We start from the raw sequence: 72,089 nt of genomic DNA, 5'->3' as shown, positions 1-72,089 counted from the left end.
TTTAACAATCAAACAAATTAAATTAAATATGTCCCCTGTAGGAGTAAGAGAGGGATGGAAGCAATAAGTAGTGCCGGTGTACGCTTGGCTTAAAAGAGGAAACATCAGGCACGGTGGGTGAGACCACTGCAGCAAGATTGTTACAGAGACGGGCAATGTGATTAGGAAATAATAAGTAGCGGTATCGTACCGTACGATATGTAGGCTATCCCAGAACGAATGCGTGGGAACGTTGTGTAGGCTTTAGGGTTCTAGTAAAGGACTTAATTGCTGGACAGCTTATCTCTTATCTCTGCAGAATACTTCTTCTAAATGAAGCTTATAGTTAATACAAGTGTTCATATGTGTGTTAATATAATGATAATAAAAATTTTAAGGAGTTGTGCCACTTTTAGCGATGCGACGGTAGCGACAAAATGTAATAGGCAGAAGAAGAAGAAGGGGAAAAGTGTAAGATCTTGCAAAAATACAAGGCTCCCCAACCGAACTGATAAAGGAAAATGACCGAGAATTAAAATTTTTCATTATGAACACATAAATTAGAAAAGGAGGGAAAATAAGACGAAAATCATGTCTTAGTGACTTGGTTTAAAGAAATCAAGCGTCTTCATGAATTGTCATTATTTAGTGAATGTTCATAAAATTCAGAAAATTATGAGCTAAAATTAACAAAGAAGAAAAATAAGCGATCACATCTGGACATCGGTTCTCGGTTACGATACGAAGATGAGATGCAGGCAGCCATAAACTGATTTTCATATCAATTTGAGTGGCTTTTAATTAAACGACACGTCATCCTTGCTGATAAAGAGTTGTGAACGTAAACACTTGAGATTAAGCGGTCACACTTGTCAGTCAATAATAATAATAATAATCATGAGAATAATGATGACTACAGCGGCGACAACGGCTACGCGAAGATGATAATGATGTCGCAGCAAAGCGTGACTTTATGTAACGTAAAACCACTTGGAAAGGCGCAATGTACATTTAATTGAGTATTTAAGTCGTTTGCTTGCTTCAAGAAGATAAAAACGACGGATAATTATTTAAAATTTTACAGATCCTTCACTGTTTAACGCTGTATAAATGCAATAATAATACACATTTAAATGCATACACAATTTAATGAAAAAAAATGAATGAATGTATAAATAAATAAAGGACACGACCCAGAAATCTCTCTCTCGCTCTCTCTCTTTTGACTCATTTTATTGGCAACGTAAAAAGAAAGAAGAAATATCGACAATACATACCCGAGCTTAAAAAATTTATGAACAACATTTGCACAACCGTCATAACCGTTGACACTTCCTGTGATTGAAATGCCAATTTCCGTTTGAAAAGGCCACTCATTCGTTACAAGTAACGGGAAAATATCTACGACAGGAGAGGAGGCCACATAAATTAAATTCAAGCGCACGCATTACGTACTGGTAACGGGGGGTGTTGCCGATTTTAAATATTGTTAATAGTCTGCTGTGCGAGAATGGAAATTGATAAATTGCCATAAATTACGTCTACAAATAAATCGCTTATTATATGTTTAATAGGTATGTGAATAACGAACAATCATCTATCTCATCAGCCGTATTCTTTCGCTACGAAAACATGTTCACAACAAACACAACCGTAATTATAATTAATACCTTAAAAATATTTATATAAACTTTAGCATTCCGTTTGCAACTTAGTGCAATAAAAATGGAAAGCAAATGCCTTTGATTATATATTTCCATGTAATTTAAAAAAAAAATTTCAATGGAAACAAAGTAGAAAAAACACGAAATGAATCCAAGATTAGAGTCTGTTGACGATGAACGATTACGTACATCTCATCTCATCTCAGTCCTGGATTATTATATACGTAGATGTTAATCACTTTTTCGATATGTCCATATATGGAATCATATTTTATCCAGTTGAACTATATCAATATATTAGAGTCGTAAAGTCTCAAATTTCTAGTTGCGATAAGTAGGAACGAAGGGTTGCGAAGGAAGAATCGATGCATTTTGTTAAACAAATCTAAGAGAGTTGAGTACATGTAAACGTTTCTTCCGATCTCTCCGGTATATCGTTCTGGGTGCTGGTATAAAGGAGTAACACAACTAATATAGCCGCGATCAACTGTAGGTGGGTGTGAAAATTTGTTAAATACCATACTGTCACGGTAGCGAAAAACGCAAACAAGAAATAACGCATGCAGCACAAGAGCGCTTGTTAATAAGTTTTTAACACTTTGGAGATATCATGTCATATATCGCTTGCAAATACTTTTTAATATAAATCTTAAATGAGTATGCAGATGATGGGAATTAAAAATTCGTTATTAACCGATTACGTTGCTGCTTTATCAGTTTATTGATGACCGTTTCAGTTTTCCACATCAAGTGCTATTAAAATTTTTTAATTTATTTATTTAATTCTGTCTGGAATGAGACGTTAATAATATTGATTATTTATTGCACTTTTTTGTATTTTAATTTTTTTACTTATTTGCTTGTATCGTGGGCTCAAATATATTATTGATTACCAGGCGGCTCAATCAGTCACATTTTGGCGTTTTCAATAAAGCCCACGTGTTTGGGGAGGGGGAAAGTGGGGTGGGGTGCGGGGGAGCATATAACATATTTATAAATGTTCAATTCAATTAACAATTTATTTGTCTCGCACACAAAAAAAAAAAAAATAATAATAATTTCTCCATAGACGTTTAAAGCATATCTCTTTGACATAGAGTGCATGTCATATGCACTATTAGTGTAGAAAGTAGCTTCAGGTTGGGCATTCATCTCCCCATGAGTATTGAGCAATGAGCAGCGTTTCATAAATAATTCTTTCTTTTTTATACGAATATAAAATATTTTGTTTTTTTTTTCTTTTTTTTTTTAAATCTGACCTAATACCCCGGCTTGTACGCAGTACAGAAATATATTGGACCTACTTGGAGATTGTTGAAGCTATTTTTAACATAAGGCGGAATAAGATATCAGTAGCAAATATTTTTAGAATTTAAGTGGGTGTGTGTGTGTGTGTGTGTGTGTGTGATTACGAGAATCCTGTTCACCGACTTAATTGATTTAAAGATGGTTTTGCACTCCGTTCTCAATGTTTGATATTTTCCTATTAAAATCACTTATCTTAAGCACTACACTCAGTTTAAATTTAATTGTTTCCCGGAACCATTAACCACTATATCAAGATATATTGTTATTGTTTCTACTGATTAGCCTAACAGTAGACTTTTGCACCTCAAAGCAGTTTGGTAAGATAGTTGCACTAAAATTGGTGGACGCGCATTATAAAATCAATGAGTGCTTCTAAGGACATAACTTGTTTTTTTTTTTTTTTGGTTTTATAATAGTTAGAATATAGGACAGCTATAGACGTCGTGTGTATCTACCAGCATACGCAATGGACGTCTACAGACATCATTTACGTCAACTGGTTAATTAGCACGATATCTAAGAACTGTTAACGAAAAGATACCATTATTGACTAATTCGACGCGTTTCGAATCTTTTCATTAGATGTTTTATTAAATGAACTGATTGCAGTATCCGTAAACTAATGCTCGTGCATATGAATTTTTGGCTCTCAAGCGAATATTTTCAAAATTAACGCAGTCTGCTGAAATGTATAAACCTAATAATTAAAAAGTAAATTTAGATTGATTGAAAACATAAAAAGTGATTGACACGTTAAGCATATATATATATATATATATATATATATATATATATATATATATATGTATGCATAAGTTCCATTGATAAAAGTTTACATTACCTAGAGTGAAAAAATGCAGCCCTATCCACCCAATAAAATAGAGTAACGAAATTTTATTGCTTTCGCTTCTTCATTTAGTTGTTTTTCTTGTTTTTGAAACAAGCTTAGTGGATATGAAATATGTGGCGTATAGTCCAAAAATGTACTAAAATGTAATAAATTTCTATTTAAATTCAATTTTATGCTAAGTAACTTTATGACATTGTTTTTGCTTCTGCAACCCTTATAAAAACAATTGTAAATTTTGTTCTTTAAGGCTTATTATGCGTGTAACCACCGCCAAGAGTTAGCCATGAAACACATTTTGATCACATCATATGCAGCATTGAGTGATAGGAGATTACTTTTAAAAGTCAATATGAGATTTCGACGCGATTTAAATTTCTTTAATAAAACTAAATATTTATAAAATTTAATTTTATTTGATTGCAAAATCCGGCTACAATAACATGTACACTCCATACATATTCAGTATTAATCTCGGCATTTGTTATTTAATTATTATTGCAATCGAATTTTTTATTCGTCTTAGGCTGCACCTAATTCCTTCCCGACATATAACTTTTCACTTTAGAGAAGTATGAAGATTATATTCCGCCGTGACCGAATCTTTTATACCTGTTGCCGTTATCCTAAAAGAGGTTAAAACAAAGGAAAAAGCTAAATATTCACACTTAAGCCTATTGGGTGGGTTCGACTGATTTTTTTCTATATTTTAGTATAAAAATGGAAATTTAAATGGTCTATGTGTTGAAGTTAATAAGTAACGAGCAAAAAACCCGGAGAACAAAGGTACCTTTCTTTTTTGCTGAATATGGGCGTGGAGGGTGTAGGCGTGTCTTTCGAATTTTCGATCTTTTCAAACTCTTTTGCAAATTTGTAGGCGATATCTTCATCTTGATTCTACATCTTCACACGGACAGACGGACAGACGGGCATGCTTAAGTCAATTTAGAATTTAATGCTGATCAAAAATATATCCTTCTCTTTGGTCATTGCAAACGTTTCAACTAAATGAAAATACCCATAAATGTACGAATGAAGCTCTATATGGGACAGTTTATGGCCTGTAGGTTTTGGCAGGTTGAATGAATCGGTTAAGGTATAAAATAATTTTTTATTTTCTTGAATTTTTTTAATATGAAAAAATGAAACGCGTTATATGGAAAGTGCTCGAAAAGTTGTCCGATCCGATCCAATTTCAAAAGGGACCTGTAAGTTGAAAACAACAATAGAAGACGGAAAGACGGACAGAAAAACTGATAAAGTGCAACGAAATGGGTTTATCTTAAATTCCCCCAGGGTGCTGTGTACATTCGCACACAAACAAGTTCTGTTGTGCAAGCAGTGTAGGGTATAATTAATAATAGCTTTTCTTACTTAAAAAAAGCAAATTGAACTTTGTGAGGCAAAGCAGATACTAATTTGTGTTTGTGTGTGGAGGGCGACCAATCCGTCTGGATAACGTTTTCGAGGGAAATACTTGTGTTATGAACGAGGCAATTATTTGATGTCCTACTCGAAACTGGCTATGATAATATCGAAAAAATTCATATAGAATTCTGTCAAAGAATTTATCGAAAGCGAGGCAATACGGACGATCGCCGATCTTTACTCCAAGACTCAATAGCCTTATCCTTTGAATTGTATTGATTTTCAGCGGCGGCGGCATTTTGGTTTGTTGATAGCTCGGAATATTGCCAAGTTGACGAATTGATTACGCGTTCCAAGCGTCTTAGTAACTCATGAAAGTAGCAAAAATTATATTTCGGAGTTCCCCATTTGAACGTCCCTAATAGCTTTCAATAATCTCAATCAGATTTTGCAGTTGTCCTTATTTTGGATACATGTCGGCTTCTATACGATTCTGTTTGAGACAAATAGAGAGAGAGAGAGAGCGTCTCGTTTCCATTTGGACACACGCGTTCAAGATCTTGTACAAAAGACAAAATGTTGTGTGTTCGGGAATAACTATCGTTTTGCTTAAACGCATTTCCACTGTCGACTCCTGACCAAGCGATTGTCATTCAACTTATATTATATTTCAAAGCAGCGTTATATGCAATATAAGCGTCTGCAAGTAATTGACTGAAACATAATGAACTGTGTAGATGCTTTACTTGAGAGAATAAAATATATTACCAGAAACTATATCCAACTCTGTTGTTATATAACTGCAACAGAATATATACGCCGCCACTGTTCATGAACAAGTACGCCGCTCCATAAAAGTTTTTGATGCAAACTAAAATAAAAGAGTAAAAACTTGCGTAGATATATAAAAAGATTGTCAGACACACTCTTGGAGATAACAATGGGAAACAGCGCTAAAAGGCAAATGTTGAACTTAAATTCTAAATAATTCTGACTTGATTCATAGGTTGAGATATATTTTAGGCTAAGTTTTTTCCTCTATCATGGCTTTGGCTAAAGCGTTAGTGCTTACTTAATAGCAAGCGTGGTGGTGGCAATAAATTTTGCATAGTATAATATATCAAAATGTGTAATCTATTCTTATTCTGTATGTCCCGGTTTGGCACCCAATAAAAAAAAGACATTTTTTGTTTGGACTACCGTAATTTTTTCCCCCTTTTCTGGATAACAACTGCAAATATTCATCAACGATCATTGGGGAGCAGAACTATGGGATCTCTTTGGGTAAACCACGACATATCGAAACCCTAACTTTTTCGTTGTGCTCCCTACAAACGTTGACTTTTGCTTTTTATGCCTCTCACTTTCGAGAGTGCTACAGTCAACGACAAAGAAAGGTTTAAGGTTTACTAACTATAACCTGGCGACAGGGTTTTCTCTTGGAAGCCTAGGCGGTGTATCGGAAGAGAGTTCTCTTCTCTAACAAACAGAGAGCATTTTTCTTCTCTTCTTTTGGCTCTCTTTTATCGGCTGGGACACAGTTGAGTGTGTGCTGTGTGATGAAACGTCGAGAAAGCATAGCGTTTGGATGGTCTTAGAGGGTGTCGAGCGTCGTATATTTGCAGACTTCCTCACCGCGTAGTCAACTGCATAGGGGATTTATCACATAACCTTAGGCTTATAGAGTGAGCTAAAGATACTGTAGTGCGATAAGGTGCCTGGCGTATGCTGCGTTGACTACTTGCCCTTGTACAATAAATCCAATAGGGAAAGTAGTTTGGGTGGCTTTCGAGGAGCCAAGGATAATCGGAATGCAAGTGTGAACCTAATGAACATAATAACACATTTAATGCCGATAATTCTAAAGCATTGCATAATGAAGCTAGGGAATCCACGGGAGTCAGGATCCTCGCTCGCTCAGACCACTTGATTGATCCTGGGAAGGATGCCTCGTGGGAAAGCTTGCATTTATGTATACCATATATATACAATCACAATTTGAACGTGGCTTCGGTGCGAAGCTTCGGGCAGTAATTGTGGCAACTGCGGTAACCCCAAATGCGAGGGCATTAAACAATTGTAGGTGTTTGATGGGCTTCTCCCCGACCATACCCAAACTTTCATATCTTGAACCCCAGATAGGCCCTCTCTCTTGAAGGATTGTCTTGCAAGCTGATGATGGGTACAGTAAAGCATCTCGGATTACCTGTGTTCTGAAAGTCTGCCCGCATGTCCGCAAGGACTTTTGAAAACTCAATGTGAAAGAGGTCACGGAGAACTGAACGACACACCTATTAATAATAATAAAGCATTTTTATTATCTGAGAATAGTTGCAAACTAAGCTTCTATTTCTGTACGCTTGCTGTATTTAAACAAATCTGGGCTTCCTTCGGATGTGCATATAAATATATTACATAATCTTGCTTAGCATGACATGCCGAAACGATTTGTTAAATTTTTCTTGCTAACAAAAATGCTACTAGAAAATTAAAGCATGGCGTTGTTATTATTAGTTGATGTCCCCAAATAAAATACGTAAATGGACGCAATTAGCCCAACATATTTTCTTGGAAAAATATGCATATATATATATATAAATATATATATTTTAGCAAAAATTTATTTAATTAATCTTATACAGATATATGCTAAGGCCTTCGAAAGGGTGCTTCTGAGCATACAGTTGATACGCTCACCCAGGCTTGATAATTGGCATTATTTTGATTCAGAGTATGATATATATATGCCTTAAATATATCATTTAATAAAAATTAAGTAAACATAATTCGTATTTAACTTCTCACGCAATACTGCATCACAATTCTAAGCTTGCTTAAACTAATAAATCCTATTGATCTAAGTAGGGTATATCGAAAATTCGCCGACAAAAGATTATACGTGTTTTCATATGGCTTTTACGTGCATTAAAGCCACGCTCTTAGAGCGTGAATGTTGGGGGAAAAGCGTCATAGCGTTAGCGTTTATTTTCCCATATTTGAAAAAGTATTAAAGTATGTATGCACAGGCAGATAGAGCTTTAATTTTGAACAATTTATCTATCACAGTTTTTCCTTATGGCTGGTGTTGTGTTTGACACACTGCTATTGTACGCACATTCGCACAGCCGAACACATGCACGAAATTACCGGCCATAGAAAAACGAAAAAACTGAACCGAATTGTTTACACATTTCGACAGATAATGTTTGTCTAGCTGTCTACCGGCTGTCTGTACTTTATGCTTAATGAATAGTAAATAAAATTGAAAAAAAAAAAAGGAAAAAAACGCAGCAACAACAAAAACAACGAAAACATCGAAAAAAAAAACACACACACACACACGTACTTCCAGCCGTTAATTAAATTAATTTTAAATGAGTGAACGATAGAAACCGTGCATGCACACAAAGGCACACACGCCCATCTAAAGCAGCACACTTAACCCAACCATCTCACTGGAATGCAGTCATTTGCTCTTTACTTTGTGAAATATATAAGCACATAATAAATTTTATTTTGATATTATCAACTGCGGAGAGAAAGAGTGTACGAGCGAGGGACGAGAGTCACGCAGGGAACGGTAACGGTAATGACGACACAAGAGCTACTTGTTCGAAATCATTTATGAAGTAATGAATTGATTGCAAATGCGTTTGATTTCAATGCAATGATTCAATGAGTCGTGTATGAGTGGCGGCTGGTGGAGGTTGTTTTTGCGTTAAATATTTATTAACTATATAATCGTTTACTTCTCTACTTACGTTGCGTATCAATCTCTTCTTTTTTTGTATATATATATATATATATATTTTTTTTTTTTTCTCTTCTTTTTCTTCTGTTTAACTTTCGTTTTCGCTGCACATTTTGTTGTTGTCGTTTGTTTTTTTTTTTTTTTTTTTTTTTTTCTTTATCTTGGATATCTGAGAGATCGAACTAGTAAAATATTTTTGAAATTGAACTGGGCGGGAACTAGGCATTAATTGATGTTCCGCAAATGGATTTTATTGCGTGTGTTGTAATTGATGTACTTTAAATTAAATGGAATTAATGGTATTTCAATATATTCGATAACACACAACAGCATCGGCAATTAAAGTGAAAGTGCTTTTAGTTAACACTTTCAAGTGCGCAGGCCGTACGGGTATTCAATCAGTCAGGCAGTCAATTAAACAGTCTGAGTGGTCAAATGTATATTTTGTGGATATGGGAGCTTTCGTGGCATAATTAAAAACGAGTGCAGCATAAAATATTATTTGAACAAGAAATGAATTCAACTTTCAAGCATTAAGCATTTGATGAGATTAGTAAATGAATGGAAGATTGAAAATACACTTAATTTCTCAATTCATTCGTGGCACTCAACGCAATTGTGCCACGAAATCTTTTACAGTCACGTATATATAGATATATTCCAGATTATAGCGATATTCACTAACTATTTTGGTATGTTTATCTACAGTTGTGACTCCTCTACAAACAAATTGAAACAATATAATAATCGATACAGAGTTTAAAAAAAAAAAAAAAAAAAAAAAAAGAAGAAAAATGTTTTATTCAAGTACTTGTGAACTGTAAAGGATATATTTTGCTGCAGGGTCACATGTAATACAATCACCTGCGCAATATTCGGAATAAGACAAAAGATTTCTAGACGTTTACCTTCAGGGCGTTCATATCTTCGTTTCGTTCGTACCCCAACCTTAGCAAAAAAAAAAAAAAAGAAAAGAAACAAAAAGTTGGCTAAGCATTTAAACTTCAAAAATAAATTGAATTAATTCGTAACATAGACATAGTAAATACAAAGAAATTTTTTGTCTAACCTTCGAAAAGTGGAAAACAAACATTTCAATCACAATATCAAAGGCAATCAGTAACATATAACAGGCAAACATAACTTATGTAATGTATATAAAGCACAAGTAAACACAACAGAGCAGCCCCTTAATTATATGTCTATAATTATGCATCGTGACCCCAAAATTAGCTTTACACGCATTCGTACATATTAAGCATATTTCCATTTGAGTAAGAATTGTACATATGTACGCATATAATGTGACGGTAAAAAATGAAAATGACTGTGAAGCGAATTTCATGTGATCCATGAAGCGTCAGCGAATGTCAAATAAAATTTATACCTTCGATGTAACAAACATGCCACCGCCCCACTTGTTCGTTTGTCATTCTCTTATCTCTCATGGTATGAAAATCATTATGCACGTTATACACTTGGGACACTTATGTTGTTGTTTTCTGCTTGCGATCAATTCAAAGGATTTCATGTCAAATTTGTCAACCATGAAATAAGTAAAGTTGCTTAGCCTTGCTTCACTTTACGTCACTTTGCCTGTTTGCCTGTTTGCCTGCTTGCCTGCTTGCCTGCTTGCCTGCTTACTCAATTTTGCTGCTGATGCATAAATGTTTATTTGTTTGTTTGACGTATGTGATGAAGGCGCTCATTTGTCCTCGTCGTCGTCGTCGTCGTCGTCTTCATCATCTTCATCATCTTCAACAAATAAGAAATGCGTTTGTTTTTAACATAAACACGCACGCATAAGCACACATTTATATAATATTTACATGCATTTATTCAAATTGTGTTTGCATAAGTATTATGTATGTGTCAAAAATAGTCTTTTAACGCGTTGTTAATGCCACTGATGGCAATTGCTATGATATAATGATAAGAATGCCTTTATCAATATAAGGACAACTATATAGTCTTCAGTTTTTTACTTGCGTACTAACATTACACCGAACGGATATTCGGCATCCTTCTCCTCTGGCAATTTTTGTTAATTCTCTTGAATGTTATATATAATTGAAAGCAAGTAAACAATTGAAAATACAAATGGTGAACAAAAGACACAAAATTCTTCTATTAAGACAGAGTTCGTATAATTATTTGTATCTAAAAAATATTCATATATTGTTGAAGTTTTTTGTTAAGTAAAGTTTTGTTGCTTGTACCCAATGATTTCATTCATAGCCGTACGCAATGACATTTGAAACTCAGCAATGCTACTTTCACCCTTGGCCGATACGAATATACAAACAGGGCATATGACGGATTAAAGATCTTGACATCAATCAAGTAACGTAAATAAATGGAACTAAATTAATGTCAATGCAAGAAATGAAAGAGTTATGTGTTTTTTTTTTTTTTTTTTCTTTCGCCTTCAATCTCTTAATCTCGCAATCTCTTGAATGAACTGAATCTTTTTATATAGTGCGATCCATTGCTTTTAAATCTTATTCGCAATCAAAAAAAAAAAAAAATCAATTTGAAGTAAAGTCGCAAGTCGCAGCCATATTGCTATCCACAGATTAATCATTGTAAGGATTTCTTGATTGGATCTAAAGAGAACACGAGATCAGCATATCATTTAGTTACAATTAAATCTATCTATCGATCTATTCGTTGACGTGGCGACCTTCTTCATATGAATACCGTCTCATTAATAAATTTTTATAAGGTCGTTTTATGTGTTGCGATAAGGATCTTCAAAGTGTTATAAGTTAGTGTACATTAAAGTACATCGAAGTACATCGAATAAGTTGTTTGTGCCAAAAGAATTCAATTAACCTTAAAACAAAATAGCGCTCGGTTATGTCAAGGAAATGAAAAAGAATTAATCAAATGTTCGTTTTCGTAGGAATTTTTTTTTTTTTTTTTTTTATGGCGATAATAATTCCTCTTCTTTTTCGTTTTTTTATCGTAATATTTCCTTTTTATAATTTTCCAGTGCAATTGTTGTGCAAAAAGAAAACAAGGAACAAAAACAAAACGACATAAAAGAAAATTCTGAAAAAAAATAACAAATTCAAGCAGAGATGAACTTTTCCACAAAAAAAAAAAAAAAAAAAATGCGAAAGGAAAAGATAAAGGGGAAGGAACAAATGTAAAAAAATGGGAAAAAAAAAAAATAAAATAAAACCGATAACAAGCAGTAGAGAGAAGCTCAAAGCGATGCGACATCAACACGGAAAATTTATAACGCAAATTTCATTGACAATTGTCGAGTTCTTGATGCACACCGTACTTCATAATAAGATGTGAAGAGCGAAGCACGAAGTGCTATGAAACAAGGCAGTTAAGGGCTCAATATTTTGCGGCATCAAATATATGTGTATTATTCGTTCTATCCCCTTTGAAAAAAATCAAATCAAATACATGCACATGCACACACACACAGTACAATATGAGCACAGACACGCGTACTTTCAATAGCACACATTTTATGAACCAACACGTTTCAAAGATTATAATAACTTTGTTTATAGCCAAATAAAAATGCAAGGAGTCGATGATTAAGAGGAAAGATGAGCCGGAGAGAGAAGGGCGGCTGCAGGTTGAACGAAAAAGAGAGAAATATTAATTTGAAAGTGAAATAAAACATTTGTAATGCAGAACAGCATCTTCTTGTCATATCGTATTAAAGCAGTATAGTATAGTATACTATGCTATGTCACTGCTACTGCGAAAAACGGTACGGGGAGTAATACCGTGCAAGAGGGACTGTTCTGCTAGGATGAGATTATTTATTTTACAAGTTGTGACATTGGAAAATAAGAATATTTATGCCGGATGTTTTCGGTTGAAAATTGACGCTCATTAGTAAATTCTTCGTTATATGTTTGTATGCATAGCATATTCACATCTTCCTAGTTGACGGTCCGTTGTTAATAGTAATGCGTTTTAAGACATATCAAGGGATTTGAAACTAAATTAAACTGAAAACAAATTGTTAAGCATGAATGACACTGCGAGGCATTGAATTGAATTTATGAGTTCATTATTGGTACACTTTCATACTCATCATAGGGGTATATTAGATTTGTCATTTGTGCTTGTAACATATAAAAATATGTCTTTGCCAGTATCACGTATATGCATATATGGATATTATAAACGAATAAGACAAAAATATCCATTTACGTGGGTCTCTCATTCTCGCTTTCCCGTCAGGTTAAGTTGGAAAATCATGAAAACCTATCCATACAGGGTCCCCCCCCACCTGTCAACCATCCAATTCTTCTCTTGCCCGACGCATCCTACGCGTCCTTCTCATGAAATGGAATTTTGAATATCGATTAATTTTTCCGTTCCTCTTATATTAGGCGCCTTTAACTGAGCGCAATTTCAATTCCGGCCTAAGTTGTTCTTCGTAGAATCACAATCGGAAAACAATCAAGTTCAACCAAGGTCGTGCCCACAATTGACAAAAGCCTTGCAGCGAAAATACCAAAACAACCAAAAAGGAGGAAAACTAAGGCAGGCGTATAGATCCCAAGATGTTGCAGAGTTGCACAAAAACCAATAAGGAGCGAATGGATTTTCGCTTTTCTCGCTTGCATTCAAACGTTCAGGTAGCGCTGAGTACTGATATAATCGACCCAAGCTTAATATAGTTTCTTGCTTTTTTTTTTTTCAAACAAAGTAAATCTATATGTATGTAAATGTGAATGCATGTAATTGAATTGAAAGGAAACAAAAACAAATGAAATTGTCTACGAGGTATGTTTGGGTTTAACAAATGACGCTAATGATATTACAAAGTTATGGAAGCATATCCTGAAAATTTTCGAATTATCCGACGTTTTATGTAAGTCCATAAAAACGCATGCATGTATAAAATGCTATTAAGCTTTTTAAACAAGTACGCGGGGGCGCATATTATTATTGTTATTATATTCTTTATTATTATTTTCATTTTCATTTTCATGTTTTTTTTTTTTTCATATTCTTCTTCTTCTTCTTCTTCGTCTTCTTCTCTTTGCATAGCCAAATCACAGCCATTTATTTTAAGCAATTCATATCCATATGCATAACTGATTATGGTCACGGTGACGTTGTCCATGTATGCTCTATCGAGTATTGTTTGCAAATTTATATATGGCGGTGAGGTAGAAACTGCGTCGTGTTTGTGCGCTTAGTTCATAAAATGTCACACGCATGCTAAACATGTATGTTTATGTGCGCAACTGTCCGTCGAGTTTCTTGCATACGTATATCAGCAGTGGTAGTAGACGGGCAGACAAAGTGGCATTCATGCCAGTCGCCTGAGCAAAGGTTGTGTAAATTTTATTAATCGCAATTTATGAGATCATAAATTTCTGGCAGAAAAACATCGTTAAAATTTTTTTTTTTTTTTTTTTTTCTTCACATGAATACCTTGCTTTGCTTATGGCCGTCGAGCGGTTTATTTACTGTTTTTTTTTTTTTTTGTTTTTTTTTTCCTTATGTATAATGCAAGGTAGGCGATCATCGGATGATCGCTTGGGACCTCCTGTTGTGTCAAATTAACACAAATCAGTAAATGAGACTCTGTCATAGGGCAAGTACTAAACCGCGGGTATGCAAAAGATGTGAATGAATGAAAAGAATAAAAACGAAAAAAAAAAAAAAAAAAACAAATCGCAATAAAACGGTATTATTAAGTGCTTTATGCGAGTTTATTTCAGAGAAAAGGGAAATTTTTATCACATTGTTTTCGGCTTTTTATTTATTTACTTACTTATGTGTTTACTCTCAAGCAAAATGCTTACCTGGACGGGGAATAACGAAGTTTCTATATCTGAATAATTTATTCATAGACCCGCACTTAAGTGTAAATGCGAAGAGTCTTCAATTGCGCTTTGTCTTCGTTGCTTCTAATTCTGTACGAATTGGGGTGAATTTTATCATATTCAGTAGCCATCTTCATGGGAACATTTCGAGAAATAGATGAGATGAGATCTCTTTTTTCTCTTCTACTATTTTCTATCCTTTCTTCGTTCTTATTTATTGCATAAAGCATCCTGATTGATGATCTAAACTGCGTTACTATTCTTATTATTTCGAATTGCAAGTCTTTTCTCAACGGGAACACACTAAACTTTTTAAGTGAAAATATATTTTCAATCCATGACAAAGTCATTTAGTTGAACTTGTAAATTTGTCTCTTCAATTTTTTGAAATCTATTTTCAATTAAACATTTAGCATAAAATAAATTAACAATGCGATGAATTGAACAAAGATATACTTGTTTAAGTTCTCAGTATGCATTAAGGGTATCATCAACGTGTCGTCTATGTGAAGCGAAGGTCCAATATGTAATTCCTTTTCAGACTTCTTACGTCATAGTTATCATGTAATAAATTTACAGCTGACATATTAGGGTGAAAGCTTAATCTGTTTCTTCTTTAACTTTGAGGACATCAGGAAGACCGTTGTGTATGGAAATTTATGGAACAATGATCTTCTAGAGTGAAACTTTCTTCTCCGGACTAAGCTTGGATTTCCTCATCCTAGTCGCCAGTACATTTTCTTTGTTTGCATACATAGTAGTTGTCATTTTGTCAATTGCGTATACTTTTTTGGATGATGGAATTGTTACGTCATTGAATTTAGGAGAAGGACAATCTTCTTTTCTTAGGATAAATGTAACATTTGACAATTAACACTAACAAGTTTTCAGAATTTACTTTTGTATTCGATATTTGTACGACTAATGTCCTAAAAATCGTGTACAGTGTTGGGCATAATAAATACATTTCCTTGTGGGATTTCAGCAATTATTTTCCAAATTTCTGATTCACCATAAAAAGTTCGGCCATTTAAGTAGGATTTTAGCAATATTGCTAAAATGGTGCGAGCAACGGACGTTTTAGTTCAAAAAGTAAGCCCTCATGCCAAGCCTTTTATCAACATCTCGGTCTATGTCAAAAAACGTCGAGGAGAAAGAGAATTTATTTTCCGAATTGTTTCTGATTACTTTAATTGCCTTATGGCTATGGGCCGCTGTACAGTAATCGCGCCGAAGTCCAAATTGATTAGGCAGTATATTAATAGCTTCCAGGATTCGAAGCAATCTTTCGAAAACAAGGTTTTCAAGCAATATGCAAAAGACCGGTAAAAGATTGACAAGGCAATGCGATGTTATTAGAATTTTGGACCCATAATAATTGTCGCGCACTTTCACGGAATATGAAAATGCAAAAGTCTTATGACTGAATTGAACATCAAATTAAGAAACACCAATCCTTGGTAGTCGATTGGATCGTATCCCGAAGTTTTTTTACTCAACTTTCCGAGTTCACTTCGAATTTAAAGTATTATGAAGTGGTCGATGGGTCGGCACATTTGACATTTGATAAGCAATATTAAGAGAGTTAATGATTTCCTTAGTCTGCTGAGAGTTACAAGAAGCAAATGGAATAAAAGTTTTCTTTAAAATAGTTTTGAATTCGTCCGCCCTGCCTTTGTCCGATCTGCCTCAGGTCCAACTTCATGTTTTGTTTGGGACATTTGTTCGCTGCAGTTGTTTTAGGTACTTCGTAGCGATCCGAAGCTCATGCTCATCATTATTGTACACGAATTTTTAGATAATTCGACACTTTCTTTAGGACTGTTTCATCAGCAGACTGCCTGCCCCGTTGCCATGTATTAAGGAAATTTTTCTTCTTTCTGATGAGTGCTCTTAACGGTTAAAGATATTATTAAACGTTTCGCGTGACTGCAATTATCTAATCAAATATTCTTCGAATATTCTTACGTTGGTATTAGATGTGAACATTTTTAGATTTTTGCTTCTTTGACAAAACTCGGTCTTGTAATTTATTATTACTGACTGGACTATGATCGGAACTTAAATCATCAATTTCATTAATATTTAAGGAAGATTGGGATATGCCAGGATGGTGACGATGATGGCATTATTCATCGGTCGAATACTGTAAATGTGCCTGTTGTGTTTCATTCCGATCCGAGTCACCAACATCGAGCGTAGATAATGACTGTGTAGAGATTCGACTGATAATCTTTCTTATCTTACTTACAAAGTGTTTTACAATTTTTCGAAAGGCATCAACGTATTTTACCATTTATTAAGGACTTGAAGTTAAATTCGCTAATTTCGATACCCTTGGCAAACAGCAAGAGGATTTTAAGATTTTTCAATAGCAATGGCCAGCTGGCCAGGTAACTATAGGCATAGGTCTTCATAGACCATGGACGTGATTGTGTCAATTAGATATCGAATAAGTTTTAATTTGCCAAACAGCATCAGTCTAAAATAGATGACGGTGTGGTAATAAAATTTACGAATTATGCAAATTTTTTATATCGAAATGCTCTAGTCACCGTACGTGCACAAGCAGCAACCTTTGTTGGCATTGATAATTCATAGAAGCGTATTATTATAAGTCTTTCTGCAAAACAAAACCCAAATTATGGTATGGACGACTGCTATACGTGAAAATATGATGACGATCAGAACTTCTTACAGATAAATTTAAGTAGACATGTGGCACTATATACGTTTTCAATTTTCGAAATGTCATGTGTCGTTGGGTGGCGTTTGACGTTTCCAGTGGTAAGTGTTACATTTTGCTTTACAATCTTCTTCAAAGCATAACCAATGATCACCATCGGCAAATACTTAAGCTTTTTTAACTTCACTAATGATCAAAATAGTTTTATACCATTGCATGTTGCAACTGCTTCAGCTCAATAATATATAAAACTCAGTTAATGCTGGTTGTTTTATATATAATTTCCAAAAACATCATTAAAGTAATTTTTGCGTTTTCTTCATTCACTTATACGATCTCTAATCTTGGCACAACAGATTTACCTAATACAATTTATTGTTTATACATTCGCTTTACCCCGGATTTTTCGAAATAGAATCTATTGACCCCATAACAATTTCATCGGTTTATGTTTCGATATTCCCGCATAGCAGTTCCTATTTTCGTCTCCTTATATTGCGTCTGCAAGGAGGGTCAATCAAAGTGGCCGAGAGGTGGTCTGCTCGTTCTAAAGGTTCAATCAATAAAATGGATATGGCTGATTAGCATCTTCTTCTCGAGGAAGAGGCCAGAGGGATGGCAACTCTCTGTCAACTCGACTTTGTATCAAATTCATCTCGCTGCCTCAGTTTATTCTCGTGCTACAAAATATGAAAATAGAGTTAGATCGCAAATAATATAAGACTAATGGTGTCTCGTACCATACGTCTTATCAGCAAGTTCAGCGACACAACACAGAACACGCTTGACTCTCACGGAGCGCAGAGAATATTCCGGACGCTGTCGGGGGCGACGACTCGCCGTTGTCAGTAACTCGACAGACATCGTTTAGGTTAATTCGTGATGCACGTACGTGAGTTCTCAGCAAGAAGGACCAAATGCTACGCAGAGCGGAGAGAACAAAAAAAATTTGGTGAAAGACTAAAGGCTCCCTTAGGGAAAAAATAGTGAAATATTTGCTGCTTATTTGTATCAGAAATAAGCTCAACGATTCCGGGGATATTTGAGATAGTCCTTAACTTGCATATTCGCAAATATATTAACTTTTGTAGTCTCCAGGGTTTAAGCGATAGCTTTCTGTGAAAAGTTCACTATTAAACTGAATATGATTCTATTAGACGTTGGGAGTGGAATTCAACAGATATTGGCTATATAAGCGTATAGGGGCGACTTACGTCAGTTCAAAACCAAATTTGATTACTGTGGTATTAAGGATTTAGCATTGAAAATAGGTCTTAGAATAGTTTTTTAATTATGCCTGGACTGATATGAGAAGAAATTCGTTTCATTAACTCACAAGTGTCGCTTTGCGCTTTGTTCCTTATAGATTTTTGTGTGATTTCTTTTTCTTGTTATATGTTTTGAAAAATTAAAAAAAAAATTATTATTAATATTGGCATTGGTGAAACAGTTAAAGCCGTCAGAGTAACACTAAGCACAAACCACACAACCTGATAATGATGTGCTGCGTTATTCGATGTCCGACTACACATGCTGTCTGTCTGTATGTCCGTCTCTCAGCCAGTTATAGACAGTTGCATATTGTTGCGCATGCCCCCCATAGCAATTGCTTTTGAAATTTATTTCGCTTCGAGTTTAGCGACTGTAAAATGAAATTTTTTTTTTGCTTCAGACAAATCTAACGGCAGAGCTCATTTCATTTAACTGAGCATAACACAAGCGTGTACGCGAATATGCCGTGCAAAATTTTTATCTTTTGGCGCTTTGCGAGGGCGTCCACACCGTCATATCACTGTATAAACTATGCGGAGTACGCCACTCACCATTTTATCGCATACGGCAGGCAGCATGCTATGCTCATTTAATGAACTGAATTGAACAGGTCCATAAGCAACTGATCAGAGTAATGCATGGCCAGAGAGCGACCAAAGAAAAACAAAAGAAGAAGGATAGCGAAAAAGAAAGAGAGAGAAAGGAAAAGAGAAAAGACAAAATAAATGTTGAATGTCATTGACAATAAATTGGAAAATAGATTTGTTGTTTATAAAATTGCTTTGTTGATTGTAAAGCATAGGCAACTAGTCACCCAACCAGCAACCATCCAACCATCCAGGCAGCAAGGCAGTGAGACACACAGACAGCCAGACGGCCAGACAGCGAGCCAGTCAGCTAGCTAGAAATTGCTAAAACTATTATTGACTGCAATACTCCTGCATAGGAATGTGTATCTGTTGTTATTTTCCAATTTTGAACGTTTGCTGCGCATTATGTCTCTTGTTGTTGCAAATTTATATGCGAGCATGAAATAATAATTATAATTTTACGGTATTCAAATTGAATTTTTCGGTGCATTCACAGTCATTGGAGAGTAGCACACAGCGAGTCAAATTGTCCAATTATATTCGTATTGGATAAAAGAGAAAGAAAGAAAGAAAGAGAGAGAGAGAGAGAGAGAGAAAGACGCAAAAATATATATATAGTTATTAAAGATTAACTGATATTACTGTTTATATATGAAATTTATAGCGCTTAGAACATCTTTCTTTTTATATCAAATTATTATGTAAAATATGTTCGGATTTTTCTAGAGCGATTAAAACGCCACAATATCTACAGTGCGAATGTAATGTAAAATGACCGCAGACTCTTCAAAAAGTCAATTATAGCTTAGCTTATGCGTGGCAATATATAACAGTCAAGAGTCAAGAGGTCTTACGTCTTTTGTCCATTTCGGACAGATGATATTCAATTTTGTATAGTAAAAAACAATTACTGCTGCTTAGTTAGATTTAAGATGTAAATACATTTGGAACTGTTGTTTTAATGGTTTGTAAAAATTTTCTCATAGCAGTTGTTGCCAGTCTTTCTGTTTTTTACGAGTGCATATGTAGCAAGCATGTATGTATGCAATAAGGTTTATAAAGCTTAAAGCACAATTTATGTACAGTTTGATTAGTATAAGTTCAAGTGTGTGTGTGTGTGTGTGTGTGTGTGTGTGTGTGTGTGTGTAAAAGTACGTGAATTTGTTTTGATTACTCACGCACTAGCGCAGCCATAACTAACCAACATTGTGTTTTTAATTATTTTGTACGATATAAGATGAAATAAACATACATACATACGAACACACACACACACGCACATATATATATATATATATACAAAGATAAAATGATTGCCATTGTTGCCTCTAACCGCACAGTCAGTCGACCAACCCTATAGCCAGTGAGCATAAAGTCCATACGTTTAGCATTCCTGCTACCGAAATCGTTGGATATGAGGGGAATAGTAAAACCAAGCAAACAAATGTAGTAATAGTTGCTGAATGCTTTAGAAAAGATGTGCATTATTTTATAGCTAGTAATTTACAAGAATATATACATATAGTTATATACACAGCACACTGCTAATTAAGTTTGTTACTAACTGTATACAGGAAATATATATCCTGCACTATAAACTCAGTACACATACATTATTGCTTAATGCTATAGTTTAGTTGTATGTGTAACTGATGTTAAAATAAGAGATTTTCTTAATTTTCATCACTAAACATGACTTTCCGTGGCTTGTCACGTACTGCACATACGTACAGAAATAGAAATAGATCTGTATATACTACTCTACAGATCAGATAATGCACGTATAGAGCTTTAAGGCTTACAGTTATTTTTACGAATTACTACGAAATGCTGACAACGCGTTCGTACATTTCGTATGTGATACACATTCTCCCAATTTAAACATCACATGTGTCTTCATATCTAAGCATATCTATATGTTTGCGTGTATGTTTGCAATTGTGCCTGTTAAAATTCAGTCATAAAAATCAGATAGTTCAATTTGTCCACATTCATTTAACATACCTGTACCATGTATGTTAGACATATACACACATATATATATATATATATATATATATATACTTTTTTATTACATTTACTCATCTTCGTTTCTGTTTGCTGGAAATATAATTAAAAAGTAATTAAACATTAATAACAGACGTGTTAAGCAGCAAGCGAACTTTATTCAAAAGCTGGTGAAAAAAAAGAGAGAACAAAAATATAACAAAAAAAAAAAAAAAAAGAAGAAAATGTCTTAAGAACTTAAGGTCATTTTTATTACAGCCTTAAAGAATTTATAGTTTCACTAGCTGCGAGGTCAGCTATAACTCTGTGTACTTTGTATGGCAGACAAATTGAGTGAGTGCAAGAAAGAAAGAAAGAATGAGAGAGAGAGAGAGAGAGAGAGAGAGAGAGAGAGAGAAAGAAAAAAAGAAAACGAAAGAGTTCACTTACTTACATTTTGGCAAATTGTTTAAAGTTCTTGCTGCGGTTCTGTGGAATGTAAGCCGTACGCTATCATCTTGTATAAACAGTTGAACAGTTTTTAATTAAAAAGTGTTACCACCACGACTAAAGCAAGAACAAAGGGCAAGAATAAAGGCAATAAGGAAAGGAAAAGAAGGAGCTGGAAAAAGGGAATCGAGTTATAATTCAGTGCGAATCGCAATAAATCTACTAGAGAGTGTATCTTTTGTGTTGTTTGTCTTTACCAATATATTCAGTAAGACATTAAGAATTACCTTAGCATACTGGACATACATCGAAACCATAACTTGCCTATCGTTTTTGGCCATTGTATGTATATATATATATATATATATGCGATGGTCTCCTGTTTGCAGGTATTTAAGCCAAGGAATGCTAATAAATTTCCGTTACTAATCCTTTGACACTGTAACGAGAATTTATATTGTTACAATGCACACACAGGCACTACAACCATGACTACAACTACTACTACTACTTCTTCTACTACTACTACTACTGCTACTACTACTACTACTACTACTACTAATACAATTGCTGTTACATTAATACTGAATTGAAGTGCATAAATAAAAAAAATATTAAAAATCACCAAATGACGATTATTATTGTTGCTTATATCAACTCGGCATGTAACTAAGACCGCATTCGTAGATACATATATGAATGTGTGTATATTATATATGTATTTATGTATCGATATGTTTATGAATTTGTATGCCTGCGTGTGTATGCTTGTTTGTATGTGTATATGTTGGTATGTGTAGATTAAAATTTATAACCCAAAAGGTGAAAGAATGCTCAAAATTCAAATTAAAGCAACTCGAACAAAGTGTTGTAGCCTATACAATAACTACTACCGATGTATTTACGATACGCAATATAAGAACATATACATATATATATTATTCTATATGTATATGTAGATATATGTATGCATATGTATATATATATATGTATATATATATAATGTGTACACACTCTCGGAAACAATAATTTTTGCATTCAAACAGAGAGTCATAATTTTTGTATTGACTTTTGAATTATTGAGTCGGCAAATAAATTTGTCTAACAATTTTATTTATAACATTTGGGTCTTACACGTATGTACCCACAGCCAAACGCATTTATACCGGGGTCTTGCTCTTGCTCTTTTCATTTTTTGTTTCTTTCTTATTTTTATTTCCTATACGTCTGCCCAAAAACTGACAACATAACTAATACATACAAAAAAACCAAATAAACCTAAATTTAATTTACTGTATTAGTTTTTACTCACAGTCACACAAACACAGTACAGAGTAAACTATGCTATAAAAGGCTGAATTCACACGTTCCTTAAATTACTTATCACAGGACGGAAGCTTCGCTTGTTGTTAGTACAATAATTTATAGGTTACTCTTTTATATATATATATATATATATATATGTATATATGTTCATTTGCATCTTCACCGGAGCCAGGCGTCTTTCTCCATTATTTCCTCCGATTAGTTATTAGATTATATAACTAGCGAACAATAAGCGAACCTTTAAAACCTTTTCAGTCCTTAGGGCAGATATTGAATATAGCTAATTATCTGAGTGGGATTCATTAGCTCATTAAATAGAAAATTTCCGGTCGTTTTTTCTTAATAAATATTATTAAATTTTTATAAAATAATAAATGCGGATTTATTTGCTTATTTATACCTATCACCAAATGGTGTGGGATTATACATTTTTTGGGTATATTCCTTTTGTCAAAACGTTTGCACGACTCAGAAGTACGCTTGCGAGACATTACAAAGTGTACTTATTCGTGATCAGCATTAATTCTTTAATCAATTCAAATAGGTACGTCTGTCCGTCAGTGTAATGTCAGCGGTAAACAAAGGAAAGGACAAAGGGAAGATGTTAGCTTCAAATTTGGGAAAAAACATTGGAAATTATCGTAAGCGGTTTGGTATTGATAATCGGCAGAATCAGTCAAAGGGCGGGCCCACAGGGCAACATAAATTGAGAATCCCATTGCTTTCAAAAGCGAAAAAAGTTTGATATTTACTTAGCAATTCCCATTCTTCCCATTCTATGAGTGATCGTATAGTCTCTGTTCAAAACTGTTAAAAATCGTTCAAGCTTATCTAACGTTGTAGTTGGATTCTTCTTCTTCTTCTTTTTTAAGAAAATATCATGCGTATAAAGGATTTGGCTAAAGCCGAATATAATTTTCTTCTATTTTCTCTCTCACTCTTTAATTTATGAAGGATTAATCTGTTGTGGGTTATTATTGGATCATAGTTGCAAACCCAAAAATATAGATTTTACGTGTTTGATATATATATATAAATTATAAAATTTCTGGAATATTACATATAGTTGAGAGTATCTCTTTCGAAATGAATGAAATTACAGTAAATTATCCCGATTGCGGGGTGAAGCGATTATAAATCCAGGAAACATAAGCAAGCTTTGAGACCAACATCGTAATGAAAACAACAATCAGCATTTTCGAGCTTTCGGGGAACAAGCTAAAGTCTCATCTTTGTCAATCCTAAATTTAGTCTTAATATCCTGAAAACGGAGGCTTATTAAGAAAATAAGAATAGAAACTCTTACGCTTTTATACGAACGTTGCTTTTATTTGGGGAGTTCTCCGCGTTGTCATTTTCAAGGCCGACATTAGTACGGTGAAGCTAGGAGATGGTCTGGTGGTGTAGAGTAAAGAGGAAGTGCTGTCGAATTGGCTTCGTATGTAGAACTAAAACATTTTACAACAATAGCGTTTAAATTTTTTTTTTTTCTTTTATTCTAAGGAATGCAAGTTCTCCGTTGTGAAAGTGGGAAAGAAGAAGATCTTAAGTAATTTCAATTCATAATTTAAATCTTTCTATGATAACCACTTGTAAAGAACGCTTTTAGGCGTATAGAAGCAAGCAATAAGAGCACATGAAGAGATGAGTTTTCTTCTATAAGAAATCGATTAATAAGTTTCAGGATTAATTATGAAAAAATTTTCTTTTGGGAAAATTGGAGTTTGTTCATTAACATCAAGTCTCCGTGAAAGGAAATTTGCAAAAATGTAATATAACACATTCATGGGTTGGGTAGTACAATAAACAAAACTCAGTTAAATCTAGCACTTGAGAATTTAAACAAAGTCTAAATATAATTAAATTGTGTTGTTTCCTTTAATTAATTCTAGTGCTACTAATGATTTGCTATGCGATTAATTTATTTTAATTTAAAGTAATTTTGTTCATCTGGCAAGTACGAGAGTTGACCCGACTTTGTCATAGCCGAGAACAGCGCCTTTAATATGATTTATCGATGCAGAGGAGCTATCCCAGCATTCGTTATAGTACTCATTAAAGGTTGAACTCAGCTTCACTCTGAAGGGGTGAAGCAGTTCGTAATTCGTCCGATAATGAGCCTGCAGCTTGAGCTGCAATGAGACAGGCAACTGCGAAATAATTGAGGAATGAAGCATTTTCTAGCCTTTAGTAACCCATATAATAATTGACAGATAGTGGGGCAGATCTTAAGAGTGTTAATTTCTTGCTCTTGTCAAAGCATTCGCAATACGCTTCAGTTCATAATTTTCAATCCGAATTATTTTCTTTAAAAACCTTTTCTTGGGATTAATCGCTGGAGGCCGAATCTGTTGAGGGAGTATTTCAAATTCTACTTCACGATTCAATTTCACGATTGTGGTCATCGATTTTTGACAAAGCGCTTTTGTTTCATCACAAGTAAATGCGTGTAGCTTGAGTCTTTATGTCCAAGGTTTCCTATAACGTTGTTAATACACCGCCCTTTGATATATATGTAGGAGATGACATCTTTCTTCTAGCTTTGATTTACGACTATCGCGAGTAATTTTTGTGCTGTCTGCTGTAAGCATGTCTCTTTTGGGCCTTCTCTTCCTCCAGCATGATCGGTGTACGTACGAACTCATTTAAAATCAGCAAACTATCGAAAAATTTTTATTTTAAGAGAGAGAGTTGCTGTCAAATCAGTTTTCAAAGCAATAGTGGATTTCAAAGGTATTTTTTCAAAACAAAAAATAATATTATATAGAAGGACGAAGATCATATTATCTCAGTGTTTCGAAAATAATAAATGCAAAGCCCGTAAAACGACTAAAACTTCCAAAAATAAAAAAAAAATATAAAACAAAGAAAATATTATTAAAGTTGCATGAAATTTTGACGGGGGTTTTAGAGGGTTAAGACGTTTTTAAAAGCAATATCGAGTTTTTCATTAGAAGATTAAATCTAAGCATCAGTTAACCATTAATGGATCTTCAAATTGTGTGTATAGATATTTATTTATTTGACCGCTTACTTACGACTTGCTTACTGGTATGTGTTTGACTATAAAAGTGCAAGTGTAGCCAAGCTTATCAAGACTTACGAATATGTCCATCTGAGTGTGCTGCAGAAACGAAATGTAATTTTACTGATCAAGAGTGACAAGTGAGTTTCATATAGCTGTTGGTTAATTTTAATTTTCTGACAGCGTGTTACTGTTTTTTCTCTTTTTTATTTTCATTAACATTCTGCATTTGAACAATGCTCTTTATAAATAATGAGTGTGTTAATGACGTTTCCTATATGACAGATATAATATAAAAAAGTAACGCAAAGACCCTGTGACGGTCTCACAATTTGCATAAAGTTGAATTGAGAAGCAAATAATAAATTTGTGATGATTGGTTAAACAGCAGAGAAACACATTTAAATGAAAAACTTGGAAAAGTTCATCTTATATATAACATATTATAACATATTAAACATATATATTATATAGCATATATGACGTGTTCCATATTACATACAGAATAATCTATAAGGTGTTTTTTTTTTTTTTTTTTTTTTTTCATATATAACATATAATATATGCAACATAAAACATATATATATATATATATAGAATATATAAAACATAGTGGATAATATAACGTAGGGCATATATATGACATTTAATTATATGTGCATTCTTTTTAATTAAGTGCAACTTGGATCTTGTAGCGTATGTTATAATAAATGCACAACTTTCATATATAACACATATACACCTAATTCTCTTTCTACACCTTCCCAAAAAATTCGATATTGACCACATGGCAAAATATTAAAAAATTCTTGTTGGAATTCACTTAAGAGTTTATTTCGCGCCTACACATTTTAACTCATCAACTATATTATAAAAGACAAATTATACTTTGAAAAACCAAACTAAATTATGTGAAAAATGCATTATGTCTTTAATCTATGCATGATTCGGGGACTTCCTCTCATATAGAATTTAACTGAATTGTGAAGAATATAACGCGATGTTACAATGCATATTTATGACAACTGAGAATGAAAAAAACCCCAAAAAAAGAACAATTCATCAGGAAAAGTCTAAAAAAAAATTTATAGAAAAAATGCACAGCATATTGAAAACCGTGCTAAAATAAAACAATTCGTGTAAAAAGAGATTTTTTTTACTTAAACATGTTCTGAATACAATTTCGTGTAAAAAAAGTTCGTGTACAAAGCGAATTAGGTGTATATACATATATACATATATATATATATATATATGCCAGATATTTTATGTTGAATATTTGTGAACCGTAAAAGAGAGCTCTTTCTCTTATTGGAGCTTTTTGATTTCAAGGAAATTCATTGATTACGAATTTATTACCTTACTTATATTCAATACACTTCACCTGCGTATGAAATCCATTGATGCAGCGAGTCACACACCGAAGAAAGCAAAGGCTTTCAATTCATAAGCGAAGCGAACTTAATCCGTATACCAAAGAAAGATGAAAATAAATAAATAAATTTAAAAAAAAATAAATAAATAAATAAAAAAAATGAAAAAAAAAAAAAAATGAAGAAAAAATTAATATGATGCCAATTCACATAACAAATGACAAACTGCATCATATAATAACGAGATTGAACGCGCGGACTTAACCCGAAATATAAAAGAAGAGCCAACCGAAAAAGCACTGATGATGATGACGGTGGTGATGGTGATTGTGATGGTGATGGTGAATAGCGATGGCACAATGGCAAAAATCTTTTATTTCTTATGCGTTTTGTTGTTGTTGTTGTTTTTTTTTTGTATTTTCGTTCGAAAGCCAGGTATAAAAAACTGTAAAATGAATACGTTGTAAATGAAAAATAAAAATAAGGATGAAAACAAATTGTAAGCGCGGGCGCAAAGTTATTTACAAGCTGTCGCAGCAAAAGTATTGTTTGCTCATAAATTTTAAACCAACCAACCAGCCATACTAGCTGAGGTAGCGTGAAAGAGTGTGAAAATAACAAGGTATCCAGAAACACAGCATGCAACAGAGTGGGCTGCTTTGCTGTACTTGGCTAGCCATGGCCATACATTTATCGACAATGGGTGCGTTTCATTAACAGAAAATAAAATGACCAACTTCCAACACACATATGCTTCTTCATGAAAGTGTGTAACAGATATGCAAACAAGTTCATACCCCGAGGTTAGCTGAATGTTCGCAATTCAAGAAATTTATACAGTAACAAAAAGAGAATAGCGTACATGTACATGTGCACATATACACATTTACACACTTACACACACACACACACACACACAAGCATATATATATATATGTATATTAAACGTACGTGATTGGGTTTATGAATAAATGAGATGTGAATAATTGTCATATACGCACGTATAACAAATACATAAACAAACACATTGAAAGTATACAAACGCATGTCCTGTAGTATTTTTATAAGACTTTGTTAAAGGATTTGTTATGTCAGAATTATCTCTTCTCAGTTATTGTTTGCCTTTAGGTCATGAGTTTACATATTATTATTATTATTATTATTATTATTTGAATCCTATTATATTTAGAGAGTTTTTATATTACTTATACACTTACATATAAAATTGATTACAAAATGCAAAAGCAATTACATTTACTCCGTTTAAAAATCACAATCACAATGGCAAACTAAACTCTTTCCACATTTGTTGTCTTTCCTTTTCTTTTTTTTTTGCTTAATGGGCTTAACGTAACGAAAACTCGTTCCGTTCGCACATATATGTACCGAATCTATTAGCTGAAGGAACTATCGAACGAAATCTTTGTCAACCTTCAGTTAGATATTAATATGATGAATTATAGCAATGACAAATGGGTGGTAATTCACTCTTCTATATATATATAAGAATCTTATTTAATTTCAAGTCTTGAAGAAAGAAGATTGTATAAGCTGTTAAAGCCATTTATCTGCTTGTAGTCGGATCAAAGAAACATGATCAGCTTTTGTCAAATTATTTGTTTAAGGTTTCAAAATAAACTGAAGCATATTTTCGCAATAAGCTGATAGTGATGGTGGATTACTGATTAGTGCGGCAATGTAACTGAGTTGCCTGAAAGTTTCTTCAAATTTGGCCGCAATTTATCGAAACTGATGTGCCTTGGAACATATTTAACAACATATATATATATGAGAATGCATCCAAGAAGTTCAATTAAATATTGCTTCTTAACAAAAGTTTGGATTTTTTGCTTGAAAATTAAACATTTTAATATAAAATCAATATATTTAAAATTTTCCTCTCCGGGCGTCGATAACTAGTGATCGTTATGTGATTAGATTAAGTGATTTTTTTTTTTTTTTTTTTTTTTGCTCTTAAACTTCCGTAAATTGAAGATGCCTCAGTAGAATGGTCCCGTTGCTACCATTTCTAATAGCAATTCGTTTAATAATTATTTCGAGGATAATAATATTCTGTTAACTTTCTTCTAGGGTAACGTGTATTGCTAACGTGTATTGCTAACATAAACAAATTTTTCATATATGAAATTATTTTTCTATCTTTCGAAGTACTTACTGCCTGACATGAACTTTGAATGGTACAACGGTGCATTTCGAAGGAAATTGTTAGACTGGAATCATATTAATATTATTGCAGTGTGGTAATGAAAGGTCGCAGCGGACGTATTGTCAAACCTAAACTACATCGTGAATGGTTAGCAAGCTATCTATGTTCAATTTCGCCGTTTGCTTTAATCTTTCGATATTCGCGTGGTTATGATGTGGTTTTTTAATTATTCCTCTTTACGCTTCTGGCAGTGAAATCACACTAATTTGAATTTTTGAACGATTCTGTATATACGACATGTCTACTATCAATGAGGAAAAAGGCAATCATATGCGACGATGTATCGATGAGAGAGGAAATGATCGGTTGGAAAATTTCTGTTTGTAACGCAGTGACAGAAAGAGTTCCCCTAATAGTCCCTTGGCCGACCCCAATTGAATTTATCTAAAACGTTTTTCGAACCGTTAATCGTCTACATGGACAAAAATTTGGATGATTTGTTTTAATTTCATGATCGAGGGAATTATGGCCTGTGCGAGTTAACACTATTTATATGCCTTTACTAACAAAGGTCGGAGTAGTTTGATAATTGTTGTCTGAGTAATTTGCAATAATAATAATAATAATTAATAAATGATATTAATTTTCGACGAAACCGATATGTAGTAGACTGTCTCAAAAATATCGTGCCGCTACATTATACTATTACACTATTACAATTAAAAAAGTCAGTAATTTGGTCTTCTTTTGCTAACGAGGAGAGCTAACTTAGTTACATTGTTGGCAAGTTAGTTGGTTTGTGCGGCGTTGCTTGTTTAATTTTTAATTCTACCTATGTCTGCAAATTAATGGTCAATACCTTTGCTATAATTAGAAAATAAGATATCGCGAACCTATATACGGACCGATTATTTTTCAATATTGATTAATATATAGTATTAAATAGTTAAATTTATTAATTATTTAATATAATTTATGTTCTTTGAAGAAGTAAATTATAAATAAACACGTTTGGATATAAAAATATATCTATCCGCATATCTGTAAGCATATCTGTGCCAATTAAAGTCCTATATATCCTATATGATGTATATTTATATATAGTGATTTTGTCTAGTGATTCTTCTAAAAATCGCAACTATTTTTTTAAATACTTTTCAATAAAACAATTTATCTGCCAATATCACCGCCCACTGTGAATGCTTTACTGCCCCACACGATACATATACGTTTTGCCTTTAACAGAAGAGAAATTTATAGCATACTATCATTGCTTACGTATGTCGGTATGTAAGTGTATGTATCGTCGAATACATGAGACTTAAACATTACAAGTTGTGAAAAATAATAATGGTGGCAACATATACGCGTAACAAATTGTCAGACTAGATGCTGGTGTTGGTGACCGTACTGTTGCTGATATATACTATACATACACATATTCTTGTACGATTTGACCATAAAGAATGAAAAAAATAAAAATAAAATAAAGAAAAAACATAAAAGAGAAGAAAGCGTTCTTACCAGACATTGCACTTGATGCACACTGACGGTCCAAATGATGAACACACGTTGCAAAGACATAGTCATCTATATGATGATGCTGGTCTTTAAGTCTTAAGCCGTTCATTCGCTTGTTGTTCATCCATCTATTTGTACGTCTGGTAACAAACATACGTTGACAATTTCCAGCACCGATCGCGTTAAAGTAACATGAATTTTTACATGCAGTACGTACGCTCGAACGTTCGTAAGTTTGTTTCTTCATTCTGATCGTTCAGCTGGTACGTACGAAATAAAATTTATGATCTAAATGATGTGGTTACACGATGCCACAATCACGATCCTTCTTTCTTCTTGTCGCTTTTGTGTATTTATGTTGCTTTGTTGTTACTGTTGTTGTTGGCAATTTCATTGTCGAATTTTTAGCATTATTCCATCGCTTGTTCTTATGCGCATATGGAAGATTAATAAAACTTAAATGTAGTGGTAGAAAATTTACGAGGTGAAGGCAAGGATTCATAACACGTATATATTTAAAGAGTAAAAAAAAAAAAACAAAAAACCAAAAAAAAATTAAAAAAAAAAAAAAAACTGTAAATTATTTTGGAAAGAAAAAAGCAGCATAAAAATTGTAAGAAATACATAATGAATAATAATACTATTCGTAAATGTTATAAGCCATATATTATTATGCGATGTATATACATACATTTATTCATCTATATCTGCATAGATAGATGGATACAAATTAAATTATGAAATTTTAATGTAAGATTTTTAAAAATTTGACATTTCGGCCTGGAAAGCCGAGGAATTGTGCTTTTTGTCTTGACTTGCTTTTCATTTAAAGACCATTCAAATGGATTTTTTGTTGAATTTTTTTTTTTTTTTTTTTTTATTCAACTTTGAAGTCATGAATCAATAAAGCGTAAGTTTCGCCATTAACACTCAAAAACATTATTCGCCTTCGTTATTAGACGACCACACATATAATGTAACGACAACGAACCACTGTGCGATGTGTTCTAGCTAAGCATGCAGGCAAGCAGGCAAGCAGGCAAGAAACCCAGGCTAGACTCACTAAATTAAATGCCATTGCACTAAAGAGGAATGCATGTGGTTTCTGAAAGCCGAATTATAAAAAAAAAAAAAAAAAAAAAAAATTAAATAAAAAAAAAAAAATAAAACATTAAATTGTGCTGATTTCGTTGTGCTAAGCAATAGGTTTGTTGTGATGGTGTTGTTGTGTAAAATTCATTGCGACACTTAACGTGTTAAATTAGGATTGAATTAATTGACTTAACACGCGGGCTTAACATCGGGTCGAACGGACACAATTTTATCTTCCTCCGTGTAAGCTGTGGTGAAGGTTTCAGCAAGCAGCTTGGCTGGTTGGTTGGTTGGTTGCTTGGTTGGTTCTTTTATTTATTTGTATGTTAAAAGCTGTACGAATGTTTATGGGCATGTTGCTGTTGCACTATAGTGCTGATGTCTCTCTCTATTTTTTTTCTTTTCGTTTTTCTCTTTCTTTTTTTTTTTATATTTTTGCGGTTTTTTATTTCCAATGAAGTGGTTATTGTCTCCAGGTGATCATTTCCCAGCAAAAACACAAATTACATATTACGTCTGTCTCTTTTACTCTATCGCCAAATTTTCAAAAGTCACTCTCTTCCACACTGTGAGGACATCTTTGTTTAAGATCTTTAGAATCTGGGAAACTGGTTTTCCTCCCATCCAACGCCTAATCATTATATCTGCCTTTCAACTGAACTCATTCTACCCTCGACTGAGCTGTCAACTTTTCTGCTCTCCTTTGTACTATGCTCGTTTCTGTTTTCTTTTGTGATCGTATAGCCCGTAGTTGTTGTTGCTGTTATTTCTCATATACTCAATCAAACTTATATACGTTTAGTAGTTGTAGTTGCTTTTTGGGAATTGATATGAAATGATTATAAATAAATTTTCGCCGCCTTAAATATAAACAACTCGCGAATATTCATGAGCTTGTCCAGTGTCAACAGTAATTCATTTGTTATTGCCAAGCCAGCAAAAGCCATAGCAACAGCAATGCGCACACACACACATCTATGTATATATATATATATGAATATATATATATGAATATATATATTAACAATAGTAACAGTAACAACGACTTTTAACTGAACAAGAATAGGGTGACAATAGCTTAATATCAACACATGCACGAATATGTTTATTCTTCGGTAAAATAGTGCATTTGCAAGGCATTGTAAAGAAAATGAGAAAAGAAAGAAAGAATAGAAAAAAAAAAAAAAAAGAAAAGCAAAACAACGTACAATAATATTTTGTGGATGCTGTTGTTGTTGTCGTTGTTGTTGCTGTTCTTGTAGTTATAGAGAGCATTTCCATAGAGACATGCAAAAATTTCTTTACTGAAAATCCTAGTGCTTGTTTACGGTTGTAATCGAACATGGTTAGCATGCACATATACATATATTCTCCTTAATAAACCTGCTGCTCAAAGTTAATTGATTTATTATGTGCATGTTTAGCCTGTAAATTTACCTTAAAACTGCATTAATTTCTCATGCAACGTAACGCACATACGTTTAGAATTTTCAACATCTTAAACGCCCACCCAGCCACTCTTCATCTCTTTCTCATGCCACGTCTGACGTCCAAGATAATAAATACGATTTGTGTGTATGTGTATAAATGTGTATAAATATATAAATATATATGTGTATGCATGTGCTTAGCAGAGACAAAAACGCTTTGTGGCTTGGTAAACTAAAGCCGGTGTGCGAGTGCGTTGTCCATGCTTCGTTGTTTGTTGTCGTCCATTTAAGGATATCATTGTTCGGTAAGCTGCACGTAAACATAACCACTGCAATTGTCTTCATTTAAACAGCAACAGTAGTAAATGATTTTATTGTTGTTTGGTCATGAGCAGACGATTGAAATGTACGGTTGTGTTTGTGTATTTTTTTGTTTCTACAATATTTCAGCTATTATTGAAAAGGAGCTATTGCTGCCACACGATTCACCCCACAACGGCAAAATAACCGGCGATTAAATGAAACGATAGCTTAGTAGTGTGTTACTGCATTACTCCCGTTGTTGCTGTTGTAATGATGTGGTGGTGGATTAACAACGTTGTACATATTGTGTCCACTGCACAGTTTGTGGCCCATATGTGTTAAACATACGAATATATATATATATATATATACATCCAATGCACGGTAGCCTTGCATGTGTACTATCGACATTTATCTATGGAAACTAGCAAATAAATATATATATATATATATATATATATATATGTATATAGGTATTGTATACATATGTACGTATTTATAGAAATGCATTTTCAGACATTAGTGACTAAAACCTATTCACTTAAGAGTAAATTAGATTCGTGCAAAGCCAAAGAGTAAATTCAATCGTCGGCATAAACATCATCGTTTCTATCTCTTCTAATAATACGCAGGAAAGTCAATTACGAATTCTTTACTGAGACCTTTCCAAGAGCAATTGTTGCTTAAAAAACAAATAAACCTTCGAATTTTAAGCTCTACAATTCATAACTCATTCGAAAATTTTCACAATATACTTGTAATGCATGCAACTGTACCACGAAGTGTTGTAAAGTGTTTCAATTAATAACTTTCGTTTCTTCGTCCATTACATTCCATTTCGTCTCTCATTGTTTCACAGTAACGAGAACATATTAAATTACATAATACTGTAAGCTTTGTCATTCGGATTCAATGTTTGATAATTAATTATAGGTTAGGATGTACTGCTTATCAAGAAAACTCAATTTGTGGGGAATATGAGCATATTTTGTTTAAGACGCTGATGAAATTTGTCGGATGATAGGAAAATCTCAGCGGGGCCATGATTCATCGGAGGCAAACTAGCGATGGCAGCGTCTAGATCATACGTAAGCAGTGATTTGAGATTAAGGACATAAAATACTGTTACGAAAATCCCAAATTCAGTTAAATTCAACTAAGTAATTTTTCGTAATAATAAATTCCCTAAAGAAGGAAAAACCAAAGAAGCATTCGAACGCGCCTCATGCAGCTGCAGGCCGATGAAAACGATTAGCAGACAAGCAGGCTGGAATTAGAAATAAAACCATAAATTTAGGTATAGTAACATGCTTGTAAAAATGTATATAAATACTCGTACTGTTGTGAATGACAGAGTAGAAAAAGTATATTTGCGTTAAGCAGTCGAAAGTATTGCCAAAAATAATTTGTAAATAATCCTACATTAAAAGAAATATAATTGTAAATAAAAGAACTTTGAAGTGTATTTCTCTCGTGCAAAATATCCGCGATTCAGTGATACGGACTGTATCTTATAAAAGTGAATTTCATAACAATACCCATTAAAGTTCGAAAGTTTGCAAGGAAAAAATTACAAGCAATATTACAGGATGCAGATGCAGTCCGAAATTTTTTGTAAAGTTCAAAATATCGAAAATAATAAAATTTTTTTAAGAAACGTAATTCTGTTCCTATGGCCCTAAGTGTAAAAAACGTGATATCGGCTCGGCCACAGTTAGGATTGGCGTCAGCGTGAACGCTAAAGTTGAGCTTCTCCCGACTGCAAATAACGTTCGTTATCTGATAGCATGTCCGAGTCGTTCATATGGAAAGCTTATGGAACTAAATACCCGTAAAAGCTGACTAATATGATAAGGCTCGATCACATTTTGCTAAGCTGGTTAAAGTCAAGAAAGCATTTGAATCGTTTAAATTAAGCCCACATCGGTTCTTGCAGACCCATTGGAATATAATCCTATTCCTGGATTGTCTCAAACACAAAACCGATAGCCCGATGACATAAGTATAGATTTCAAAGTACTATTTCTAAAAACAATGAGCATGTATTAGAATTTCTGCTCCGCACATTGATTTGGTCGAGTATCGGAATATTACAGATTTTCAGATTTACAGATAACGTTATTTTCTCCCATATATATTGATATGTGTGTGTGCATGTTCATTTCAGATATGGTATATGAGAATGTTTTGGATAAGTTAGATTAAATATCTATATAGTGGCTACGCCTTAAAGGGCTAATTAAAATTGCTAACGGATACAAGTTTTTCTTTTTTTTCTTATTCGCTTTATTAAATTAAATTATTTATGGATTTACGGATTCTTTTCAAGTTTAACGAATTAAAGCTTTCCAAATAACTCAAATATCAATTAACGTTGCTTAAGATTAACCCTTAAGGCGTCTGCTCTAATGTAAAAGTTTGCTTTACTTTTGTGTTTATAATTCCCTTAAGTGTTGTCAACTCAAGTGTTAATAAATCGCATTAATTAAACTTTGATTGGTTTCAAGTGTAATCTCATGGTTTATGGAACAAACGAAACACTAACAATAAAATAAGAAACAAAAAAAAAAAAAAAAAAAGGCGAAAATAGAAAAAACAACTAAACTTTTAAGAAGTGCGGAAATTTTATTGCTTTTACAAGCCGAGAAGAATCGCATGCAAAAAACGTAAACAATAATAAGAATACAAATGTGTTAGCATACATACACGTATCCATTCAAATTGATAGGGTATGGGTAAAAAAAAAAGAAATTTTCGACTAGTTCACGTTCGATGTTGTGCATAATTTTAAATAGCTTGTTTATGTAGCGTGCACGTACTCGACATTCTATATCAAATGGCATATTGTTTGTTGGGGTTTAAAGCTCGTTTTCGAAGTGTACGCGATTCCATATTGTTTCGTTGGCGGCGTGATAGAATCAAATTTTTGCATTCGATTGCATTTTCCTTTTCGTTGCTAGCTGTTAATGAAATCACGTACATCGGCAACGACCATAACTTTGTTTGCCATCATGCCATAAATTGCTGAAGGCTTTTACCCTTTTATGCAATAAGTATATTTTCGCAATACCAATAAAAAGTGGTTGTAAGGGATAGATGCCTTATTTGCCGTTACAAAATGGCGGTGCTACACACACTGTTCCTGTGTAATAGATTCAAATATCTAGATATCTTTCTCTCTCTTTCTCTCTCTCTCTCTCTCTCTCGACAACATACACTTTGCAGACTTTAAGTAATTTGTTGCTTGTTAGGCCCACTACACAATTATAAAATATATTTAGTTTTTTATATCGTTTGTAATACGCATCCATAGTTCAAATGTTGATTAACTTTAAACGTTTTAAAGTCATTATTGTTGCAGATAAAAGCGTTTGCATTACAAGTAAGGAATGATTCTTGTTTAATGTAAAAATGAACGCGAATAATATATAATTCATTGAAACTTCATTTAGAAGAACCTAAGCTACTTGAATGGATCTTCACAATCCAATATACATTTTCGGTTTTCGAGATCGATTTTGTTACCAATTTCCAATCCTGCCTGCGTGATTTATAGTAGAAACCCCTAATAGAGATTTTTGTTTGATTTAATTTTTATATACGTTTATAAATATAATCAAATTTTGATATAATTTTGCTAGATTTCAAGTAAACTTGCGGAAATAAAATCGAACGAAATTACTCAGATCAATGAAATCGCGCTCAGTGTTCACGCTGAATAAATAAAATATGAATTCAAATCAATAAAAGTGGAAAACTATATTTCGTAATCATACATGAAACTTTAAATCGTGATAACCTAAACTCCAAAACATTGATATATATATATATAATATATATATGTATATAATTTATTTGCTTCTCTCTCTTTTTTTTTTTAGACCTTTATTGAAAGCATCTGCTGAATAGACAATAAGTCTAAAGCAGAAAAATCAGGTAGGCTCCAGGCTTATGAAGAACTCAAAATTCGCAATGTAAGTTCTATTAAATGGTTTCTACAACTCCTTTCGATAGGGACCAATTCTTAAAAGCAATTCGAGAATTGTGGACCTAATACTGGGTCCATTTTAATTTAATCGGATATATTGAATATACTTAATTTAATTAAAAATGTGCGGCGAAAAATAAATCAAACTATCGTACAGGACTGCTTTCGTGGTTTAAATAAACTGTCTGTGAATAATACACGAAAACAGCAAGATCAACGTCGGCGATGAGTTATGAAAAATATCAACATACCGACCCAGAGATTAGAAGAGAGAGAGAGAGAAGCTGTTTTCGGATTTAGTTAATCTTTTTTTAATATGACCAGTCACTTACGGGATGTCACCCCCCCCTTTTCGTATAATGCGGTGATCGTCAGAAAGAAGACAGGAAAGAGAAAGAAATTGAGACATAGTGGCCGGAATCTGCTGGTTTTGTTCCCAATCGGTAAGTATTTTATACCTTTACCGACTTAGCCCTCGCTGTAGCTACGAAAAAGACAAACTCTGCGACACTTTGAGATTTGAACCCGCGAACACTGATTTGGTAGTCGCGGCTCTAATCTGCTCGGCTACTAAGGCTGATTTTGAATGAATAAAGCGCGATCACACTGACCGAGATATATATGTGTGTGTTATAAAATTTTCTTTGTTCATTTCTTTTTATTTTTTACTCGGATTTTGCCAGACCGTTTTTGTGGGGCTCTTGTTTATAGCTAAATTGTATTTATTTTGGAAGTTAATTTTTGTAATTAATTATGAAAAATTAAAATATCTAGTATGCAGCTTACCTCTCAAATTTGACGACTTTAATAATTCCAATTACTGATAAACTGCCGCAAAATAATAAATCAGAGGCGTAGCTGTCAAGTCAGACGTGAACTCTGATCGTGACAAAAAATATGTTTAGTGTACAATTTACGGGATCTTTACGCGTTATCTTAATTTTAAACGAAAAATTATTCAATAAATTTGATTTTCATGCATCATCGAAAGAAAAACACCAAAAACATTTGCGTACATCTGCTCACTCTTTTGCTTTTCATCAAAATTATGATCCGAAAAATTTTGGAATTTCATCTTAAGTTGTGAATTTGGAAACTTTGAAGCAAACTGTTGTTAATAAATTGATTCAAAACTTTAGCGTCAAACGTCGACGGCATCGAATCGCACTTCATATCGAAATGTCTCACTAAGCCCACGTAATCTATATACTTACGTAAGCTAAGCTAATATATTCTGAATTTCTTCTTTTATGCATGAGGGTTAACGTTTCGTGGAACATGTTCATGTTTAATTAATATATATATATATATGCAATGAATCCGACTTTTGCGACTTTTTTGTTTACTTAAAGATCAGAAATTTTTTCAAAAAAATTATTTCATAAAGGATTGTGTAATTCGAGTATAGCTTGCCTATATATCCCCCCTTTCGTTTCTCTTCCCATTTATTCATTTATTTATTATTATTATATTTTTATTATTATTATTTGTTTTTTTTTGTGTTTTCTTTATGTCATTTTTCCCATTTACAAGCTGTAGTATTAGGGGAATGAATTTTCAGCTATTCAAACGCTTATACGTACTCCGTGCAGACTGGTCATTTTTGCACGGCTAGACATCTTGATGTGTTTATTTTAAAAGCCATTTTCATTTATTATTTTTCGGTTTTTTTGTGTGATTTTTCTTACACATATTTCGCTCCTGCGTCTCTCAAGTAATAAAAGTTTTCAGACATCTCCCATGGAGTTATCTAACCATTTGTTATGGAAATAGTTTTTTTTTCTTTCTTTTTTGCTTTAAAAATGGCTCGATTGTGAACTGTTAGACGATTTCCTGTAAAAACGTACACAAAAAAGAAAAAAAAAAATTGTTTTCCCATTCTACGGCGAATTTTGAATACTTACCGTTTTAAAAACTACACGAAAATCGTCAACTTTCGAATATTGAAAACATTAAACGCATAACACTGATTCATTAAGCGAGAACAAAAATAGATAGCGGGACCAGAGTGTAAGGTAAGATCAAAGACTTGACTTGAAAAAAAGGCGTAAGCTTTGTGGCTTTTACAGTGGGTGCACTTTTACGACCGGTGTAAAAATCAATTGTTTTTAAATCTAGAGTAAAAAGTTTAAAGATTTCATTATCTTATTACATATATATTTATGGGCATGCTAGTCGACTGATTCGAAATAACTTACAAGAGGCATATAGGCAAACATGATGTATATGTGAATCAAATTCTTAGATAGTTTACAAAGAAGAAAACGAAATTTATTTTAGGTATTTAGGTAATAAATAGTGAATAACTTCTTTACATTTATTATTATTATGTTTGTTTAGTTTTATTTATTTACTTTATTTAGTTTCTTTCTAGCGTAGAGAAATGTATGAATTGTGAACCTAAATTAAACTAAAGCAATTTCAAGTTGCCGATAAGAGGCGGTAGATGGATAAGCATCACAGCAGATAACCAAAAAGGTGGGCGGATGAACTCATCCGATCGTATGATCAACAAAATATACGTGAAGCGATCTCTGGTGTGTTTTTCATATATTGCAGGCGGAATCATAAAAAAATATACGCCAATCATACACTTTGTTTGACTTTATTCAGTTATACGGTATGATATTTTTCGTCATCATCTACAGGGAGAGAGGTATTGTCATATTTATGAGAACTATTTCCTGGTGAAGGATCGAGTAAAATCTGATGTGAAGAGAGTCGCAGTCTTCTAATTGCATATTTGCGAGCACGAATTTAATCAGACATAACTTAATTCACTCAGAATCTCACGCTGATAGAGGTTCATGTATACTTTGCAAGCCCTAGTCGGTACCTAGTCGTTGCAGTGCTAAACATAATATTAGCCAAAAAAAAAAAGGGGTAAAAACACTTCAGTTATTATTGCGACCAAAAAACGATTTTTTTTTTTTTTTTTTTTTGATGCCGGATGTTCTATATTCTATGTGTTCAAAATGAAATCGATTTATGCCGAGATATAACAATTTTATCTAAAATATACGCATTAAATAAAGCAAAAACGCGCATGTTCACACCTGACATTTAAAATAAGAAATTAAATAAATTTTATGCTCAGAATGCTATTAATTGCTTTCCTACATTTATTTATATATAATGGCAGTACGTATGTATGTATATATATATACATCTATCCCTTAGTGTCAACCCGCTAGGTTTTATTACAATACTTTTCATATATATATATATATATATATATAAGGAACACAAGGTGCAAACTTTACAAATGTCAACGATGCGTGTAACAACAAGACTTAAATAATATTAAATCGTCAAAAAGATCAAAGAGCCGTTACAGCCCTTTTCTTTTTTGTGTTTTTGTATTATTTCGTTGTTTATATTTAAATGTTGTTCTTGTCGTTTGTCGTTTTTAACCCTTTTTTTTCCAATAATTATTTCTGTACATTTTATTTATTTGCTACATGTTGCTGTTTTGTTGTTGCTCAGACACCGTAAGAGTTTTCAGGCTATAAAAACCTGCGCTTTTAATTTATCGTCAGAATTTTATTATATTTCCCCAAACCGTCCCGCTATTTAAAAGGAATAAAAAGGTTTTCTGTGCTGGCAGTAACTGTGCGACACTGGTTACACTTCGAAAAGGGTACGTAACGGGAAAGTGTGTTAACAAAAATGTTAATGAGTTTTAAATTTATGAAGTGTAACATTTTGGACACGGATATTTTTTACTTTTCATATCCAGTCGTTATAAGGATATATATATATATATATATATATATATACTTGGCAAAATTTACAATAAAACTTTAAAAAACTAACTACTCTCACTGCTACTACTACTACTACTACTACTACTACTACTTACAACTATTCTTCTTTTCTTTTTTTTCCTTCTTATGCTGTATAGGTATGTATATGTAAATAAATTGTGCGCATTAAAGTGTCTCTGAATTTTATCTTATTTTGATTTCTCAAATTAACCACTCAACGCGTGGGCTAAATTTATGCAAGCTTCACTTCAGAAAATTTAATATCTTTAATACATAATGAGTTGTTAAGCCTTCTAACCAAACGCTATTTACTAGTGCCGTGACGGCATTATGTTATGTTTGAAATACCACAACCACAGATATCCAGTTGCTGCGACAATAGAGGTACTATGCGAATACAGTCTATCCGTCTAACTTCAAATAGCAGTTTGGCAAATTTGTAGTAGAGTAAGCAAGCGGCAAGAAATGTGAACGAAACTCGCGAATCTTTATTATTCTCTATCCTAAACGAAAGAATTTCACTTTAACTCTAAAAAAAATTTATTAACTGTCTGCAGTTATATATATTATGTATTATGTATTATGTATATATGCTGGCGGAGCTCTTTTATTGCAACGAGAGGATGTAAAAACTAAATTTTTTAATTGCTCTGAAATGAAAAGAAAACCTATGCCGCTTATACAAATAAATAATAATAATGATAGAAGAAAAGGAGAATAAAAAGCGAAAAAATAAAAATAAAAAAGCAAAATTAGAATAATATATTGTACAATCAGGAACTTGAATGTTGGACTAACATAAGCAAAAAAAAAAAAATTAAAAAAATAAATAAATAAAAAAGCGAATGTAAAAAAGAAAAGAGAAAAACAGAAAAACAGAATAATCGCACAAAGGAGAAGGTAAAGATAAAATGAATGCATGAAAACAATTTCTCTCATCTGGAGGGTTATAATTTTAATAATTCCACCAAGCGCAAATTATTTAAAAAATGAAAACGAAATTAGTAAAAAGGACCGAGAAACAGGAAAAACTAGATTCACAAAGCACAGAGCAGCATAAATTTTTCATATAATAACTCATAGAATAGAAATGGCCATAATATAATAAAACGTACGCTTAATATTCAAATATACAGTCGGCAACGAAAGTCTATCACCATCTATCGATTTTAAATGTTCATAAACATACATAACATTTAACATACATATTATTATGTTAGCAAAAGTAGTATTCGTTAAGAAAACCAAACGACATTGTTAAGTGAATAAGACCACCTATGAGTAGGTTTAACTTTCGCTGACAGGAAAACTCATTAAGTACCTATGACATAACAAAACAGGATTCTATGTTTTTCAACAATTTATCGCCAAAAAGAAAAAGTCTTGTATCTAATTATTAAACATAAAACTTATCTAATTTAATAGATGCTTGAATGTATTCTGATCGTTTTTTTTCACGTGGAAAAAGCATTTCTTGAGAAAAATTTGATACAATATATAATAATCAACTTGAACTTTTTTGCTTTTTTTTTTTCTTGATGTTACCCATCGCGTATAAACGTCTGGATACAGTTGATTCATTAACCGCTAAACTGTTCTCAGAACATCTTTTGAGAGTTTTCCACCAATAAGTTTTGCAATTCATTTGCTTTGAACTTTTTTGGTTCTCCAAGACGCTCTCGTCATTGTGTCATCGACATCAAAATCATCGTAAGTGAATTAATAAGTGAGTAGAATACGATGAATCGATCGACAATGCTATAACTTACATCCTTCCTCTTGTAAACACATTTGTCCTTCTTTTAAGTCAAGAAGGTTTCATCGGTGCTAAGAGGCCTTAACATAATACGCTTTACTAAAGCTATAAGCATTAATGCGAATATGCCTGGGATTCATAAGATTACACATATACTACACATATCTTGCGAGAAGTCTATCTCAGGTGCTTTCTTTATAAATTTTCAAAATTCAATTTCTATTAAGAAACACCCTATATGAGTTTATGCAAACATACACAAGATTTTATCACATGCATCTGCCATCACCTAAAGTCCGAACATTGATTAAATATCCGTTAATCTGTGCGCAGTCTAAATGTAGTCTACAAACCGGGACAGTTTCATTGCATGTATATTTTTTTATTGACCCTATAAGAATTACAAGAAAAATACCAGCATATCTGAACAAAATTATGAAAGCTAACAGATCGATTTTACAGAAGCCTCCATCTTCATTATTCATATTCCTCTCATTAAACAACAAACACATATTAGTTTCGACATATCGTTATTATATAATCCTTAGATGAGCTATAATCTTATTTGAAGAGATCATATTTGGGGTAGATTATGAATAAATCGTGTCTGCTCGTCCCCTTGGCCTGTATTTTTAGAAAATAAAACCTTATTTACCATAAATCTTTAGTTTAGATGAACAGATAGAATTTAAAAATAATCTTCATTTGATACGTAGGCACATCTGCAATCATTAATATATAGAAATTTAAAACAGCTCAATAATTTATATAATTTTTCGGTATTTTCAAGCTTTTTGCTCCGTATTACAAAGGTATTGAGATCAAATTAAATTTTGATACACAATAATGTAATTTTTTCCATTTTTGGACATGTACTATACAGCATCATTCATAGAAATTTTTGTACGCTTATTTACTATAATTTATGAGTAATGGGTAAAAAATCAATTTTTTTTATTCGTACTCACAAGCAGAATTGCTCTCAGTACCGTAGTGGTACTATGGGCGTAATTTCGCTTCTTTCCGAAACCAAGATGCGTACAAAATCCTCCAATATTGCTGCCAAATTTGTAGTTGACAGGTTCATTTTTGCGGCAAGGAGACTGTTTACATGTCCGTTGTACACATTACGACGGACAGATCGACATTCTTAAATTGATTCTGAATTTAATGCTACTCAAGCGTGCATATACTTTGTGGGGTCTCTAAAGATTACCTCTGGACGTTGCGAAATAGATGAATGTACCCCTCGTTCCCTTACATCAAGCTCAATTCAATTTATGTATATCAATTTGATGTTGATTTAGTTTGCTTTAAAAAATATTTTTATTAATTGATTGCATCATTATTATCAAGTTATTAAAAGCATTCATAATTCAATGGTAAATTAAATTGAAACTGAACTGAAAACTTTCTCGATTATCGAATTTATGTAAGCCTTCGCTCAATTATTTTATCTTTGAAACTCTTGTTATCTTCTGCCTATCCGAATGAGTCGGTAGATGTTTTGACAATTTGATCTGTGCAATTAGTGCATGGGGTAACAATTTACTAACGAACCAATTTGAAATTTAAATTCAAATATATGCATGCATGCATGCATGCGTGCATGCATGCTTGTATATAACTCAATGTATATTTATGTGTGCATTTTTATGCGTATGCATAAACAAACTGATGCGAATGTTCACAGAACATTTTATAGCTCAACCTGGCACTTGTTTTAAATGCTTTCTTTTTTTTCTTTTTTTTTTTTTTTTTATAATAACAAGTCTATGATTTTGCGTTATTTTACGGAAAGCCTACATACATAGTTCTATTGGATAGAACTAATAACAAGATAAGCTAAGATTATTTTTTAAAGCAGTGAGCAGTGTTCATTTTAGGGACTTTTAATGTTTCTGTTAACATAACAGTTGGAGTTGTGTTACATTAGCAGCCATTTGATTGCTACCAATTTTCATTCTTCATATTTATGTGGGCAAAATAAAATTACATTGTATGAAACGTGGTCAAAGTGAGACCGTAAAAAACTTGTGCATTTTTGAGTGCACATAAGCTTTATATACAGCACAGAGGCGGATATATGTACGATAAAAAAAAAAAAAAAAATCGAATATAAGGGTCTGCAGATAATCTCTCCATTAAATAAAGATCAAGTATTATTCTGTAGACCTGTGGAAAATTTTCTCGGAAATTTGTTTAAGCAATTGACAAAAAATTTAGAAATTTAGAATAATTCTTCTTCTTGTGAGCTTATATAAACTTTAAAACGCAAACTAATTTCATCTAATACGTACAAACGTATATATGCCCCTCGATTTTGATAGAGTGTAATAGCATGTCGGGGAACGTTTAAAAGAATTTTTGTGCACGAACTAACCATCAGTTAAACGGGTGCTAACGTAACAGACCCAGACCCAGACCCATTTTTGCTGTGTGTTAATGTCAATATTATAAGTTCCTTGCCTGTACGCAGTCGTCTTTTTTGTTTTTGAAATAGTTGTGACTTTTCTTATTATCAGTTTTCTTCAGTTGAAGGAAGGCAAAGAAAGTAGCGAAAGCGAAAGAATGAATAAATAAAAAAAAGGATAAAAAGACAGTTCTCAGTTATTTCAAAAAAAAAAAAAACAAAAAAAACAAAACAAGTGTTCAAATACCCAGTGTTCAGTTCATTAAAAGCATCTTCATGCTGGCCTCTAACAAAAACTCTTTGTCAGCGTTTAAAAATTGGCTTTTGTTGTATATATAGTAAAATGTTTGGGTTTATGTGTACGTATTGTTTATTGTTCCTTAGTAGGCTTTTGTTAGTTTTGTATAGTTTTACAAATACAACACTTTCGATACATCAATAAACGTAAATCGAAAAGAATTGCATAAAAGTGTTAAAAAAAAGTCAACAGAAGCCTTAAGCTGTTGCCGACGAAGGACAATCAATACAGTGCTTTCAGACTACGATAGCAGTAGTGGTTGAACATTGGGAATATCAGCAACCAGGAACAGCCAGCAACAGCCAGCAACAGCCAGCAAACTCAACGCAAACGTTACAATAGTCGGCGTACAATGAAGCAGTCATTTAACAGTTCGTTTATTTTGTTATTCCATTTCGAATCCCTTGCAACGGCCCTTACAACAATTTGCTGAATTGCATTTGTTTGTCTTTTCGATTACTCATTTCTCTCCTTTTCTTTTTTTTTATTTACTTTTTCATAATATTTAAATTACATATGTTTATAAAAGATTCAAAATTTTTATTATATGCGCTTTAATTAATACACATAGTTATCGCAATATACGCATATACGTAATATAGCATATTATATATATTATATGTAATAGATGTTTATGTTCATAGGCGTAAAACCACTTGTGTATGTTTGCGGTTTGTTTAACTATATATTTAAAATATGCATTGGAATTATTAGAAATACTCTCAACAACAGGCAAATGCGCAACATTTGGTTAAATAGCCAAATGTTAACACAAAATTATAGCATACTTACTTGCGTATATATGCAAGTGTATGCCCTAGTAATATAGAGACTATTAGTTGGTCATACATGCATAAATAAGGAATGACTGACTACTGTGCTGCGCAAATGAGTGCTGAAAGGCTTCATTGTTTTGCATGCAGACTTCAATGTCGGTTAACTGGTGATTGTGTGGTAAAGAAATAATAAATTTTAATTTGTGAAAATTTTCAGTTTCATTTCAAAAATTTACTGTAAAATTAAAAAAAAAAGATAAATAAACGAATAAATAAAAAAAAAAAAAAAAAAAAAAAAAAAAAAAATGAATATAAATAAATAAATAAAAGCGGCAAGCATACAAAATTTCTTCTGTCGCTAAATGTATATTCATGGTTTTCAACCAGCAATTTTCAGGTCGGTATAGATATGCACGGAAAAAAAAAAAAAAAAACCGCGAAATCTATGTACTCACATCACCCGCATATACAAATGTATGCAATAAATATATCGCATGTATTTCTACACTGAGAGAAACTCGAATATAGTTAACGCATTAGTTTTTATTGAAAAGTCGCCGCTATATAAATCCGCGTATTAAAACTACAACGGCCCTGAAGCTATAGCACGCTCTTAAGCATGTTACACTTAAAAAAGCATGATATAAACACAACCGCAAACGCACATTTTATCTCCTTCCTTTGGTGGCATGGAATTACAACATGTCGTCCATTGATTGAATTCTTTTCAAGTTAGAGAGCGAATTAATAGCTTTAAGGATTCATTACGAACGCGTATACAATTCAAATTACTAAGTAAATGTGTTTGAGCAGTCTTTTCAACTGCCCGATTAATTATTGCACTCATTGCAAGATTACGCAATATATGTAAAGAAAAATGTTATAAATTAAAAAGCAAGAAGGAAAACCTCTTTTGTTTTTTTTTAACATTTGTCCTAAATCAATTTACCAATCAACAGGAATATCTTCTTGCCGATCCGGAACTGCGGATTTATACAATCCCCCCAAAAATCAGATAGCAATGTAAATGTCATCTTACACTATTTCTACTTCAATTCGTGTAACCGTTTGTCTCGCAATAATCGAAAGAAGGCAAATGACGTATGAACGAGTGGATTAACTTGTTGAGAAACTTATGCTGATTAAAAATACATTGCTTGAATAGTCTGCGCTCTTTGTTTAGGGATATGACAGACAGATTCTTGCCTTGCTCGAGAATAGTTATAACAGACGTGAACGCCATATTCGTCTTGGACGAATTCGTGAAAGTCTATCATTTCGCATAAACTCTCACATAGGGATGGAATTGATCAATTGCTTGGAAGACATTTGTTTGATCTATCGGATCGATATCCGATATATAGACTAACAGTTTTGGTGGAAATATATATGAAGGGTGGATTTCAATCTTGTTTCTTTACATCTTAGCTTGTGTAAGCTTATTTGTGAATGGATCGTGCTCGCTTCTAAATTTAATATCTTTCATATTGGATATCAGTTCTACACTCAATTAATTGCGGTTACGTCAATGCTAAAAATTGGGCAGACAGTCTCTTTGTTGAACGTGATTGCTTAATCAGATGACGTCCGCTGATTAATTTACTTACAGGCCTACATCGTGTGCTAAATGAATGACTAAAATGCCAGGCGTAAAAGTTTGTCACATCTGGCCAAGCCCGAGGTTTATCATGCACTTAACATACACGAGTATTCCCCGGAGAGCAGCACCTAACAGTCAGGCCTCTTACTCCATTTCCATCGAAGTATATTACAGCGATAACGGTCTTGCTTAGAAATAACAAAGCATATGTGGTATTAGAGTGAGTCGGAAATTCTAACCGAGTAAACAGCATACCTTTGCTCTGTAATACTTTAGGCACAAAACGTGTCATAGTTGCCTATACGTAGATGCTTTTGGATTATTCATACTTCTTAGGCGTCATCCAGCTGATACCCTCACAGATTTTTCAATGTATAAAAAATAAATATTAACTCAGTTATCTCCAGGCACTAACTCACACTACGGACTCATGTACCTGCTATGCTTATTACAAAAATTTCGCTAATCGCTTTACTTAGTTTTTTAGAAAAAACATTAAAATATTTAATTAAAACAAGTCAAACAAGAATAGACGGACAAGGACGAACATCACTTTACATTACCTCCTTCGATAAAGCTACATAGTTGTTGTCATAATAAAGTGCTCCTTTTTCCCATATAACGGCACACTTTCCAGCAATATTAAGTTACCTTTCAAAGGTTTTTATAAAAAATTCAGATAAAGCACTAAACACTAGACTTTATTGCCATATAAAGGTTGGCTTTTCGGAAGAACTTTTGTAAGATAGGATTGCGTATAACGTGCTTTTCAAAACAAGATGTGTTATGGGTTGTGATCCTAAAAATAATCCGATCAAATCATTTTTGAATCAGTTCTTTGTTCGAAATTCAAATTTCTTTCAAAGATTTTAAAAATCTTGAGCTTTTAAATACACCGTACAAACAGCACACGCACAGACTGATAGACAAGCTTAAATTGATTCATAAAATAATTGTGAATCGATCGGTATTACATGCAACCGCGCAAACTTAATATAACCTTTATAATAAGTGCTTTAGAGTATAATGACATGGAAATATACAAAAAGTGTTGTAGTTCAAGAGCAATATAGCGTTAGACGCTTTGAATGTTGTATTAGAACCTAGTAATACAGACGCGTATGTTCGTACGGTTATCAACTATCAGTCAATAAATATTAAATAATAATGTAATCTGCTGATGCATATATTTGCGCGTTCGCTGTTGAGCGGCTTTAAACCTTCACCATGCTTAACGTAAGCAGCTTCAATCAAATGCATTCAATTCCAGTATAGCTTCTAGATTCATCTATAATTTTGCCTATGTATGCAAATATATTTTCATAGCATTCCGAAGCACTAAGGAAAGCTTATATAAATTAAAGAAAACAACTATTCATCATATGTCGAATAGAGAGAGAGAAAGAGAGAGAGAGAGACAGAGAGAGAGAGAGAAAAAGGAGAAAAAACTACTTTGCTCTATTGGTGTGTCATGCGTTAAATTAAAATCGCGTATCTATCTGGAGACAAAGTGGTTATCAGTTTTACTGTAGAATTCTATTGATAGGGATCTTAAGGCGGGAATGCATATAAGAATGAATTTTAAATCGCTTCTATAATGCATTCTTCTCAATGTATACGGCATTCTGCATAGATTTTATGTTTGGGTGGGGGGTGTGAACCATAATTGTTGCTAAATTTAGTTAATACTCGTATGTTATGATTACAGTTGCGTTTGCTGCTATCGCCATTAGTTCGCTAGCCGCTGCGATATATATATTTGAGATTATTCATGAATTGTAATACTGATGCAATTGATTTTTCCGGTTATTTAATTAGAAATTTGCACGAGAACGCAAATATATGCACATATTATGCGGGACGAAAGCAAAGTGTGTTGTTGGTGTTGTTCACCGTAAAAATAAAAAAAAAATCCTACAAAGCATTATTTGTCTACGTACGTGTCAACGTGTGTTTGTTAGCAAATGATAGAGCGTATAAGCTTAGTAAAAAGGGAATTATTTAAGTTTTTGGACGAGCTTGACAAACATGCACACACGTACAGTTACAGTTATATGAGTCCAGTTCATCCTTTAATGTAATGGTAATTTGCGATTGCTGCGTTAATTTGATTTTATCTATAATTTAAAACGTTAAATTTATACACTTGCAATTTTATTTTCTATATAAATATGTAAATGTGCTTTATTTTTACACCCATTATCGTATCGTATACCAAGTTTATCGTTCTGCATGTAACCATCAAGCTACAAGTTTCACTAAAGAGCAAGTTTATCAGTCAATTTACAGCAGCAAATACATTAACGAACTTAACTAATCTGTCTACATAAGCGAACTTATGGACAGGATGCACAATATATATATATATATATATAGAAATTTCCAGAATCTAAAAATACACAGAATTAATTCTAGAATTTTAATTCTAGCGTTCGCTCAACTCAACTTGAAAAGTATTCGAGTTAAATCTGCAGCGGCTAATACCCAGATTCCATTTCTTACAATTTTTTTAGTTTTCCAAAGCTGCATACATCCCTTCACGAATTATAAGGCATCTTATTAGAAAACAGAATGTTTTGAGTCAAAGTTTATACTGCATTACCGCATAGGTGGCGCATGGGTAGCGCACGTTATAGATAGCCTGTATCAAAAGGTTTCAATCAACCTCTGATTGTTTCGTTAAACTTTCCTTATTATATTTTATCGGTTTTCATTCGCCTTTGCTCTTATTAATTTTATTATTTTTACTATATATTGGTTGGCGAAATGTTAACATTGACATTATACGGTTCCATTGCATTCCAAAATTATTTGTATTAGTTCACAACAAAAAAAAAAAAAAAATAAAAAAAAATACCCAGAAATAAAATAAATAAATAAAATTAAAATTAAACAAAAAAAGAAAAAAAAAAAAAAAGAAAAAAAAACCATTTGGTTGCTGTTCACTATTATTTATTGATGTTATAAAGGTGTACGTAAAAAAAGGGAAATTTAAACAGCAATAACAAGAATATTTGCAATTGCAGCTGTGGCATTTATTCTGAATGGGCTTTTATAATTGAGCCGCTTTTGTGGCATCAAAGGATCTAATTACAATTTTAATTTATTTTCAATCACACATCGATGTGCAAATACAAATAGATGGCATACTCATATTGGATAACATTGTTAAGGTATGGCCATCATTTACCCAAATGCTCACGTACTCTCCATAAGCGCACACATAGACACTCTTTTACCTGTTCGCATATATAATTCAAAGAGAAATGGAAAATGCAAAAATATTCAAATCTGCAAAATTCAATTATTGGTATTAAAGTGTTACAAAGCTAGAAATAATCAAATAAAATATACATTTATTATTCAACATAACAACAAAATTAGAAAAAATATTTATTCACATGTTTTTTAAAATATAAAATCAGATAACTATGCACATACAGAAAACTTTAACATCAAATACAAATAAACGTGAACGTACAGTGAAACTCGTTTCTAAAACAAAAATCTACTTCTACTTCGATCACCTCTAACGAATTTATTTTCATAAATATATGTTCATCTTTAAGCTTTACTAACTTCTTTTATGGTAAATTTTAAAATTCATTGAAATCTTCCTTTGCCAAATTTGCGATTGCTATTCCTTGCTCCCCTTGATGGGACACTCCATCATTTTATGGCGGCGACAGATACCCTTGCAACGATACATTTGTGAATGCTTTACTCTCGCATCGTAATCTAACAGTACAGAAAACGGTACACATTTTATACGAAAAGGGTACAAGTCTTAATCGTTATTTAAGAGATATTTCTATGGCAAGTTCAAGTGGGATGCCTAAGTTCTAATCACAGTGACGATATGCAGTTAGCGAATGCTGCTCTGCAATGATTATATATTACTTTTGTAATGAGTGCAGCTTATATACATACGAATATATATATATATATATACGTATGTCGGGAGATGTTTCCTATTCGTGTAATATGGTGACGGCCAGGCCGAATAGAGGCGAGAGATAGAGAGAAGGTGGTGGTTGTAAGCCTAGTGGCTTTGTGTCCAATCGCAAAATATTTTACTCCTTCAACGACTGAGTCCTCAATATATTTGGTAGTCACGGTTCTAATCTACTCAAGTATTAAGGCAGTTTTTGAGTCAATAAAGTGCGATCACCTTGACCGAGAAAAAAAAATTTTATATTTTTTTTGAACTTTATGTAATGAATACGAAGACAAGCATAATTATCAAGTCAGACGTGAACTATGATCGCGACAAAGAATACGTTTCGTATAGATTTTCCTGAATCTTTAGCTTTATCTTAATTTTAAACAAAAAATTATTCAATAATTTTGATTTTCGTGCATCAGTGATCGGAATTTAGAATTTAGTTTTATTGCCTGCCATCTCCATCAAAACGAACGGCAAAATAAAAGATATTAGCGTAAAGCTTAGCACGCTTATGTTTTTCATCCAAATTATGATCCGGAATATTTTTGAATTTCATATAAAGTTGTATTGGAAATTTCAAAGGAAACTACAGTCAATGAATTATGATTCAAAACTGATTGCCTAATCCTGCCTACTCGGCTAATCAGGCAGGCATGATCGTCTTTTACTTGAATGATCTCTGTTTATATAAAGCATGTTTGTCTACATAAATGATTACTGCCTACTAATCAAATCAAATTTGATCCTAATTCAATCCTTTGCTATTGAATACACAATCACTACGAGCGGGGCCAAACTTTAGTCTTCAAATTTGCAAACTTTTTTTTCAAAACCACCGAATAGTTTAAATTGAACTGTTTGCCAGTTTACGTTGGTTGATTTATAGCTTGAACAGATAGGGAAAGATTATTGTCAATAGTGATGAATAGTTTTGCTAGAGAGAGAGAGAGAGAGAGAGAGAGAGAGAGAGAGAGAGAGAGAGAGAGAGAGAAGTTTCCTTAATAGATTTTTCTAATCTATTTTTAGCTTTTAGCCACGATCTGCTCGATCTTGTTGTGAATACGTTATGAATATATACGAGTTAAAACATGCTCATTTTCGCATATCTAACTACTGGTAGACGGAATAGTGAGATCTTGTGGCAAATAATGTCGCAATTGCTAAAAATTGATTCGTGCAAATAATCCCGTAACTGGCAGGTTTCACTGTAAATTTCTATACATGTACACAAAACTTGACTTTTTGCGAATTGATTTTTTATAAAAAAAAAAAAAAAAAAAACTCTTTTTTTTTTTTTTGTTTTTTACACTAAAGTAATTTAGAAAGTAAAGCAATTTAAAAGTTTCGCTATAAATGTTCGAGCGTAACTCTAAATAATGAACTTTTTTTAAAAATTCAGCTTCGCCTCTTCTAAATATTTCCTTTGAACTTTTTTGTTTGGCTTTAGTTTTCCAATTTTCCTTTTATTTTTTTATTTTTTATTAATGCAATAATTCCCATTTTTTAAAATACCGCATTTCCCGCATTTGAAAGCAATTTAGAGAACATGGACATCGCATGTGTTTGAAGCACAAAGCACAGCCGGTACATATTTACATCGACATCCGAACCCGTATGTCAAATGCAAGTTCTTCATAAATTAAGGGAATGCAGGTTTTCGTTTTTAGAAAAAAAAATAAAAATGAAAATAAAATTAAAAATAATAAGCACACCTATCATCAAATATAAAAGGTTTTGCTTAGCAACTGGCCATAGATATGCATCGCATAATTAAATTAAAGGAAAACTGCCGCACAATCTCTCTCAATCTCTCGTTGTGTGTTTTGTTATATGAAGCGACCAATCGTCATAGTCTCATCGTACAAGCTCATTAGCACTTTGTTTATGCATTTCATTGAAAAATTGTTCAACGCCTTTATGTAGCCATTTGCTCATCTTTTCTTCCAATCTATAAATGTTTTCAGTTCAAATTTTCCTTTCGATTCAATATAAAAAATGTTTTTTATATACTTATATCAAAGTTTGACACGAAACAAAAAGTAAAACTCACATTTTAGTCTTACAAACGTACAAAATCCAAATGTTTTATCAACGCCCTAAACAATCTTCTCCTTAATTTCATTTCATTTCATTTCAGTAACATCCCTAATTAATAATTGATGTTCTAATCGATTGAACTGTGAAAGCAATCAGTGCCTCCGAGTATATTCGTTAATAAAATAAAGTGAGTACGAGTAAACGGCAAACGTTGTAAATGTAAAGAAGGTAAAAAAGTGATTACCGAATAACGAATAATGTGTAAAATAAAACGAATTAATTTATTAAAAATGTGTACACCATGTAAAAATAGACAGTTTGACTTAATAAAAATTGTTTAACAAAACTTTATTCAAACTGTACATACTTTAAACGATGTCTACGAAAATGAACGAGGAGCGTAGATAATCGCGTAGAATTTTAGATTGGGGATAGCAATAATAATACGTTATGACTCTTTTTAGGCCCTTCTCTCTATTGACGTGAGCGAGGTGGCTAAAGCGATTTTCTGAGGGAAACAGTTATTTTTGCGTGGATGTTATTAAGGGCTGCTATTGACGGTGGTTGCGGCCACTGTAAAAGTCTAAAAACAAGAGCTTTTAATCGTCTTTGTCCTTTTTGAAAATAGGAAGGAAGAATAATAACATATCATAATGTATGGAGAGGTTATTAAGTGTATTTTTAAATATTAAAAAAAAAAGTTATTTCCGAAAAATATTGCAAAATAGCGCGGAACATTTAACTGTTTGCAGCAAACAGCGGAACTAGTGCGAATTTGAATTAAATAAAGCGCATATAGCAAAAAAAAAAAAAAAAAAAAATCACTTAGTCTACATGCTTACAGCTAGAGAAGTATGAAGAATTTTTCACATGTCTTGAGCTCGGTGTGATTGACATCCTTTTGAGTGAAGGCGTTCGATTCAAGACCAAAAAAAAAAAAAAACAAGTAAGAAAATTATATCCGGTCGTGACCGAATCTTTTCGATCCATCCATCCGTTATCGTAAAACAGACAGAAGAGGCAAAAGAACAAAATTTCTATGGTCTATAATATGCAGATGGCGTGGCTGATTTTTTCCATTTTCATAATGAAAGCTTTTGTTTCATAGGCGTTTCCTTTAAAAACGTAGAGGTCTCTTCCGAACTCTTTTGCAAATTTGTAGGCGATATCTTGATTCTCGCTAACAAATTAAATTTTCGTACGCCATGTTATTGGGTTGGCGCACAGATACACCGCATCACCCTCGCCCATAGAATATGCTTTCAATTTTTTGTATATATATTTGTTATAGTTTATGAATGATGATCAAATACCAATGATTAACACTAATTTTTTTTTCGTTTTGAAAAACAGAGGTGTCCTCAGTTTACGTGGTGGCATGTAGGCGGATCCTTTGACCATTTTCAATACCAACCTGCGTGCAAGGACTTGTAATGTTTCTGCCAAATTTGAAAGTTATAGCTTTATGTTTGTGGTCAAGAGAATGTTAACAACAGACATTGCACAGATGGACAGATGGACAGACATGTATTCTCAAATCGACTTAGAATTTGATAACGATTAAGCATATATATTACTTTGTGGGGTTACTGATGCTTCCTCCTTTTGGGCGTTGCAAGCGTTTTGACAAAACGAATATACCCCTCATCCAAGAATATTTTTCTGAAGATACTATTAAAAATTCTCTGAGTTATATTGCTTACCATTTCGAGAAAAACACGTTCAAAGTTTCCAAGTGTACTGCCATACGCTTATGCTCGAAACATCAACTTTTTAACGTCACACTTGGTTTTTAACAAATCACTTAACTCAATTAAAAAAAATATATTGAATATTGAATAATTCATAGTGAGCTTCATTCCTTAAGCCTATGTTTATGGATTAAATGAAAAATTACTTTTGAAAAATGTTATTAATATCGGAGCCATATTCGTGGGATACATTGAGCCAAAGTGGCTCCGTATAAATTAAGCGTCGCGCGCAAGCGAACATAGGCGGCGTAGTAGGTGCAATTCAAATGAATTCAAAAAAAAGCAAACTCATATAAATTAAAAGTTACCGAAAAGGGGACGGGGTTTTATAAATTTTGAATTTCAGACTAAAAACTCACTGTAATCAGTGCAGAAATGATTAATTTTTTCATGATTTGTTTTCGAAAACCTGTCAAGTAGATGTGGGCCCATTTATGAGACGTTCTGACTGAACCATGGTGTGATTCTGAATGAATTATGAATGAAATGCTTACGGCTATGCTGCTCTACAACCATCCGAGAGAGATAGATAGATAGATAGAGGAACCGAGAGAAAGCTATTAAACGAAGAAACAGTCCTTATTCGAAAGAGCGTATAGGGAAGATTTTACAATACGAATTGTTGTTTATATGACCAAAATTACATCCGTTCTTGTATTTTTATATATTTTGCAGAAACTTCAAGTAAACGCATTTTTATAAAAACTACTTCAGACAAGATGGAACCAAATTGCAAGACCTGTTAGTTTCATTGGGCTGAAGAGAAAATGTATTGAAAACTAATATTATTTTGATTCGCGCCAGTTTTTTTTTTTTCTCATTGTTAGGTGACCAAGATTACAAGTGATCTGTACGATGGGCCGGCAAACTAACAAAATTTTAAAAACAACTTTGACGGTGAAGAGGAACATAGTCGCATCTATTCTAGCGCTTTAACGGATTGATAGGTGTGACAAACTAACAATCGCTAGATAAACTTAAATGCATTTAAAACAAATTTTAAACAACTAACGTACTGGTATTACGTAACAGGTTAATTTAAACGTTTCGCTTTTTAAATAATATTTAAAAACGAATTTCCGCAGAAATGTTTTGCGCAATAATCTTGAAAATTTGCTGAAAATCTATGTACGACTCATATGAAATAATACAATAGAAAGTTTAAATAATTACGCACACATCCACGCACATAGTACGCTTTAAATGAAATCCCCTCATCCATAAATCCTTTTGCAATAGAATACCACCAAATGCACATTAAATGTATGAATGAACGAAGGGTAAATAATCCGCTTATGTATGTTAGTTCCTGGTGCGGTTACCGCACTGTTTAGTTTAACTAACAGAACATTGAACATGAGCTTTTATGCGAACCTTGCTTCATTCTCTTCGTTTCCTTATAATATATAATGTATATATATATATATATATATATATATGTACAGGCGTCCACAGGTTAACGCTTTTGTTATGGCTATTTATTATTATTGTTATGGAAGTCATGTACAATGCTTTTATATATATATATATATATATATATATATATATATATATATATATATATGTATATTGTGTTTTGTGGGGTTTTCAATAATTCACCAAAGTTGTCAGTTTGATTAACGCGACAATTCGTAACTTCTGACGCTTGGACAACAATAACATGCTAACAAAATAGGGTATACCGAAAAGCCGCCAGTAGGTCCAGTCAACCAAATGACCAAGAAAGTTGAACATACTGAATAAATGACCCTTTAACTGAATGACGAGCTGACTAAATGGCTCACCATTGTCATATGTCCGGAGATTATGAAAGCGAATACATGCACACTTAATTTATATATTCAAGTATATATATGCATGTAAGGTACATATATCTGTATCTGGACGTGCTCTTGTATAGAAAGGTATATATAGGTATGTGTTGATTCCATTCTGTTATTGTTACGGTTTTTGTATTTCGGCAACATCTAGCTGCTAATGCACAAATCATTTCTCATCAACTCTAAGCAGTATAGTAAATGCGTTTGTGTAGGAAATTTTGTACATTTAATGTCCGACTGACACGATTGTCAACTTGTAACGCAAATACATACGCATACACACAAACGCGACTAAAACATATACACAGTGTTACTTAAATATTATTTATGATTGTTATTGTATGGCATTATGAGTGGCACTTGGAAGTTTATAATGGTCAGTAAAGTAACAATCAACAAAACTATCTGTTTGCCTGCATGCAATAAGTAATCAATTAAACTAAAGCATTTCCATGAGCGTATCTATCGTTCTATATACGAAATAATGGCAAATAATCCGGTCAACTGAGTTAGATCATTCATAAAGGTAGGACGGGTGTGAAAATCATATGCATATGCAATATTCTCTCTACTCTACAATGTTAAGGTGTAAGCGCTAACGCGCATTCTATTATATGCACATATATATTTATATAGGCTTTATGCTGCTTCTATATAATACACATTTATACCAATAATCATAAGCCAAGTATGTCGAAAGCGTATTAACATGAGCTTAGGAGGCCAACAAGTGTTGATGAAGTTGACACAAGTAGGTGATAATAGTTTTAAGAGCAAGATATCTTATTAAAATTATTTGTACATAGATACACACAAATTTAGGTTTATATACTCGAACGTCTAAATAAGAAAATGATTAATATAAAATTAACATTTCATCTACATTTTGACTAATTTAGAGACTTGAGCAAATGTACTTTAAGATGAATCATTGATGCTAACTTAACAAAAAAGGAAAAATATTTCACTTGCAGCGTAAGAAATCATTCGCTGATGAAAAATAAAAAAAAATAAAAAAAATTAAAATTATTCATTTCGATACACACATCCATTCTTCGTAGACACTTTGTCTCAGCATCACTAGTCGAGATGAACTAACTACCAATATAAATGAACGGCAACACTATTAAGATTTCATATTGCATCTAAGCATCGTTTAGATCGAACTTTGAAAAGCCTCTGCTCGTAATTAAAGTACTGTACACGATTGTGCAAATTAATTTTTATACCCAAATTTTAGGAATGTTCTCATCTAGGCGCGTGAAAAAAGATAAGACGAATGACGACGAATTTCAGCAATATATTCTGAGCTCAGTGGACATACATAAAAGCCCATTAGTTTATAATATAATCACATGAAATTGAACTTGAATGTGACGTAGTAATCGAAAGTGCAAAAATAATAACGAGTTGAACATAACAAATCCAAACATAACAACAAATATATATCAAATTCAAAAGGAAGATAAAAACAAAGCAATTGCCTGGATGTATGGATGTAAAAACATTGTTCACAATAAACACAAACTTTCGGAACCTTTTTTATATCTAATAGAAACTATACAATACTCTCTATTCGGGGAAAGCGGCTGCACATAGCTACGCTAACTGTCTACTTTGGAAAACTGCGGCAACAACACATGTACCTGCGTCACCCGTTTAATGCCGTTAATTTGTAACGGTATAAAACTATAACGAAACCGTGTTAATATAATGTTGTGCAGTGTTGTATCGAAATCGGGCTTTATAAGTACCGTGTTAAACTCGTATACTCATACAATCTACAAGCAACCTTTGGCCTTGTAACAGCTGAGTATAAGTTGCATCCTCTCTTAAACATCGTCCCATATTTATTTATAGGTTCAATACTATTATGTTATTTATATAAAACAAGTAAGAAATCTATAGTGGACCATGGCCAACGATTAAGTACTCTACATCATTCCAATCTTATTCATATAGCGATTGTTTAAAATAATGCCCTGCATGGGAAGTGGTCGAATAAGTGATCCGTCGCAAAGTAGTTTCATCAGCGTTGATGCTTGAACGAAAGCACGTCGCTGTACCAAATTTCATCTACATATCGCCGAAATTGCGACCTGTATATTGAACACCTAAGCAAACGAAATACTAAGGCATTGTGAGGCAATCGCATAAACTTAATATGCCCTTGTACCACAAGTGGTATAGGGGGTACAAAAGGATTGTCTAAAAGGTAAAAAGTCATCGATAAATCTCTTTTGGTCTGTGCAGAGAATTCAGCTGCTGAATGCGCCTGATCTATATTAGACGTGAGCATAAGCGCTGATCAAAAATATATAAGTATATAGTTTATATCCCTGAATAAAGGGACAAAGGACGTGTCAAGCACATATTATAGGTATGAAAACAGAAAAAAGAAAAAAACCCAAATTTGAAAAAAATTGAGAATCAATTCAACTTAGTAGGACACTCATTAAAGTTGTAATATAAAAATTATAAATATTCGGATATAATTCGATCTTCATAGGTGGTAAGAGTGACTTTCTTAAAAGTGGTGTAGTGGCATATGCGTTAAAATTTTGCTTTTCATTTTGATTCTGAAATAATTATACGTTGAAGTCGTTTCCATTTCTCTTTACAAAAGTCCAGCTTAGTTGTGTTTCTATGCCAGCTTATATCACTGCATTTTTTTTTTTTCTTTTTTGTTGATTCATTTCATTAAACTTATCTATTTTCTAAAAATTATTAATTCCGAAATCGAAATATTTCCACAGGGATGTCTATGCAACTTGTACGAATACGCACCGGAAACCCCATAAGATATACATAATAATGGTCAACCATATATACCTCAATGGAAGAAAAATAAATATTTCTAAAGTTCAGCACCTTAGGAAACTCTCTGATGGAAGAGTATGGACGCGTTTTTGTTTTTTGTTTTTCTTGTGAATAAGTCTACCGTTGTCAAAAAATTGCTTGTTGAAGTCATACAGGCTTGATTGTCGCAACGAAGCTGCTCAGAGCTTGCCTCAATGAGGAAGGCTGACTTTCCAAGTCAAACCTGGCTTTTGGGCTGGTGAGCATCTGCACAATCGAGTCGATGTCGAATTTATTTTCGACTACGACGAGAGGTAGCATGCTATAGTTCGGTAAAAGAAGCCTTTTTGAAAATTCTAAGTGACGCTTAAGATGAGAATGCAACAACTTTTTTACTTAATGTGTTTTATATGTTCGTCTTTGAAAGTACGTTAAGAGACTGAAAACTTGCATATAAATCTAAAGCGGTGTGCGTGTCTTTATATTTAATCAGCGATATACAGAGAATATAACAGTACATTCATTACCTAAATACCTCACGATTTATTGTTTCTACAAATTTCTGTCATTGCCGCTTTTTTTTTTTTTTTTTTTTTTTTTTTTCTTAAACTGTTCTTACTAAACGCTCTCTCGTGTTTATGTCAGAAACCAATGACATGTGGAGACCTCAAATTCGAAAGGCCAGAAAAAAAAAAAAAAAAACAAGAAGAAAACAGAATTGAAACCAAAAACAGAAAAGCATCAGACAAACATTATGTGACAACTGAGATTTTCTCCAAATTCATGAACATTTTTTTTTTTTATGCTAGCGTGACTTTTTGTTCTTAAGTCAAAACGGCTAACTAAAAAGGTAAAAATCAATAAAAGTTTAACCATAAACGAAGAAAAAGAAAACGAAAATGAAAATGAAAATGAGGAAAAAAAAAAATAAAAAATAAATAAAGAACAAAGCATCAGCCAACAGCACACAAGCCGCTTAAAGAAAAGATCCTTCTGGAGGAGAATCGAAAAAAAAACGCCATAAAAAAATCGACAAGAAACGTTTACACAAAAACGCACTAAAGGTGGAAAAAGTGGTTATTGCTTTTACGATCCTCGGTCAATAAAAAAAATAACACCCCAAATATGGGAAAATGGATCGCGACTTTGATTCGAATGTCTTTGCGTCTTCTACCGCATTTTAATGTTGGTTTCGATGCTTGTGACATTTTTCAATACTCAATATTTTCATTTTTGACTTTTTTTATTTATTTATTTATTTTTTTTTTTATGTACATTTGTTACTCATTTCTTTTCCTTGTTGTTGGTGTTTTTTTTTTTTTTTATCATTTTCATTTCATTTCATTCAATGTTGTTTGCCGTCTTATGCTTTTGTGTCTTATTGTTTATAATTTAATTATTTTATACTTTTGAAGAAAACAAATGAAATGAAATGAAAAGGAGAAAAGTCAAAGCGAATTCTAAGGCCGCAATTTTGCAAATGCATCAACAATTTATCAATTATAGCTGGCGTCTGATGGTCGCAATACTTACGCACTTTACGAATTGCTGACATGCAAGCGCATTCCGGTTTTAAGCGCCATACATGAGTGCATTAGTAAATGCAACAAATAATTAACAACATCTGTTGTCTTATGCTATAAACAAGGAATTTTTATAAAAATTTTTTTCATTTAAGTGTAATGAACTTTTACATACTAATATACTAGAAATTGATGAACCTGATTAACGAATTTAGAAATTTGAGCAATTTGTCATATTATTTGAGAAAATATTGAATGATAAGGTGTGATGGCCCGCAGTTTCAGGAATTTCATACTATGAAATGGAAAACACAATCACATATATCTAACAATGTATATGCATATATATATATATATATATATATATATATATATATATATGTTTATTTATATATGCATATACTTTTCAAAATTGGTAACATTTTAATTTCATTTAAATTGAAGATAAGAGCTTAAGCGAGAAAACATGTTTACAAGGAAACAATTTAACCTTTTCATGATGTTTATTATCAAATGCTTGTATCTTAACGCAATGTTGAAGAAAATAAATTAAAAAAAAAAAGTTTTTAAAGTCAAAAATTCCAATCACTAACAAACGATAATCACACTAAGGCAATCAATTAATATTCAATTTCGATTCAATTCCGATGTAATGAATAAAGTTTTTCTCTAACACAGCTACATTTTTCAAAACCTATAAAGAAAGGAGGAAAGAGGCTCAAAATTTATGTTTTTGTAATATAACCAATCATTCAGGAGATGTCCCCTGTTCGCCCTTTACGTCGAGAAGAAGCAAGGACAAAGAAGGTAAGAAATAAATAGAGAGTTGGTGAGCGAAGCCTAGCGGATGTGCGAACAATTCACGACTGAGTATTCACTTTAGTTAGTTACCGCATGACATGAACACTGACTTGGTAGTCACGATTTTTACTTACTCGGTGGATTTGTTCTTAAATAGTATAAGAATACGAACGTGATTTAATCATGTTTAATTGCCTTCTAGGAGCATATTACTGGCACTGGAATATAAGAGACTTCAAACTAATTACGTTGTATAATATCGATAATATACATACACAAGTACAATGTACAATGTGAAATTTTAAATAATTTTAAGTAAAAAAAAAAAAAAATACTACAAGACATGTTGCACTTCCCTCCAAAGATGTCAGATATCAGAAATTTCATAAAAAATATACGAATTGTTGCACTAATATAAAAAGCTTAAGCTTAATGCATGCTGTGCCAGCAATAAATCTGGCGTAAGGAAAAATTTGAGTATAACTCTGCTTTCTTAATTGCTTTAATTACTTTATTAATACTACTAAGCTCATTATCTAATGTCCGTTTATTTAAATTAGAGGCGATAGCATGTGTTGCTAGTGCTCAATGTCTTTTTTTTTAGTCTAAGAAATTTAGAACATTAGCCTAAAATTATAACAATAATAGATCCGCTTGAGTGGCCGAAGGCGAGGAATCTCGACTAGCAACTCAATGTGGTCGTGGGTTCGAATCTCAAGTGCAATAGATTTTTTAATGAAAGTCGATAGCCTTAGATGCTAGTGCTTTAAGAGTTTAGTCTTAGAATTTATTTCTCTGGCCAAATTAATAATAATAATAATAATTGCTACTTAACCGGTTTTTGACTACGCTTTGTAATATGAATTTTTCACTTAATGTTAAATACTCCGGCAGAATAGCGAATTCTCGTCTGATCGCCAAGCTGAGATTTTTCGAAAACCTACAAAGCATATATTCTTGATCGACTTGCTTGCCCGCAAGGTGATCCACTGATCTTCGAGTTGTAACTGTCACAAACATTTGCCCTTAAGATCAAAATCGAAAGTGAGAATGATTGGGCAGCGAAAAGATCTGCAATTCGAGAAAACTTTATCATTAAACTTTTAAAATATTTCCATCAATCAAAATGCTGTTTAACAGGACTGTTGGCGGTTGACTGAAATAGTAATGAATGTGAACACTTATTATGGCCGCCGCATAATCCAGGGGAGAACTCGCGACCATCGAGTCCGTGGTCGTGGTCCGTGATAGTTTGTATGTTGCGATCAATATATAGTTAATTGGACTTGCTTTCGCTTCTTAGTGCTTTAGGCCGGGAAATACACTTCACATGTTTCTCATTGATATTCTTCGTTGTGCTGACATAGTATAAATTGTGGACGTAAAGTTTCCTTCTTAGTTAGTATTTGATTGAAGTCTGACAATATTGTAAGAACAAAAAAAAACTTTGTTTACTATGAACTTTGCTAAGCTGTTAATACTGTTTGTGTAAACGGTTAAATAAATGCATATAATTTATTTTTAATTGTAAGTAAAACTAATTCGAAACTAAAATAATTTTTAAATCGCTAAGGTCGCTACTGTCCCTCTCTCTTTATTGCGATGTCCTTTATCGCTTTTTCATTGGAACTAATATTTCACGTTCCTTTTCGTTTGCTTGTTGATACGGGAACTCAGGCGGAAGGACTATAAAAATATTATTGATTGGCACGTTACGTGACGTATGTTGAAACTTTCTATATATTATGGTATATGGCGTTAGAATGCCGGAATGACCATTGACAGCCCTTACGCACACATTCTAAACATCTCTTTCTCCACGGAGTCACCGCCAAGCATTTATCAAAATAAAGTAGTGGTGCATTTCCGCGCTACGCGTCTTACACTCTCGCTGGAAAATGCTTGAATTGTTTGAATTATCATAACCCCTTACCATATGTCTGAGTCGAGCTTGAGCTAAACTAATAAAGTATGCCGCGTGTCTATCGCATATATGCGCGAGCCGCCGGATGCTAACACTCTTCCTAATACGCATACAAGTCGCCGATCCTTTCTTTACGTATTCACTCAAATGAAAAATTTTTTAAATCACAAATTGTCGTAGTATATTTTATATATATATCGATACATATTCGTTCCGCCACAAGGCGAATGTAAAATTCTTTTATTTATGTTTCTTTTCTGTTTTTACTGATGAATCACGAGAACTCTTACGTCTTTCACGTCACTCGAAACTGTGTTTGACATAAACGTTATGCACATTACACGCACGATACGATTTCAATTATGTCTATACATGTACGTACGCATCAACATACACATGTGGATACAAACAATAAATGCATAGATGGCAAAGTCAATTTGTGGGCGTGTCTGTCAACTATATGCAAATTTTTTTATATTTTTTTTCGCATATGAGGAGGTGTGGCATTTAAGTGCATTTACGTTAAACGAGGACAAGGCAATTATAACAAGAGCTCACCCTACACCTTAAAGCGCTTAAAGAGTTCTATCATTATCAATTGCAGCAATTTATTGATGTATTATGAAACCGGAGAAATTACATACAAAGGCATATTGTGGTTAGACATTTAATAGACCTTTAATATAATTTGCATTTAATGTGTACGCATCGCAGTAAGCGGTCGAAATGAGAGATGAAATAGACTGCATTGAGATGAATTTTGCTTATTTATACACGCGTATATGTGCATATGTGTATGTGTATGTGCATATGTTTATAGTTTGAGGGTGTCTGTCTGCCTATGCTGTCAACTGGCTTAATTTCATTACATTTTGAATTCTATCTTTTTAACGCTTAACGCGACAGTGGATGGGTAGGTGTATGGATTATTTCTAGTCATAGTTGCTAGTGTAAATTAATTATTATCTGCGGTTTAATGTGTAAGCAAATAACCTTAAATGGACAATATTTACCATTATTATTGTTATTGCATTAGCGTAATTATTACCAGGTACCAGAGCAATTCTCTTAAGCTTAAACACATATATTTAATTTTCATTAATGTATCTTTTCGATATAGATTCGAAGAAAGATTCATTTCATTTTATCGCGGCTCCATAACGTAATTAAATAAATTTTTATAGATCTCCAGCTAATGTTGCGTTATTTGTTTGTTTGCTTGTTTATTTGATTTCTAAAATGGCAAAATTGTACATAAATATGTAATAAGTTCGCCATTTAATCCTTAGCTCAGTTACGTTGGCTACCTACATAAATACGTGTACGTTTATATTAACGCGTGTGTTCGTACGCCTATATATGTATGTATGTATGTATGTATGCGTTTACTTACCAATGCATAGATCTCTGTTTTCTTTTCCGGTATTTAACGTATTTCCATTCGCACACAAACGTAACAACTGTTCACTTGACATCTACAATGCAACACAACGGCAAAGCAAAAAAATAAAAAAAAATAAAAAACTATTTTCGATTTCCTTTTACTAAAATATTTATTTGTATTTTCATTGCATGGGGTTCGAGTGAAAGTTCACTACTTTTTTTCGTTCAATTATTTCAACCTGCTGGTAATGCCATTTCGCAGACGATATATATATACAGATATGCATATATGAATATATATATATATATATATATATATACATATATAAATAAATATATGTGTAGATGTTTGTAAATATATATCTATGTTTGCATGCAGGCATTGTAAGCACATGTGTGTATATGCTAATGCCAGCTCCAGAAGAGCTCGCTTGATTTCGGATGGATATTGCTCATTGTAGATTTGCTTTTATAACTGCCAAGAAAGTGCAAAAATCTTTGTTTCTAACAAAATGACACAATAGTAATGGAGGAACGATAAGACGTAATAAGTAAGTCAATAAGCTCTTGCACTACAGAAAGTTTCGTTAGAATGCATTTTCAATCGCAACCTCATCGATATGCTTCATACAGGTGGGTGGGTAGACATTCCCAGCTATCGCAAGAATAATCCACGCCCGAAATCATTTCAAAATCAAAACGATAATCATGACCGATCTATCGTTTTTTTGATTGGTTATAATACTTTGGTACTCTATGTATGCATCACTATTTATTTAGTTGTTCATAATATAATATTTTGTAAATAAATTTACAAAGTATGGTCCTAAAGGCTGCCCGCCTATCCTGATAACTCGACAGCATTTGAGATTTGAGCTCGCGACAATTCAGTTTTGGTCGCCTACACAGGCGAATTACACTGATCATGGCTAAGGTAAATAAGAGCAAGGAGTTAATTTAACTCAAATTCTTATTGTGGCGTAAAAAGATTCATTCAACATTTGTCCACTGCACGTTTCATGCGATGCTTTAATTTTTCAAAAAAAAAAACAATCTTCAGCTGATGAACAATTGCTTTGACTAAAAACTATTTGACACCATACCTTGTAATTTATTATGTGTTCATATGAGAAAGAAAAGTCGTGTTTTTTTTCTTGTTGTTGTTATTGTTGTGTTATTAAAAAACATTATTTTTCTGTTCGATTGCGATTATTTTGTAAATTGTATATGTTTTGTGTATAACAAATATCGCGAATAATAATAACATTTGTTTCATTGCAGACGAGATCAAATTCTTGAACACGGATAAGGGTGCACGGGTTAATGGCTCTTTTGAAAGCATCCAAGTTGTAATATTCGAAATTTTCTTTACTTTAATTTCCACTTCAAATAGGTTAAAATGTATGAAATATTTATTTTTATTTTTCTTTTTTTAGTTATAAAAAAAAAAAAAATACTTTGTATTGATTAGGCCTTTTGCAGTTTACATAAGATCATGGAGAGAAGCATGTGAAAACTTTCTTTTAGACCTAATGTACATAAGTAAGAGTATATGCGTGTATTCTTTTGTGTTCGTTTTTATGTTCTCTCATTTGAAATTCTTTAAAAGAACATTTCATTAACAATTCTCAGGCAACCAAGCGAACCGAATCAAATCGAGTTGTCGCAGACGATGTCGTGGACAATGTTAAAGAGCAGTTGTTATTGATGATGTTGTTGTTATTATTGTCCAGCCAACCAGCAGATGAAAAACAATAAAAACGCTTAATGATGTCAGAGTTGCTATAAAAAAAAAAATAAAAAAAAATAAAATACAAAAAAAAAATGCCATAAAATGTCAAAAAATTATTGAATTTATGCTACATACAAAACGTAGCTCTTAGCTGGAAATGCAGATGTTCAATTGGTTATATCGTAGTAACTGGGAAAACTCTTAAATTTGTTATTATTTCTTGATATCAGTTGCTGTTGTTAGTGTTGTTGCTCTTTATTGCCTATTAATAAGAAAACAATTTTTACATATTATGGAAATTTCACTTGATTAGTATTCAAGAAGTTGTTGAAAATCTAATAGAAAATACAATAGATGTTTACTATATTTTATCTCTTGTCTCTCTATATGTTTTTTATATGCCTTTCTTTTTAAGGTAAATTATCTGAATAAGAAGATTTTTGAAAGCTTAGCAATATTTATCTATAATGTAAGCTCAACTATGAGTGCGAAAGATAATCATTTTTGCACTATTCGTGAGGTGTAAGAGATAAGATGAGCTGGGAAGAGAATCCTTTTATTAACTTAACCATTAATGCTAACAGTTTTAGACAAGTGTAATGACACTACATATCATTATTCATACTGACACCACAAACACATTTTGCATATCAATTAAGTAGAATTCTTTCCGAACGATCGAAATGAATCGGCCTTTGGAAAATTGTTGTTGTTGTTTTTATTTTTTTTTTTCACTTTTTTTACTTTTTATATTTTTTATTTTTTATTTTTTATTTTTTTTTTTGTTACTGTTGTTCTTTCCACTACAATATTCATCAATTAAATGTTAACTTTGTGCAAATATGTATTTACACACATTTACACACCAAACAAATACACATTTGAGCTCGTATAGCACTTACAACTTTAAAAACCATTACAAGTCATGTTGTGGCAAAAGCAAAAATCTATTTATTAAATTTGTGTTGAAAATACAAAAAACAAAAAAAAAAAGAAGAAAAAGTAGAATAAAAATTGCAATAGCAATAACAGCAGCAGCAGCAGCAGCAGCAGCAGCAATGAAATATCATATATTGTATATAGTGAATGTACGTACATGTATTTTTTTTAGGATGCTTCTCACGTTCACATGTTACTTGGCTTCAATTGCCATTTATACGCTGTGGATACGATTTCAGTCACTTCTAGAATGAATAGCTGAGTGGCTGGTTGCCTGAGTTGCCTAGTTGACTGGCTGTTGCGTTGGTTGCTAAGTTGACTGACTGACTATTATTTTTGTTGGTCATAGATTTTATTTAAGAGAGTTAACTATATAACTATATACTTTACTAAGCAGCGTGCAGGTGTGTGTACTTGAAATCAACATGTTGGCAAAAGCAATACGGATATAGCTTTAAAATGAAGCCAATATATTGTGCAGAGGTACTTTTACTGCCACCATCATCTCGCCCGAACATGAACTCTAGCCATATTTCACTTTACCCAAAGAGATACATACACCTTACATACAACATCAGTCTTAAGTCCATGTAGAGCAAGCGAGTGCAAAAAAAATAAAATAAAAAAAAAAATAAATAAATAGAAAAATAAAAACCAAAAAACAAAAAAAAAAAAGAAGAAGAAAAAGAAAAAGAAGCGAAATAACGACTAAGAGATTTCTAAAAGTAGCAGTAAATGTTTTCTCATTTTTTTTTTTTTTTTTTTAACTTTTTCTTTACAAACGTGCCCCAAAAACGCAAGACAATTTTCTTTCTTTCTACGTAAGCAATTTTCTGAAAGGGCTTAAACGTAAACTAACAACCAGCAGCAAATTTTATGGTTAAATATTCAAAGGAATGTGTAACAGACGCTCTCTTACCTCTATCATCGTCCCTCTCACTCGCTCCCTTTCTCTGGCTGTTCGTCGCCTCGCTTTGCCGTTACTTTATCCTTTTTGCCTTTTACTAGTGCCTCGTCCGTTACGTGGCTTTAGTGTTCCATACTTATGTGGTCTGCTAGTGTTAAGGTTGCAAATTGATTTTTATTCCTCGCCAGATTATAAGACCGTTTGTGCACATTATGCGAAAGGATTTCTTATAATGGTATTCAAGGTTCATAAATTTGAAATTTACTAAGATTTACATTGTAAAATATGTATAGTATAGATTTATACGGAAATTATTTAAAAAGAATTTTTTTCTTCTTTTTTATTCTTTCATTAAATTATTTAATGAAATATACTCTTTGAATTTACTTCTCTTTAAAATACGTTCAATGCATACGCTAACGTGAATGAGTACACATAATGATAATTGCACATACACGAATATATATATATATATATATATATATATATATGTAAGCGCATTTTTATACATTTATTTTTCTAACATTCCCACATAATGTTTCTAAAACTCATGAATTTGAGGCTAACAGCTTTTTGTGCGGCCTGCATGGCAATGTGAATTGAAAACTAATATTATTATCTCCCTTTTCATCCCAGGGAAATGAGCATTCATTCTAGAGCTATTAACTTTACACCGACTACTTAAAGATTCTACGACTTCTTGGAAGTTAAGAGAAACAAAAAAAAAAAAAAAAAAAAAATTGAAAACGAACTGAAAAACTTCTCACACCCTTTCCTTGTTCATATGCTATACTAGGTAATGTAAGAATTTGCTTAAGGTGCGGTGCCTTCATCACAGTAATATTCTACATTGTACTTACTTCAAGCTTATTGCTCATAAAAATTGAAAACAAAAAAAAAATGCACCTTAAAATTTTTCAATACTTTCTTTCCTCCACTTGACAAACTAATTTTTTACTACTCCATCATCAAGTTGATATTGCCAAGTAAACGAATTGAGTGAAGAGCAATAAGTTTTCAATCATTTTTGTTTATTTATATGGTGAGAGAACTTGAATTTCATTAACTCATTACCGTTATCAGGAATACAACTAATAAAATGAAGATAATAATGATGTGATAGTTTCACAAGTTGCCCGTCTTATCTGAACTTTAATTTTGTTCTCTTTTTGTTTTTTTTGTTTTGTTTTCTTCTTGTTTTAATTGTAAATAAGAAGAATTTATTAATTTGCCTTCTATTGCCTTGGGTTTGCTTAGCAAACATTGTTTAAAAGATATAAAAGAAATAAAACATCATTAATTTCTTTTTTAATCACATTTTTTTACTCTTAAATTCAGTTGTCGTTCAAACGAAAGCAATAAAGACAACTAAACAAGATAGATACTATAACAGCACAATAATAATAATTGAACCGCATCGTTAACTATAACTCTGCCTTTAAGACGAATATGTACATTTTTGTATACATATACTTACAATATATATATATATATATGAAATGAAAATTAAGTTTTCTTTCTTTGCTTGCTTTTTACACTTAACTTATAAAGAATTGAAGTAAGAAAAAAAAAAGAAAAAAAAAAGAAAAAAAAAGGAAAACTTTAATAAATATACGACTTAGGAAGAATCTTTGACATCCATTAACGGAAACTTTGCTTACTTATAATTGTTTATGCATTAGTTGGCCAATCAAGGTCGCCTTTACTCTGAAACGTTAATTGTTTTGAGGAAATTTGGTCAACCTACTAGAGAATATAATTTATAATTATTTGTCTGATGGACTCACACATCACATCTATTTTTTAATTGTAATCGCAAATATATATTTGCATCTAAGCTATCAAATAATAAATGATTATGAGGCAGCAGGTGAACGGGCAGAAGGGCCAAATCTTACTCTGCATGAGAAAAAGATGATATAGATAAATGTATTTTAAAGCATTTCTGTAAAAGTACTTCGACTTCGGCAAC

Source organism: Glossina fuscipes, unplaced genomic scaffold (genome assembly GCF_014805625.2).
Source record: "Glossina fuscipes isolate IAEA_lab_2018 unplaced genomic scaffold, Yale_Gfus_2 1, whole genome shotgun sequence".
In the NCBI taxonomy this organism is placed as follows: domain Eukaryota; kingdom Metazoa; phylum Arthropoda; class Insecta; order Diptera; family Glossinidae; genus Glossina; species Glossina fuscipes.
This window is presented reverse-complemented; position numbering follows the sequence as displayed.